Source organism: Onychostoma macrolepis, chromosome 21 (genome assembly GCF_012432095.1).
Source record: "Onychostoma macrolepis isolate SWU-2019 chromosome 21, ASM1243209v1, whole genome shotgun sequence".
Taxonomy (NCBI): Eukaryota; Metazoa; Chordata; class Actinopteri; order Cypriniformes; family Cyprinidae; genus Onychostoma; species Onychostoma macrolepis.
In genome coordinates this window covers 1213297-1272500 of record NC_081175.1, presented here as the reverse complement: position 1 = coordinate 1272500, position 59204 = coordinate 1213297, and the positions used below count along the sequence as shown (strand labels likewise).

Here is a 59204-nt window from a genome sequence, read left to right as displayed (position 1 = left end):
TTCACAGATTTTTTTTATTTTTATTTTTTAAGTATAGGCACTAGCCATAGTAAGATTACAGTTCATTGTCACTTATTGAGTTTTATTGAGATTGATTGAGCTTTATATGCTGTAGGCATATGTCTGAAGCTAAATACCTTTTTCAGAATGGCATGGAGATTGACTTCAAAATGACACAGTCACCACTTTGTATTTGTTGTTGAGCCTGACAGAACTGAAACTGCAATCTATTTTTTTTTTTTTCAACGGCTTTCAAAAGTGTTGAGGGCAAAATCAACTTTGGCAAAAAGTGGTGGGGATATTACATCTCACCCATCCCAAATGCAAATGACACCTATGTATTCTTCTAAAGATTTTTTTTAACTCTCATTGATTTACCATTTCAAGTATATGTATATATTATTATTATTATTATTATTATTTTTTTTTTTTAAGAAGTAAAATGTATATTTTTATATGGAAACTATGAAGGGAACATAATTAAATTGACAGTGGTCTTTTCATGTAGTTTTGACAAAATACCATATATCACAGCCACTTAGCTCAACACAATAGTATTGCAAACCCTTCCCCCAGTTATTATTAATAAATACTTATCTTATTTAAGTAATATACAGAGATGGGTAGAGTAACCAAAAATTTACCCATATGAAAGGAAAATCAAAAGTGGGATGTCTTTAACATCTCAAATATTTATCCTAGACAGAAATGAGGTTACTTTAAGATCAAATAGAGATTTTTGCTTGAGTCTCCTGCTTCTCAAACTTGTCTCCCGAGACAAAAACTCTAACACTCGCACAATGGTCTCCTTTAAAGCTTTAAAAGAGATCTCAATAACATCACACACTGTGCTCAGATATTTCTCCTTAGCTAGAGACTCTGGATCTCTCACATTTGTCTCCTTTAAAGTTTTAGAAGAGATCTCAACAACATCACACAATGTGCTCAGATTTTTCTCCTTAGCTAGAGACTCTGGATCTCTCACATTTGTCTAATCAAAAATTTAGATTAGAGATCTCAACAACATCAGACACTGTGCTTAGATTTTTCTCTTCAGCTAAATAATTTGGGGGTCTCATATTTGTCTCCTGTAAAGCTTTAGAATAGACCTCAACTTTGTGAGGAGACTATCCAGAGTCTCTAGTTAAGGTGAAACATCTGAGCACAGTGTGTAGTGTTGTTGAGATCTCTTCTAAAGCTTTAAAAGAGACAAATGTGAGAGATCCAGTGTCTCTAGCTAAGGAGAAATATCTGAGCACAGTGTGTGATATTGTTGAGATCTTGTTTGAAACATTGGAGGAGACAAATACAGTATGAGGCCACCAGAGTCTTTAGATTAGGAGAAATAGCTGAGCACAGTGTGTAAAGTTGAGCTCTCTTCTAAAGCTTTAAAGGAGACCATTGTGAGAGTATTAAAGTTTTTGTCTCATGAGACAAGTTTGAGAAGCAGGAGACTCAAATATTTGAAATGTTGAAATTAATCTCTTTTTCATTTTATTTTTCTTCCCTCTGGTTAGCTTCGATTTCATTTATCCACACCATTTCAATCAAAGACAATACATGCATTGTCATATTTGAAATACATGCAAAAATGGGCTGTGCAAGACAATATTTTAATGCTAAACAAAGCAAAAAACAAACAAACAAACAAACAAACAAACACTAGTGGTACACTAGTCTTACATTTGTAAAAAAAAAAAAAAAAGTATTGCTCTTATAGTAAACATCTGGTACTTGTAAGTCCTTTCTAGTGTGTTTGGAAAATGTGGTGTATATACAATGCTGGACATTAAAACCCTTGATATTCTGAAAAATTTAATGCTATTTAAATGATAGTTTTAGTATGTACAATATTAGTAAAAGTTTAATGTTTCTCCTAAAATTAAACCGAAGACAAAGCTGATATCGCAATGAGACATATAAGAGAATCAGCCCTTAGTATCCCGAGCGTAGATTGCCCTCTGTCAGAGCCATAGCCTTGTGGACAGCATCGACATGAAGGCACAACTGCATCTCAGACAGCATGGGTTCAAATCCCAGCTAAAGGTACTTTCCTGATCCTGTTCAATTCTCACCTGTCCAGTTGTTTCCTGTCTCTACTCCTATAGTCCTGACCATCAAAGGTGAAAAACCCCATTGCAATAAAAAAGCAACCTCTGAGTAGTAAAACATTTTTATAATGGAGTCTTGCAAGAGATTATAGCAAGACAATAAAGATAGCTCCCATGTTTCTCACACGTTTCTCTCTTATTGTCATTTTGTATTCCTTTCTTTCAGCACTTTCTCATGTCTCAGTTGTGTCAACTAAGTCTCCTGAGGTTAGAAAGAGCAACCACTGAGCAATAAATATTTCAATACTGCAGTCTTGATAGAGATTGCAGCAAGACAATAAAGAGATATTCTGTTTCTTCCACCACATTCTCTGTTTTGACTCTTTTTTTCTCAAATATTTCTCATGTCTCATTTGTGTCTACTTCCAATGATCCTAAGGAATTTTAGGAGAAACATCTGAAATGCTATTGATACTAAAATGAGAGATATATGAGGATCTCATCTAAGTCTCCTGAGCTTAGGAAAAGCTACCACTGAGCAATCTTGTTTTTTTTTTTTCTTCCTATGGGTACTCAAGTCAGAGTATAAGCACTTGTAAAAAAAAAAATAATAATAATAATTCAAGTAGAAGTGAAAGTAATAATGTTAATAATTACTTGAGATAAAAAATAAAATAAAATAATAATAAAACAAACAAACAAAAAAAATAATAATCAGTGAAATGGCTACTTAAGTAATGAGTTATGAGTTACTCCTGATTCAAAACAAGCAAGATTATGATGATGGTGAAGTCATTTATTACAGCAGGTTGGTTGTTTTTTTTCCCCATTATGTTGGCAGCAGAAATCACACAGAACAGAACAAAATGTTATCATGTCATATTAAGTAAATGAGTAAACTTCATTTAATAAATGTAATTGAAAACATAATGCCATTAATATGGCAACTGAATACAATATAATAACATGTTAATGTCACGATTATTCATAAGGATTCATTTGTAAGTCTGTAAAGTTGTTCATACGTAAATAATAACTTATGTTTTAGGTGTTGTCAATATGTCAGTATTGTATATTTCAGCTTCTGTGCAAACATAAGTAAATGTATGTTTTGCAGAACCACATTTTATGTAAAATACAAATTCTGATAAGATCATGTTGCACATGCAAATGATGCCTATGGACTGTAATACAATTATTTATTTTTTTGTTAAAAATGTTAAAAATTAAAATATATAAAATGAGTAAAATAAAATATAGATAAGTAGATGCTATAGATGCTTTGTGGGCATAAAGTAAACTAAAACACCTCCTGAGAACATCTGCGGTGCTCACAAGAGAAGAGAAAGATTGAAAACTCTTCACATGTGCATGCCATGAGAAGAGGAGCGCTCATGCCTGTTACTGAACATCTGAACATATACAACAACTCAGACAGCCGTCAATGGATTTTCTTCGGTCTGTTCTTCAAAATATAATCTAATATGTATGCAAATGCATGCAACTGTGTCTAAACAATGAGATTTCTTGTCAAGACAAACAGGTCGCCTGCCACTGCGTAATACCCACATGTGGTGGTGGTTCATTTTGTAGTCTGTGAACAATGTAGCCTATTTAATGTGTAAATGAAGGTATATTAAAAAAAAAAAAAAAAAAATTACACACAGTAATGTCATGCTGTGTAGTACTTCAGGTGGTCTTGTGTACTTTTAGTGTTTAAAAATCTGGTTGTAACTGTATTCCCTGTGGTTTATAATTTACAGGCTGCAAACACAGGTGTGTTCAAATAATAAAGAGCTTCTTCAACGCTGGCGAACAATAGGATGTATTTGCAGTCAGTCATTAAAGTTATGGGTAACACTTTATAATAACTTCACGCTATGAATCATTAGGTAAGCATGAGTAAACAGTCAGTTCATCCTTTATAAAGCATTGTCCCAACATTAATATTCATTAGTAAGCAGTTTATAAATACAGCTATAAATGCCTTGTTCTTGATTTAGGAGCATAACTATTACAAAGGAGATTTAAAGGCTCAGTTATCTTCCTAACAGAAAAAAATAAATAAATAAACAAACAAAACACAGAGGGATACAGAACTCAGAAATATTTATTTCAAGATGCAAATAAATAAATAAAATAAAATGAAACTGTACAACTGTGCACTTGAATTTTTATTTTATTTTATTTTATTTTTTTCTATGAAATTGCAGAGGTTTATTTTTCATTTTTTATCAAGCATAGAGTTGTACAGTTTGAAAAAAAATATTTCTGTGTTCTGTATCCCTCTGTGTTGTGCTTGTTTAACTTTTGTGTTTGGAAGATAAATGAGCCTTTAAATCTCCTTTGTAAATGCTTTACAAGCTATCGATAGTCCTCACTTTAGATGAGCTCACAAAAATAGATGGCTGGCAACTACTAAATGTTTTATAACTACCTGACTTAATCATGAATTACAGCAGGAATATGTGCTAATAAAGCATTTATTAACACACTGAGCAACTATTACCATGTGTCTAAATAATAAGATTTACAAATGTACATTTAAATAGTTTATCAATTATTTACTCACAAATGATCTTATGAACCACTGACAACTCCTAAATAATTGGTTTGTAAATAACGTAATAATTTAGAAATGATAAATTGATCATTAATAAAGTATGCAAATGCAATTATTAAACATTATAGATATGCTCAAAAACAAAACATTTATAGCTGTATTTATAAACTGCTTACTAATGCCTATTAATGTTGGAACAATGCTTTATAAAGGATGAGCTGACTATTTACTAATGATTAACTAATGATTCATAGTGTGCAGTTATTATAAAGTGTTACCAAGTTATGTTATACTATACTGGGATAAATTCCTGGGAATTTGGTACTGAGAGACCAAATTCGCAGTCAGATTAGATAGATAGATAGATAGACAGACAGACAGACAGACAGACAGATAGATAGATAGACAGACAGATAGACAGACAGACAGACAGACAGACAGACAGATGATAGATAGATAGATAGATAGATAGATAGATAGATAGATAGATAGATAGATAGATAGATAGATAGATAGATAGATAGATAGATAGATAGATAGATAGATAGATATATAGATAGATAGATAGATAGATAGATAGATAGACACAAATAATAAATCAAAAATTTACAGAAAGTATCACCACAACTCAATATATCACAACAGAAAGTGAACTAGCCTGCGAGTTGATTTCACTAAAAGCTGCAATTTATTGTAAGAAATTAGTTTTAGCTTGTAAAACCCTTTATTTTACCATGTGTTTGTTTTTTATTATTTTATTCTATTTTATTTTTCCTTCAAATTCACAGAGGTTTGAAATATACAGTAACAGAGTAGTTTTACTAGTTATGAAATGCCCTAAAGAATAAAACACTACAGCAGATGGCTGCCTAGGCAGTGTGGCAACACCAGTGTCACTATTCAATAAGGATTTAATGAGTTAAGACAACCAGAATGATGAAAACACCACATTCTCACTCTCTCTGACACTGTAATTTTCACCTTTGTAACTTACACCAGTCAAAGACACAATTAGGAGGTGAATGTGTGTGCCATCAGTGAGCGGCTCAGCGGAGGGCTTTATTTCACACTCGCACACTACTACTATTAATCTGCTCTAAATAAACAGAGGCAGGGGTGCAATTCCCAACTTATACCAGCGCACCAAAAAAACTGCATGGTGGCAGGTCTCATTTTCTCATCACAGTAACTGTGTGAAGCAGCTTTATATCACATGAGAGGATTGAGCGGTACAGATTTATGAGGATGTGGAATCATCACAGATTCCTAAAAGCCATCATATCTGGGCGTTAAATTAGCAGACTGTGCATGAGGATTTAGGGCAGTTCACCATTAGTCAGGTGGCAATTGGATCAAAACTAATGTTTAATCGCGCCTCCATATCCCATTAAGATGCACTGCTTGCAGTAAGCAAAAGGCTGTTCTGAATTGTTGGTGTCATTACCATTTTATCACATTCATTACTAAAAATATCAGCAGTGAAATGAGCCTATTAAGCTACAAGCTAGCCAAGCATCATTCTCTAAACATCTTTCTCCATTGCATCAGATGATCATTTAAAAATCCTGTGGGAAAAAAAAAGAGATGCCCTGGCAGTTTATCGTTTCATTTTATTTTATTTTATCTAATATAACTTTAATCCTGGCAAGGAAAAATAAATCCAGACCATGAATTTTCCAGGGTTGAAAAAATGTCTCTAGTTGTAGCTTATATCCATGGTAATACATATGCAAGAAACTGGCTTATTATGACTGCAAGTATTTGATAATTACCATAATTAATTAATTATGTTTGCATAGGATATATGAGTTATCTATGAGATCATCAAAGCATCTGGAGATGTTTATATTACACTCAACATTTTCTACTTCAAAGTGGAAAATGTGAAGTCAGACTAACACTTGATTTATACAAGGTTGATTTATTTTTTACATTTATACAAATAAAATATTCTGCCTATATGAGTAGACCAATTTTCTGAGTGAAGACTATGCACCTAATTTGTCTTCATCCTTAGCATATATTGTTTTCTTTTATCGGGCTTTTAAAGATTATATTTGAAGACAAACAACAACATTTTTTTAATGTCAGACATCATTACAACAGAATAGATTGTACACACAAGGATAACTAATAGCTTGCTCTAAGGAATGGACATCCTGTGCCTCATTCGAACTACTCTCTGGCTGTATACAATAGATTTGTGTGAGGTACAGAGTAGAATTAAAGTTGTTAATTGCTAAATCTTCTTGTAATAAATGAGTTGGCACCAGAAAACACACATAACAGAACAAAATGATAAAATTTCAAATTAAGTAAATGAGCCAACTGTGTTAAATGCAACTGAAAACCATTTCCTTGATCATAAATACAATGGAATCAATCAACTCCACTAATTAAATGTTCATAGATTAAACAAGGATTAGCAAACATTCATACTTTGTAAAGTTGTTCATAGGCAAATGATTTACATTTTAGATATGTTATATGTTTGAGTGTCTACACAAAATTAAGTGAACGTGTGTGTGGCAGAAACAAAATTTACGTAAAATTAGTACATATTCAGAGCTAAGACCAGACTTTTGTAGATGCATGTCATCCTTTGATTAAATATTCAAAATGATATACTTCATAATCAATTTATTACAGGTTGTTTTTTTTTCAACTGCTTACACACATTTTCAAAACTTTGCCTCTTAAAAAAAAAAAAAAAAAAAACTTTACACACAAATCCAAGAATTGCACACACAAAATGCAAAATGCCTCACGTCTCTTGCAAAATGAAGCACTGCGTTCAAAATATCACAAACACATCTCAAAAGCAAACATCTGCAAACACCTTTGCCGTAATATGAATTATTGTTAGATTTTTGTGTGTTACATAGAGAATTGTGTGTTGTGTTTTGCAAAAAGTGTTTTATGAAATTGACAACTGAGTCAAAAGCCGAGAATTAGCGTATGGTTTTGAAGATTCGGTGTGTGCTTCTGCTGTTTGAGTGTCAGCTTTCACAAATTGTGTGACAAGTAAAGGTTTTGTGTATAAGCAGTTGCAACAAAAAACTGTAATGGTTTAAAGTTTAAAAAAAAGTAATCTAAAAGGTAGCCGGATTACATTACCTAAAATGTGTAACTTAGATTATGTTACTCACTACAGTTTTCATCATGCAATCTGTAATCAGTAACGGACTGCAGTTTGTAAGTAATCCACCCAGCTCTGATGCTACAACACATTGTGCCATTAGCGCATGCAATCCAGCAGACAGGTGGGAGATTAGCATAGCATAACGAGCAGCACGCCACAATATGCTGTCAATCCCGGCAGTTGCCCCCGTGACAAACAAACAAGCCTATGAGCTGCTGATGGCTGCACGTTGTACTCATCTTTCACTGTCAGCAAAACGCAAGCAGCACACTGCCAAATGACACGCCGTTTCTGGAGCTTATTTCTGCACCCCTCCGCCTGGATGGTGGAAGCGCTTAGAGCTAATTGACTGACAAGCAGCGGCTGAATCATTTGGTAATAAGGCCTCATAAACTCTTGTTAGGGTGTTAGTGTTTTGTCATTAAGTGACTGAGGCATCTGCCTCCAGTTGGTAGCACATGTGCAAAAGCTAAGACACTATGATTCAGCATGTGCTTATTACCAATGTCCCAAAGGGATGAAACTCGCTTTCCCAGCAAGACCCTCGACTTTGGGTATTCATAGCACCACCTTGCATTCCAAAAGCAAAATCAAACCTACTCTCTCCACATGTGGCTGAATACTAATATGCTCTTTAATGGAGCAGTCTAACATGCCCTGAATACAATCTGCATCCTAGAGCTAGGCAGTATGACGGTAGAAATGATGTGACAGAAAATGATTCTGCTACACCTTCTCTCAGGCTATATAAAAAATTCAACACCAAGAAGAAAAGTATATTGGATACACTGTTGCAGACAGTGTTGTTGTGGCTGCCAAGCAATATTGTAACTTTGATTTATGAAATTGTAACAAAATGTGTAACCAAAATCACATTTACAAAATGCAATTCACAAATCCGTTACTCACAAATACACATACGTGTTCACAAATGTTTATAAGTTTTTACTAAGGTTGTCAAACGATTATAAATAATTTAATAACATGATGTACCAGTTAATTAATCGATAATTAACCCTCAATGACCCTCAAATAGATCATTTAAAGCCATTATTGTGTTAAATTAGAAAAGCATCACAGCATTTTTAATGAAATGATACTCTAAATAAGAAACTAAAACCGCTAGTAGGTGGCGGTGCATGTCTTAATGAGTAAGTCACTGAGTCATTAATTCATTCATTCAATTTGTTCAAACTTCTGATTCATTCAGGAATGAAGTACAGTAAATGGCTCTATTTATGAATGGGCCACTGAATCGTTAATTCACCCGATTTTTTCAAAGACGCTTAGTTCAAAATTAATTCAGAAATTGTGTGTTGCTTGGAGATGCACAACAGTTCTGCTGTGGCTTTATAGGTGTTTGCATTGGCAAAACTGAGCAAAAACAAACAACATTATGCCAATAATTTAACAAAATATTACTTATTGAATTGTTGTATGAAATCAATATCGCATTTACACTCGTGCTATTCGGGACACACACTTGTGTGATATTTCACTCGTTGCTTGTGTTGCTTGTGAAAATGCAATAAACTAATTTTTGCCCCAATATCTTGAACTATAGGGGCATATACACAGGTCTGGAGACAGGGCAAGTCTGTTAAATGCTTTAAACATTTATAATGCATTATTTTTAACAACAAATTATTAAATTAACATGTTAAATCAACAGCCATATAGTTTTACTTTACTTACTGCTTATGTATCAACTGATTTGAAATCATCACATACTTGTTGATTACCTTGAATTTGTGTGTGGATACATGGAGGGAAAAAATAATAATAATAAGGACATTCTTGTATTATTATCCAATTTGTACATCCAAACTTAACAGGCCTATTGCTCAACTCTAACCTAGAGCTGGAATATGCTTACCTCCACACTATACAGCAAGCAAACTGTAGAAGCAAAATACTTGGATGGTCTGTTTCTGCTGAGAGTCTGAAGTGTGTTTCCAATGGGCAATTTACTGTCCCGTGAGGCCAAGAGAGAGAAGTCATCATGAAAATGACAAGTACTGTATGCCCAGACTGTATGTACTAGAGAAGTGGCACTGTACATTTTAAGAACATGCACCATATTAGAAAACACAGTTACCATCTTAAAATGGATTTTAAGTGTGACAACTCATACAATGCAATTATTTAATCTGATAAGAAAAGAAAGAAAGACATAGCACAATATTTAAATAAGTGTAGGCAAATAATAAGCTTGCTTGACAGCCGTCAAACTTAAATTACAGTGTATTGATGATTCTTGACGCATTATAAACAACACAATATGACGCTTCCCTTGCACCTTGGTTCTTTAATATATAATGAAAAGGATTCTCTTTTATTTGTCACATTGTTTTGTGATACTACTCTGTAAAATGAAGTCAAAGTTTTTGAAAGTGTGACAGCCATTTCAATGATTCCTGCAAATGACGTGGAGTAAAAAAAAAAATCTGTCTTTTTAAATCTTTAATTAAAAACCCTGGACATGGTTTGGAAGGCGGCTTAATTTCACAGCTGAAAATCCATGAGTGCTTTCAGATGCTGCTGATCAAAGAGCTCTTGAGACCGGGACTGGAGGAATGATGAAGAGAGAGAGGAAGACAGAAGCAGAGGAAGTGATGAGAGAAACAGCAGGGTGTGGTAAACAGGCAGAGGAAGACAGGAAAGAAATAGATAGAGAGTGAAGGACAGAGTTCAGGACAAGAAATACTGGTGAAGAAATCAGTGATGGGCCAGAGGACAGCAATCTCAGGGATAACTTTTGCACAGCAGTAAAATATGGTTTTAAGTTCACTTTGCAGAACATAATATGATTGTGTTAATGCATTTTAACTTTAATTTTATGAACAAGAATTATATCTACAACTAAAATGAATTGTCAAGACTTATGACCAAATAGTGTACCTTTTGTTAGTTTTAGGGATGTGCCAATACCGATACTGATGTTGATACGGGTATCGGTATCGGGTCCGATACTGAGCTCCTGTACTCGTACTCATACTTGTTAAAATGACCCGATACCAAATGCCAATACCACACAGCATGTGATAAGTGCCGTATTCAGACAAAGAAACACCGACAACAGAACAACAGACAGCAGGATGGAGTTATTAGAGATTAAGGATGTCTACGAAGTATATGTATGCAATTAATACCATGTTAAACATTCAGTATTAACGCCTGCATAGCTGATGTGTGCGAGCTGATAAGCAAAGTGCACTGAGTGGATTGAGCGCGCGGCGGCACAGATGTCTCACAGACATCACTGGAAAGTTTGTAGTTCGGTCGGATATCTCCAAAAACAAGTAAAACAATGCACAAGTTGCTTAACGGTAGTGAGTGAGTGAGTGAGTGAGTGAGAGAGAGAGAGAGAGAGAGAGAGCAAGAGAGAGCACTTTTGTTGTGGGATCTTTGATATTCGCTCACTTAGCACATGCATTATTTGGATTATAACTAAATTGTAAATATAAAACAACATTTAAAGGGGCATTCACTATGAACAACATTTGTGGCCCTCTCTGTGAAAACCCAGCTAAAGACCTTTTTTTGTGATTTACTGTTTTCTACAAAAAAATCAGCCTCCATAAGGTAAAGAACATTCTGTGAAAGTTTAACCTTCATATCTTTAATATTGACTGAGTAAGGCCATGTCAAAGATTGAAATTATAGTGAAATGAATGGTTGAAATCCAACTTTGATGCGTGTTTTCTCATAATTAGATTTTGAGACTTTAGCCTGGATTTCACAGAGAGGGTCACATTTACTTTCAACCTTAAGCATACACGGCTTTATGGTGAAAGTGAAACTATCAGCCAGTGTAAATGCACTAGGTTGTACTGTACTTGTCCCTCTCAAATACGTGTGTGCATTGCACGTTTTGCTTATGTCAGGAGTGTTTCTGGATTATATAAATCACTTTGGAATATAAATCGCAGCATGTTTCAGATGAAAAAAATGCTACTTATATTTCTGAAAGATTTATAACGAGTGGTTCCCTGCATTATTACAGCAAAATGCATGATTACAGTACTGAGCCGCTGTGGAGCAGCTCCAATGCTATTAAATTAAAGATAAGGTACGATAGAGCAAAAAAAAATTACAGCGAAACTAACTAAAACTTGTAAAATACATTTTTACATAATTAAGTTTGAAAATAACTGAAGCATATATCTATTTGATAAATGACGTTAACCAACTAACATTACACATATTCTTTTGGCTTCTGTACCCAATATTTAAAAAAAAAATACCAGTATCGGAACTCGGTATCGGCAAGTACCAAAAATAAAAGTATCGTATCGGTATATGCGTCCCTAGTTAGTTTGTGTTGTGTGAATGGAACCCCAGTTGAAAACTAGTTGCCCATCTGAGACTATTCTACATGTTGCCTTCTTCTTGTGACCGAACAAGTTTTTATAAGACACCAGTGAAAAACAAAGAGGCAACATTTCAGCAGATCTGTCTGTATTAGATCATTCCTTCTGTCTTCCAGCAGATGAGTATATTTAATTCTGGACAACGTCCCATACGCCTCCAGTCTGCTGTGTCTGCAAACACAGGGTCTCCATTCCCCCGACTTCTGTTCTCTGAGAACGGCTGTCTAAATTCAAACATTTGACTAAAACACAGAGATGAAAAAAAATCATGGGGAGAGGGAAAACATATACTTCATGTTAGTCGAATATTTGATATGCAAAATTCTGCTACATATTTCATATATCTGAATAGGTCATGTTAGTACATTCAGCCGAATGTTTATGTGTATTATTAGTTCACCTGAAAACACTGTCATTATTTACTCCCTCATGTTGTTTCACCAAACCCATATGATGTTTATCTCTTCAAGATGTAATGAAGTTTGTCTGGGTTCTTCCATACAGTGGAGAAGTTAAGGGTGATGGATACTGTTTATTGTCTCTTTCAGCACGATAATGCACCTGCCACACTGCAAAAAAAGGTTCCGGCATGGTGTGAGGAATATGACAAGAGTTCAAGGTCTGGCTTTGTCCTCCAAATTTGTGTGGAGGATGTGCTGGACCAACAAATCTGACCCATGGAGGCCCGACCTCGCAGCTTGCAGGAATTAAAAGATCTGCTGCTAATGTCTTGGTGCCAGAAACCGCTGAACACGTTCAGAGGTCTTGTGGAGTCCAAGCCTCGGCGCATCACAGCTGTTCTAGCAGTACGAGAGGAGTCTGAACAATATTAGGCAGGTGGCTTTAATGTTGGTGATCAATATATATAATGTGCAGTGTCGAGTCTAATGCATTGCTAAGTAATTAATTACTGTAACTGAATTACTTTCCCTTGAAAAAGTAAAGTAAAGGATTACTCTTAATTGTTCTGTAATTTAATTACAATTGATTAAAAATGCAATTGCATTATATACTGTTCAGACTATAGAGCAATACTATATAAAACAATGTATGCAATTTTATATTATTGATCTGAAATAATTAGAAGAGCAGTTGCATGTCTATCCTTGAATTGCTCAACTGGTCGAGGTTAATATGGGATTTATATAGAATGATATAGATAGCAATGCAATACTTTTTAGAGAGAGTGTAATCTAATTACAGTGTTAAAGATGTCATTAGTAGCTGGTAATTCTTTCTTTTTTTTATTTTTTATTTTTTTATTTTCCCAACACTGATAATGTGTATTATTACAAATACAGTACCTGTAAATATAACGTCATGTGTTTTTATTTGATGCCTGAAAATGGGTTTCTCGCAGATAATCTGTTCACACTGTGCTGTTTTGTCTCACTTGTGGAGTGATTATTTCTTCCACTGTACCAACAACATAGTCTTTTGCCATTTTACAGAATAAAATGCTGAAAGTTTTTCATATGTAGCTTTTGGGAAGTTTGAGACATCATTAGCCAGCTTCACAAGTTCTGTCATTATCAAAATGTAACGATTGTAAAGATTCATGCAATCATCGGGTGTCTTTCTACGAATTTATTAAAATCATCTGCAGATGCACCTCCGCTGTCACCACAAGTTTGGTTCAACAAATCAGTGTTTCCAAAACCAACATTTGCAAACAGCATCGCAAAGCTGCGTGGCTGAAACTACAGTTTGATTTGAAGCATCATTTCTTGTTAGAATGACAAAATCATGCTCTTGAGCAAGCTGACATGCAGTACAATCTATATCTTTCATTCCATGCGTAGAATTTCTACATCTTTTAGTGTCAAGAGAATGAAAGTACTGTTTTTGAAGAGTGTGCATGTACAGTACGTATGCTTTCTACCCTTAGGGTAACACAGAGTTTGATGCACAGGGAACCTGTGATGGAATCAAACATCTAGAAATAAAGCAGATTTGATGGAGACCAAAAATAACAAAGTAGACTTTAGATGATGTTATTTACAGCAGCATCACAGATAAATTACTTGGAGAAACTGCATATAAAATATTAAATGAACGAGCATGTAAATGTTGTTGTTCAACACCTTACGTCATTAACGACAGTTGTGTATTGCTGAACCAACATCATTATGTGCGACAAAATTACGACATTTCAAGAAACAATCATCACTAGCTAGCTACCTGCTTTTTCAATATAGAAGCTTGATTGTGGTTTGAATACTTCAAATCATGTGTAGCTTGACACGTTACACTTTCAAAATAGTTAGAATAGACAAAGAATGTAGGTCCACTAATGTATCTGTCTTACACAAAAGAGACAAAAGCGTACTTCTAATTAAGGGAGAATCTCCCAGCATGCTACAACAATGCTTCTCTAACAAATCATTCCGCTCTGAGTGGATGGCGACTGAAGATGTGACAGAATTTTTAATCTCTCTGACACTTGTTTCTATCAACCTTGTTTCCAAGCAACCATAAACCTCATAAGCGCAAGAAGTCTGATCCGGTCCCAGTCATAAACTCATGTACCAGGTGACATTTCACTGCCAGGACTGTGAAGTAATGCAATGACAGCTCATATGTTATGAGTAATCAAATGAAACTTGCACACCTTATGTAACTGCTCAAATCTTCCAACAAATTACCACACACTTATCATATTATGTGCAGCATTTATAGGGAACTCCTAGAAATAGATGCCAAAATAGATACCAAATATTTATACATATATAACCATTGTGAGCCAATTTGATAATTATAGTCTTGAACCGTTCCCTAAAGTGTATTTTTGCCATGAAGCTAAAATAAATATATTCTTTCTAAATGAGTTGGATTTTCTGGTAGCTTTCTCTAATCCATCAAACAATGGCATTGTTAAATTGTGCGTGCACAATAAGAATTAAAAAGCAATTAAGAGCCTTTGAATGTGATCGATACTTCTGGCCTTGTATACGATGAAAAAAACACAAAAAAAACAATTGATCAAGTCCTTAGGGGAAAACTATATGATGTTGTTGTAATATTGTACTGGCACACATGAACGAATGAATTCTCGCTTGTAAAGGATGATTGTTTTATTTTATTTATTTTTTAATTTTTTTAAATGCCCATAACACCCACACTATATCCCATTTTGCATATTGCTGATCTGTTGTAAATACAACACAAAATTAGAATTAGAGCATTCTGATGTTTTGTATGCCAGATTATGCCAGTGGCACATTAATTGTGTCTTATGGTAATAATAATGGGATTCTACCACTCAATCAGGGGTTGAATGATAATGCTATTCTGCCATTACATAATTTATTATTATTATTATTATGACAGAAAGAAAGAAAGAAAGAAAAGAAAAGAAAAGAAAAGAAAAGAAAAGAAAAGAAAAGAAAAGAAGAAAAAAGAGAGAGAGAATTTGAGGAAAGGTTTTACACTAGATTGTTTTGAGGTCTCAGAGGTCTCTTTTTTTTTTTTTTTTTCAGAACTGATGAGCATTACAAACAAACCCAGACCCCTCTAAGGAGTCATTCACACAGGACAGGTTCTCGCCTTAAAAGACAAAAAAAAAAAAAAAAGACAAGGATGAAGAAATGGAACAAAACACAGGGGTATCAATATGTTTTAAGGGTTTTCAAGTAACATTTTTTAACTGTTTTGACACAGTGGCTCACGTTGAGCAATGATGAAAAACAGATCAAATATGTCTGTCAAGCACAAGTTTACATATGAAAAACAATAAATAAAAAAAATAGAAGCAGTGCAGACAGACAGACAAAAATAGAGAAAAAGAGTGTCCTGAGTAAACACCCTCTAAGATGAGCCAAAGTGAGAACATTTCAGGAAGTGCTCAGATTGCTAATATTCACTACTGCAAAAACAATGGTTATTATGGTTTTACCAGGGTTGTTTACTATGAGGTGGAAAAGGAAACTGGCTTCAGTGCTTCATCCAAATATTTGGATGAAAAACATGAAATAGTGCACAATGTTCTATTTTTTTTTTTTTTTTTCTAAAGTGACACACAACAGCCACACCAATGGATAAAGTTTCTAGGGGAAGGCTTTCATTTTTCTCATATCTTCAAATTAGCCTGAATGGGTCAACCTGGTGAAAAAGGACTAATTACAAAATAATCAACAGACTCACTCTGACAGCATGACGTAATCACATCCAAACTGAAATGACTTGAACAGGTCTTTAGAGTCAGGATTAGAGTCAGACCTTCAAAATTGTATGATTTTGTTGCAATCGATTGAAAAATGACTGAGCTACACCCGTTTGAATTCGATAGTCAGCAGAGTCAATTTTGAGAAGAAAAAAAAAAAAAGAGTTTTATGAAGGTTCCAAAGCAAAATCACCTAGCAACTGTTGCATCTTTTCCTCCAGTTATTTTCTTAATAATAAAAATTACCATATTAATAATTGCAGTATAGCTATGTTTTTATTATATTTTTGTTATTGCAAATAATAAGATGAAAACAACAACAACAACAACAACAAAAAGTAGAACAAATATACGAAAAATAAGACATTACCTTTTTCATTTTACATTTAAACAAAAGCATTCAAGTAAGAAAAAACAAATAATCAAATGTAAAAATCCCTTTAGTGTATTCATTACAAATAAATTAATTATTAAAACTACAAAAGCAGTTCAATCAAGAGCAGCAAGACAGACAGTCTATATTATATTAAGACCTACTGTACTGTACTGCATATATCTAATATAATGTTACACATCCAAACTTTTTCCCAGACAGTTCCCCAAACATTTTGCCAGCATGGGTCACAAGTGGTTAAAAACGGTGACTATTAATAATAATGCAGAACAACGGTTATTAGTAACAAATAAAAGCTTTAAGAAATTAGAGTAACACTTTAGTTTAGGGATCATTTCTCACTATTAGCTAGTTGCTTATTAGCATGCATATAACTAGCATATTGGCTGGTTATTAGTATTGTACTTATAAAGCGCATATTAATGTATTATTGTGCATGACCATATTTTACATCCTTTAATCCAAGCCATACCTAAACTGAACAACTACCTATTAGCATGCAGCAAATTAGGAGTTTACGGATGCAAAAGTTGTAATTAGTTAATAGTGAGTGCTTTATACTAGCCACTGTACCATGCAATACAGTGTCTGAATGGTGAACTATTTTTGTTTGTATTATTAGTGCACTTTTTATACTTTTATATGTAGTACTTTTGTATATAGAACATTACTTTTCATATGTAGTATAAACATATAGTATTTCATATTATGTAAGTATGCAAATAATCTTCAATATTATAATTAAGTGAACAGAAGTATTAATTTAATACCCTAAGTATGCCAAGATGACTGTTAGCACTGTTAACACCTGTTTCCTCATTAAATGCATACGAGAAAGAAAACGTATATGTTTTTTTTTTTTAATGTCAACAACTGTAGTAGGTTATTGTTGTATTGGCATCAGAAGTATTTTACAACTTTAAAGACCTCTACAGAGAGTTTTTACGAGAATAACCAACATACAGTTTCGTAAACATGGCTGGACTGAGTCCATGGTTTATTAATCCAGTGAAGCTAACAATTCCTTGGGAATGTATTACCTTTCCCATATCTGAGGTTGTCATTGCCTCTTAAACGAAACAAACCAGCAGTTGTTTCATTAGCTGCAATAATGAAAGGGGTTCAGCGCAGAAAATGCTGGAAAGCTTTATTGCAGTTATAACTAATGATCAAAGCTGCTGAAATAAAACACTGATATCAAAGCGCAAATGCAGCTGTTCAAAAAATAAAAAATAAAAAGCACAGCATTTATAGACCTTGTACTCATTAGTATAATGAATATAGTCATGTCAAATCAAAATTATTTAATAGACAACCTGGGAAGATGTTCAGTGAATTATGGCTTAAACGTGGGTCTGTTCCTCACACAAAGCTGTTGGTGGCGACGTTCCTGCAGCACTGATATTACGAACTGTGTGAAAATTAGGCTTTCTTAATGAAAACTCTAGCCCTGTAAATCATACTTTGTGTGAAAAGGAATAAAAGATGTCAGAGTTTTACTGCATCTAGTGATCATTTCAACTGGACACTACAGCGATTTGCACGTATAAATGCATTTCAGAGGCACATATTTCCAATGAATTGGATGTTAAATTAACAGCACTGAGGTTCTGAAGTCGAATACTTCAAGGAGTTGCCCATGTAGCTGCACTTTTGGTCAGTATTATGATATCTGTTGCTGCCTTTTTCCTCTTGCAACTTCTTATGCAGATGGATAGTTGCAAACCAAACTCACTCTGAAATGTAAGATATATGCTTTTTTTTTCAACCAACTGAAAGACCATAATGCCATATAAGATTGCCCAGATCAAAGTATGGCATTCAATGTCACAGTAATCTACTCCACAAGTATACAGGAGTCTTGTGAGCAGAGAGTCATTAGATACCGAACTGTATAGCTGATACAAAAGTACTCAAGTTTCTCAGGTTTCTCTTTTTCTCTGGGAATTGAATTTCCTTGCTCACCACTGTTCTTGAGATTTGTTCTTCAGCAGTCCACCCCAGCCTTTCTCTCTCTCTGTAACGCCTACTCACCAACACAAACACCAGCAGCCATCACACAATCCAGCACCGCTCTTATTTTTCATATTAAAAATACATTAGGATAGAGATGGGAGCCATTATGTGACCATATGAAAGCCATTGTATAATCCAGGGATGCAAAAAACCAATACGTCTAGTTCACATGTCCACAAAGTCTATTTGGCTCTCTTTTGCTTTTTAAAGCCTATTATTTCAAAAACGACCATTTATCTGATTGGAACAGAGGTGTTTATCTTTAAAACTGATGCTGAACTTACACCAACCTGACAGCACAGAGCCGTACATTCATCAATAACCGTCTAAAGGTTGTATAATTGCAAGACACGTCTGAGAGGCCAAGACTGGTACCTGAAACCTACAAGCAATGCCAGCAAACCTCTTTGGGTATTTTAAAAAGTGTTCACTCAAATAATATAACAGACAGTTTCATCAGGTATTACGTTTCTAAGTAGATGTTAGATGACACCTGAAATGGATCATAGATTTGCTTGAGTACAGGCATTCAATCTACCATCAAGAGCATCAAAAGCCATAAGTGCTATCATAATGTATGCACTCTGCCATCAGTAGTGAACGTAACTTTGTTTTGTACGGTACTTGTCTTGTTTTATGTATTCTCCACTGCGTTTATATAATCTTATGTGCCTCTTTGTTTTAGCCATAGTTGAGCCAACTGACACGTTTACAGAAACGTCCATAGACAAAAACGCTCTTAAATTTGAAACCAACAAAATGTGCATGAAAGCTTAACACAATTACAAATGCCAAGCATGGATACTGTCATCTTACAATCTCTTTTATACACAGAATTCAATAGAGGATTGCCGATTCAGTATGTATACAGGTGCAACTAAATAGTCACTCTTATTCATATTATCAATAAGATTAGCACTAGTGAAATATGAGTTTCTCTGCTCATAGATTACTTTTAGCACTATCTAATACACTTTTAGTCAGATTGAGATACAATAAAACTGCTTAGAGGCAAAAAAAAAAAAAGAAAGGAGGACATCTAAATGTGAACTTCAAAAATGATACACATGGGTTTGTTGGTAGTCATTAGTGTTCTGCAGTTTTTAGATAACTAGCGATGTTATAACCCGAGTGGGCAGGCCAGGGCAGCAGCAACCAGCTGAAGCTGTCAAACATAGTAACATTCGCTTAATTCTCATTTCTTGTTGGAAACACTCGTGCCTGCTAGGCAGAAAACATAGTGTTAACATTTTACTCAAGTTAATGATTTAGGCTTTTAGGTTATATGCAATGTTTTTACAAATAATAATCATTATTCATTTTAATTTTACATGATATAATTTAAAGTGTGGATATAGCCTGTTCAGATAAAATTAAGTAAAGATGTTTATAATCAGGGTTAGAAGTTCAGAACAAACCCTATCAAGAACATTTTAAGAATAAATGCCATGCTGCTTTGCAAACTCAAGCCCATTAAATGCTACTGGATTCTGTTTCAGAAAACAAACGTAACATGTATGTTAGAAGTCACTGACCACAACTACTGTAAATGCCAAATTTTAAGTTATTTAGTGCTTGACCATGAGGTGGTCAAAGACAGAGAACTGAAAGGTCGAAGCTTGTTCTATCGGTGCTTCAAAGGAGCAGATCATTTATTTTCAATATGACACAGGACAATGCAGCTCCTATTATCTGTTTTATAGTAAATAGCTACGAATTAAATAAATACATAAAATAAACATATGGAGTCCCATGTTAGAGAGGCAAACATGCTCCTTATCTCAAATGTATTGAAGCAGCATGGTCCAGCTGGGTCAACAGAACACACAGAAACCAGCACACGCTTCATCTACAACAGATACGCCACTCATCCTAAAACATCACCCATTTCACGCTCGCAAATTTTCATGTTTTCAATCAGAGCAGCCAGAGGTCACCAAAATGGCATGTCACAGGATTTGTGGCAAATTATATCATGAAACTAGCACATTACTATCAGCATCCCTACACAAAAAAAAAAAAAAAAAGATGAAAATTTCGAAATCTGAGGATTAATGTGTTTCCATATTTTTATTTATTTATTTATTTTATTTTTTTGGACTTAAAAAGATTGGGACGGATTCCAAAATCCTCCAACGCTCACGCTAAGCTCTCAGCCTCTTGGTTTCCTGAATATTTTGATGTGTTTAAAATCAACTTGCTCTGGGAAACTTTACAAACTGATTGTGTCCATTCGCTCTCTGTTAACTTCTATCAGTAGTAAACTCTGTTTTTGGAATCATGTAGTTGTAGACAAGGAGCACTGGTGAAATAACAGAACACTCTCCAGAGGAAAACGCTGTTGTTCAGAGGATGATCTTGTGTTGTTCAGCATTGTATTGACACATGAGAAAAACTCTGACATACAGCAAGAACTATAAACTGAATGTGGATGGCATAAGAAAAATCTTATGAGAAATGCTTGAGCTCATACTGACTTTGGTCTTGGAAAATAAGGCCACTGTTTGAGATTGTTGAGATGTATTTTGAGGCAGGGGCCACAGTTTACTCACTGCTGAAATAATTGATTTAAATGGGTCATCGGATGCAAAATTCACTTTTCAAGTTGTTTGAACATAAATGTGTGTTAGAAGTGTGTGTACACATCCATCCTATAATGATAAAAATCCACCCAGTGTTTTTTTTTATTTTTAAAATCCCTATTTTAAAATTCCCTTTCTCAAATCAGGCTGTTCTGAGATTCCTGTCAGAATGACGTAGTTCTGTACAGGCCCCTCCCACAATAGTTGACTGACAAGGCCGTCTTACCTTAGACCCGCCCTGAGTGAGCTGAGAGCTGTCCTCCGGTGCAGGGGAAGACAAGATGTCTCCGATAAGGCGATTGAGGTGCTTTGTTGTTGGATGTAACAATGAATATAGCAGTCGTCATTTACTCCCGACATCTGAGCCGCTGAAGACGCAGAGGATTAACATTACTTTCGTTTTGAAGGGAATGAGCCAATTCTCGATCTGCCTAAATGCGTCTATGTTCGCCCAAATCATTCGTGATCCCGCTTCATCTACAGAAGAAGTGAGTATAAGGTTTTTTTTATGAATCTTTGCAAATCGCTTTTCCTAATAACGTCCTAGTTAGCCAGTTTTGCGGCTAAAGTAAACAGTTCTGCTCATCACCCCATGGAAGAGAGGGGTGAGGTCAGCAGAGCTCATTAGCATTTAAAGCAACATGACTAAAAACGGCTTGATGAAAACAGAGCTGATTTTGACAGGGTAAAAAAGGTGCTTTTTACACTAACATTGAGAAATTTTAACCAAAGTATGTTATAGGCTTTTAATTAAGACCTTAAAGAATCATATCAACTTGTGCAAAATGGGCATCCGATGACCCCTTTAAAAAGATCTAATGTGTGATTTTTCCTTCCCTATGAGTCAAGGTCATGGTAAAAACAAAGACCGCAGTGAAGACAGAAAGAAAAAAAAAACAGGTTTGCACTTGTAAACATCAGTCTGCACCTAAGATCAAAAAGCATCAGGCTTCACTTGAGCCTAGAAGCTACAAGACCGTTCATTAGCACTTGGTTTCACTTTCACCCCTTTGTTTGCATTCATCTGTCCTTCGGTGAATCACGCACACCCGAGGCGCTGCGAGGAGCACGACCTTCCCTATAACCGCACCCAAGAAAATGGCAGGTTGTTAATGTCATGAAGCTTTTGCAAGTCTATGTCGGCAAGTCATATCGCCCTGCGGTCATGTCTGACCTTTGCTCCTCTCTCTGGGCAGACCTACTATACCATCTAACACCTACTGTGGGCGATGCAGAGGACTTTTGATGATGGAGACATGTGACCATGTTCGTACGTGGACAGAATTAAATGAGTCAGAAGCAATATAGGGCTATAAGTTGAAAGCATAGAGCCTTTTTGCTTCGCCGCAGCTCCAGCAGGGTAATTCCAAGCAAGCCTTAATATAAGTTCATATATAATTTAATAATGCAATGGAGCCCCAGTCCTGAGAGCTCTATGGGAACAGGGTAACTTTATTTCAAGAAAATGTTTGCTCTGCTAACAAAGAGGGAAGGGGTACATTTCAAAACTCTGCTTCAAACTTCAGAGAGTCGAGTCATTCATACACAATGATTCACAAGGGAATAAACCCGAGTGGAAAAGATTAGGATGCTAGATCCTCAAACAGAAGTAAAAATTCATCTAAACATGCTGATGCATGAATGTCCAATTCATTTTTCTCAGGTTCATGTAGCTGTGATATGACATCTGATTGTTAGAAAACCATAAATATATGGTTTAAAATCCAATTGGAAAAGCTAATACAATTTTTTGTATTGCATTTCAGTCTGAACTGTCAAATTACATTTAGTAGTCTGACTTCTTGTACATGACGTTGCATTCTATAGCTGTGTCTGAATTCACTAATTTACATGGGCATTCACCATTTAGTGAATAGTGAACCAGGGAGCGCATTTGAGACACTGCATTAGCTTGAATGTGTAAATAATGCAGTAATATTCAGCACTTCAGTGTACTATAACATCTTAAAGGATATAAAGAGTAGCAAGAATGATATGTGTATAATATAAAAGCCTCTTCTAAGGAATCGCATTGCTAATATCCTCCTGTAACGGAGATACACGGAGAACAGGAAAGAACATTATAACAGTGGCACTGGCTATTCTATTTGGAAATGAGCCTGAGATTTAATAAACATTTATGTCTTGTTTTATGATCTAACCTAGGACAGTCAAAAAACAGTTGATGCTATACTACTGGCACCAGGGGAAACTATATTCATTACAAAATTCCATAATTCTCTAAAACAAATGCAAACGATTGTTATCTCTCATTCTCGGCAGATGTGTGGAATTGAAGCTTTTACTGTTTTTTCAGAGAGGAAAGACTGGCCAACTCCTCTTCTCCCATTATGACGATGGGCTGACGCATTGCTCCAAGTGCCAAAACCAAATATTCCCCATTGCCACGGGGAGCTGCATGACATCGAGGTTCATGGTGATTTGGACACTCGCTCCAGCTATTTATCCAGTGCAAAAGAATGTTTAATCCAGATGAATGCGTGCAAGATCCCAGCCAGGAAAATGTGAAAGGGTTCAGAGCAGTGATCTGTGTATTTGCGTTTCCTTGGCCTAATAGTGACATCATTTAAGCTCGCGGACAAACACAAACGCGCTCACTCAGAAACGCCATAAATCGCAATCATTCTTTTGTCCTAAAGACATCTTGACAGTACTAATGTTTGCGTGTACTGTTGCTTAAATCATTAATAATTACTGTGAGATGGGATTCCAAAGACTAAAAGCGAGTACATGAGCCACTTGCATGCATGCACATCTCAAACCTTTTATTCTCTGTCTGCAGTGAAAAAAAAAAAAAAAAATCAATACATGTAACACATAGAAAATATCGCTAGGCTATTTTGAGAACAATAGAAACAAAAGCAGCCCCAAAATGCAGCTAAGAGTACAAATAACTCAAAATATAATGCAGTCAGGTGTTGCTGTATCCAAACGCACTACCAGTTCTCAGTTATTGTTATGAATATCACCTCACTTGACCAGACCTCAAACACAAAACTTCATGTTGTGCTTCAAAACCATCACTAGGGGATGCTCTTGTATCTAAGGGGAAAAAAAGAAAAAAAAAGAAAAAATCCTACCAGATAACCAAAAGGGTGGAAAGAGTATAAAAATCCAAAATGGAGAAATTCCTGTTATGCACTTGTTTTGTGATTTTATCATTTCCAGCAAAAAACATTCAGTCCATAAGCAGAAGAAAATATGTTGTCATAGAAACCACATTAGCTCCTCCTGACCACTACTGGTGTTCATATGTGAATGCTGAGTATAAAAGGTAGTGCATGCTCTAAAAAGTTTTGTTATACACTGTCTCTGATGAACACTACAGTATGCTTACTGCAACATTTAAAATCATACAAGCACCACTGATATGAAGTGCACACCCACAGATGTGTGACAAACTGTTCATTCAACTAATTTGATACAAGCGGATAGACAATAACTCATCAAATGAAACATACATTTAAAAAAGGGGTTAAAGGAGCTCACATACTTTGTCTCCAGCTGGACAGCATGATGACAGACTTACCATATTCACTTCAGAGACCATGTCTATGCTGGCTATGTCTATATTCATCCCCACTCCCACCGGAGGACCTAAAAACCAAACCAAATCATACCAGTGACGTTACAGCTAATTGATTTTGTTTTGTACACTGAAATGAATGGACATGTCATGCATGAGCCATTAATAACTCAACATCAGCCTGATAACATCCAGGGTGAGGTGAAAAGTAAACCAAAGATATCTAAACAAACTATGATCATCCAGAATGATAAATTAACAATTTATGGATTCGTCATGATGAGCATCACTGTTCACTGATATCACTATCACTGATTATTTAGTGCAAAAGAGAAAGCACCACATAGAGCTATCATTGGACAGAACGTGCAGATGTCCAAATTGTGTAAATTAATTCGTCAACTTTGCGAAGCATTTCTAATCAAACATCGCGTACGGCAGATTAAGCGATTATTTTAAGATTTTAAGTGAAAGCAAGTGTGCCGATAGCCTCCAAAGCTGAGATAATTGGGATGTATTAGCGCGAAACTCTCCATAATAGCGCGCTTATGATTTTAATATATGAAAGTTAAGAGGTGATGTTAAAAGGCTGACATGATGGACCTAATTAAAAACGTGCGTTACCTCCAAAATCTGGCCTCAAGCGAATGTCATATCCTTTCAATAGTCTATCAACAGTTTCTTTTACGATAGACATATTGCTTGGATCATTGACACTGCAAAGAGGGAAAATGCACCGTTAGATTCAGATGCATGCTTAGAGATCATTTTAGTTGTGTGTGTGGAGTACAGACAGCCATATGAAGTGAGGAGAGCTTTGGTTCAGACTTACCTTTGCGCGCACACCACGGCCACGATCACGGGAAACGACCAGAGGCGCACGAAGCTCTTTTGTCTTATTCTAAAGATCGCCATACTTTTATATGATTTCTGGTTTCCGTGAAGACAGAGAAGATCCAACTTAGAGTGCGCTGTGCAGTAATTCCACTGTGGTGCGCATGCGTACATACTCCAGGAGCGCTGTGGTGCTGATGGTGCTGGAGGAGCACTTCCAGACCAGAGACAGGGAGATATTAAAGGGAAAACTACGAAAACACCAAAGTGAACAGTGAAACAACTGCAGCCTCTGTGCATCATGGAAAAAAAAAAAAGCAGCCCTTTCTTGTCAAGTGGGCTTTTAATAGCCACTTCATTAGCTGTTCCGGTGTATTTCTTTCATCTCTGTCTCGAAATTTGACGTGAGGCACAACAGTATTTGTCTTACACAAAGTGGAGGGGTAGGCTTGTCTTAACCATAAAAGCATTTAAAACGGGACTTCATAGTTGACATTTTTTCTGTCCATCATTTGGGGAAGTGTAGATGATAAATGGGATGCTTCAAAGGATCAATATACGAATCTAAAACTCTAGATTACAGCACCGGAACACAACAAGGGGAATCCGAGGCAAACCCCTGCATTAAAGTGAACGAGTTGAAAGAAGAAAAAAAAAAATAGGCTGTATATTGATTTGTATAGTATAAGAGCTCATCAAGCTTATGTGCCATATAGAGAATAAATACATAAATAAACAAACACATTAACAAATTATTACTGCAGTCATGAAGATGAGGTTTGTTTATCACCAACAAAAGTTCCCAATAACAAAATAAAAGGATAACAGTGGGACGTGTTTTCTCCTCCCTTTTAACAAAATAGTGTCATTTATTCTGCTATACATTTTCATTATTATGTATCATTTTATGATTATATCATTGCTTCATAGGAAGGGAAATAAGTAAATACAAACATTAAGTGGCATATGGATGAGGATGACAAATTATCAGAAAAGCCAAGTGATATTAAAAGGGTTGCCTTCAGAACAAAATCCATTAAGGGTTTTCAACTTTTACACTTTTTTTTTTTTTTTTTGGTATTTTTAGTATTTAACCCTATAAAGCCAAATGTATCAACTTTGTACATAATCTGCTACATGCTTTTTGCTCTCTGGTTTATAGTTCATGTTCTTTTAGTAAGTAAAAAGGCATTCAGTATATTTCTAAAAATTGCCCCACTTCAGGTTTTGGTACGTGTCTTTTTGCCTTTAAATATTTACTGAATTTAATAAGTAAACATAAGAACAAGTTTAATATTGCTGGAATATATCAGATGAACACTTGCTGGACTGAAGCAACTAGAACAATCATATTAAAATGTGAGTATCATATGTGACCTTGGAGCACAAAACCAGTCATAAGTCACATATTTGTAGCAATAGCCAAAATTACATTGTATGGATCAAAAGTATTGATTTTTCTTTTATGCCTAAAAACATTAGGAAATTAAGTAAAGATCTTTCATGTAGATATTTTTGTAAATGTCCTACCGTAAATATGCATTAATAATGCCTAATATGCATTTTTTTGTTTGTTTGTTTGTTTTTTTGTTTTTTTGCATCCTCAGATTCCAGATTTTCAAATAGTTGTATCTCCAAATATTGCCCTATCCTAACAAAAATCAATGGGAAGCTTATTTATTCAGCTTATATATTTTTTATGTATACATCTCAATTAAAATAAAGAATAAATAATACACCATTATGAATGGTTTTGTGGTTGAGGGTCACATATATTATACGCAAGACTTTTTTTTCTTTCAGTCACCACTGCATTGTATTGCATTGCATTCTATGTTTTGACCTCACAATAAAAAATACAGAGATTGATAATAAAAATAAACATTTAAATGTAATCTTGCTAAGAAATTTTACTGGGAGATATAGAGTGACAAATAATATTTGTATATATTTGTATAACAAACAAAAAAAAAAAAACGGTTAGGTCTCATTGATTTACATTTGCTATCAGCTATCAGAATTTCAAGCTACTTTTTGGCAATGTAAATTCATTTACATATTTACCGGAAACTGCACAAAATCAAATTGATTAAATTAATTTTTGCACAGTTTGGTTCTCTGGATAAAACTGAAATGTTTTTTTTTTTTTTTTTACCTCCTGGGGTACATATTCTCCTTTATCATACTATATGAGCCATAAAAGCCTGATTTATCAAATATGGTACTAAAAACAAACACATATGCAAACTTTGTAAAGATTTTGTCTAAAAGCGTCCATTTACAAAAACTGGATATTATCTCTGTCAATAATTATTATTTATTTATTTATTTATTTATTTATTAATTCATTCGTTCGTTCGTTCGTTCGTTCGTTCGTTCGTTCGTTCATTTATTTATTTATTTATTTATTTATTTATTTATATCTATCTATCTATCTAACAATCTGTCTCCTCAGTTTTGCTTCGGGATCAATGCTTATTTTGCGATAACAACAGGTAGGACCTGACAACACATTAGGCAGTATATCAACCACCTATGGCATCAATTATGGGGGGCACAGATGTACCAGTCCAGTTTCAGTGTGTGTCTAACAGACTGCTCCTCATGTGGTCTTGGGGCTCTGTTCTGTACTGTGTACTCCCTTACAAAACATTAATATATGTGTCACAGCTACGGTGGAATGAACATACGAAGAAGATGAATGCAAATAGTCTTTAATGTTCCACAAGAGGGTAAATCCTCATACAGACAGGCAGGAGACAAATGTAGGGACGAAGTAGACCAGATGACAAACAGTGAACTGAACACAACTTAAATAGGAGGGCTAATGTGGGTAAATAATGACTCACACCTGAACCAAATGACACAATCAAATACAGACGGGTAACTAGATCACAGAGCGCATGGAGAAACACAACAAAACAGTCCATGGGTGTGAAACAGTCCAGGGACTTAGGAGGAGGATAAAGGAGTGGATGTGGGATGGTGACAGGGGATGGCAAAGGGCTGGCAGGAAGCCAGGAATGAGGTGGTTCAGGAGGTGGCCGGATGACCGGGAGGAGGACGACCAACAGAGTCCAGGGTGGTGATGATGGAGGAAAGATCTAGGGAGAAGACAGGAGGAGCCAGGGCAGACCAGATGGAGGGAGGAGACAGAAGGGACCAGGGTGGATCAGATGGAGAGAAGAGCCAGGCGGGACCCAGATCCCAGCCGGGATGGCGGCCCGCGGTAGAGACGACGGAGGTAGGAGCCATGGTGGAGGAAGGGCTGACGACTCCAGGGGGCTGACCGATGGCAGAGGAGCAGGTGGTGGTGGAGCCCAAGGCGAAGATGGAGAGCCAATGAGCCAGGGCGACGGGGGGAGTAGATAGCTCTGGCGACTGAGGCGGAGGCAGGGATCCCGAAGGCCAACAGAGGACCAAGATGCGACAGAGCAACAGAGGACCCAGATGGAGCTGGAGGGAAGGAGGAGCCTGACAGAGCTGAAGGGACGGAGGAACGAGGTGTAGCCGGAGGAGTGGAGTCCCGAGGCGGCGGATGGTCACCGACTGACCAAGGCAGAGCCAGAGGTACGAGGGAGCCAGGCGGAGCTAGTGGACTGACAGGTCACGGTGGAGAGGAGGGAGTTAGGAGCCATGGTGGATCCGCTGGGTCGAAGGGCCGAGGCAGAGTCCAGGACTCAGAGGCTGGAGGCGGAGACAAGGGATCCTCCAGCCACGACGCCGATGGAGACTGGCATTCCCGCGGCGATCCCATCGCACAGATGGTGGGCAGAGGGTGAGCAGAGGGGCTGCCAGGAGACAGCGGTGGCAATGGTGAACACTGATACAGAGGAGGTGGGAGAGGGAGGCTGGGCAGGATTTCAGAATGTTCAGGGGGTTTAGGAACCGTGTGTGCTGCCCACACACACCACAAGGCCACATGAACCAAAATTTTATTCACAATCGAACATAGAGAAAATAACACATATTTAAACTGAGAAATTTTAAAATTTTATGCACAAAATGAGCTCATTTCAAATTTGATGCCCGCTACAAAATACAAAACGCCTGTTCTCAAAATAGTTGGGACAGGGGCACGTTTACCATGGTGTAGCATCTCATCTTCTTTTCAAAACAGTTTGAAGACCTCTGGGCATCGAGGTTATGAGTTTCTGATGTTTTGGTGTTGGAATTTGGTCTACTACTTTAAAAAGTATTCTCAACGTCAAATTGCAAAGGCTTTGCAAATCTCGGTATGGGCATCTTGCATGTTTTGGAAGGCACTATGAATGCTGAAAGGTATATAAAAGTTTTAGAACAACATATGCTCCCCTCCAGAATTATTATATGCAAAACCACATACTTCAGCTATTACAACAGCATGGCTTCGTAGTAGAAGAGTGCTGAATTGGCCTGCCTGCCATCCAGATCTTTCACCTATAGAGAACATTTGGCCCATCATTAAACGAAAAATATGCCAAAGACGACCACAAACTCTTCAGCAGCTGGAAACCTATATCAGGCATGAATGGGACCAAATTCCAACACCAAAACTTCAGAAACTCGTAACCTCGATGCCCAGAGGTCTTCAAACTGTTTTGAAAAGAAGATGAGATGCTACACCATGGTAAACGTGCCCCTGTCCCAACTATTTTGAGAACAGGCGTTTTGTATTTTGTAGCGGGCATCAAATTTGAAATGAGCTCATTTTGTGCATAAAATTTTAAAATTTCTCAGTTTAAATATGTGTTATTTTCTCTATGTTCTATTGTGAATAAAATTTTGGTTCATGTGATTTGAAAGTCTTTTAGTTTTCATTTTATTCAAATTTAAAAAACCGTCCCAACATTTCCGGAATTCGGGTTGTAGTCCCTGAATCATCAGGGGGTTAGTGTTGAGACATCTGAGAGGAAGCAAGCTCATGAGAGGCCTTTGTCGAACGACTTCTGGGATCCACCATCACTCTTGCTGTGACTACTGCTAACATGGGTGATGAGGAAGCCTCAGGACAATTCTGACAATACTACCAAGGTCTCTGGAAACAGGCAGTGATCAAGCGATACGTCTGATGGTGGTCTTTCACTGGTTGTGCTGTGTCACATTGCAGTGGAAAGGAGTTGGGTTCTGATTCACAGTCTTTAATACCAAGTGCTGGGGAATGCTGAACTCATGGAGCACTAAGAAGGTCCTTGTAGTCTGGAAGACACCAATGCAGGTACCTCGGAGGTGAAGGTTCTGGCGATCTGGAATTTGCAGATGGAGGAGACTTGGAAAGAAGGTTCTCAAGTTATTTAAGAAGGTCCTAGACAATCTGGAAGATGCAGATGGAGAGGCTTTGAAGAAAAAAAATTGCTTGTGGGGAGCATATGCTTGTTGTGGTTGTTGTTGATGTTGTTGCTGCTGCTGTTTCTGAACTCTCTGAACTTCCAGGAGCTGCAGTGCTTCTGTTTGTTTTAGAGCATTTATCTCCCTTTCTGAGTAGAAGGGATTTGAAAACTAGCACATTGAGCAACATCATTGGCTGTCTTATAACACACACTCTTATTTGGATATTCTAAAGTTCTGTTTGAACAGTAGCTGCTTTATTTCGAGATGCTGCACCCTCCAGATGTCACATTTGTAGGCCACATACATCATCAAGGTAGACTAATTTCAGAAAATAACCATTATAAAATTGACTGTTATTCCTTGTAAAATAAATAAGTCATCAATAAAGGCAGCACAAGCTATTTAACTGGTGCACACAACTAAACAAATTATTGTGTCTATGCAAGTGTGTGATAAATGTATGTATGTGTGTATGTATGAAGCTGTGAGCATTTATGAGATGAAAATGATTAATGGAAAATACAAACATTTTAACCTGGGAATTAATACACTGAAAAACATGAGCAAGCAATGACTACTGTGATGAAGCTTAATTTTTGTTTTCTGCCACATTTATTGGTGTGCTGAATGCCCGTTTTCAAATACAGCTCACAGACATACTTGCCGACCACAAGTCTTACCTGATGTACCATGGGATAATGTAACCTGATGTGCCACTACATAAACAACCCAAGCAGCACCTACGCTGGGACACCAATGCATTTGGCGGAGACTGACATACGACAAAGCCTATCCCCAGCAGCATAGGGTTGTGCATGATGACCTTTGGTTGGTGTCCAGTGATAACATGTAAATAACACTCATATTGCACAAAGCCCTATAAAGGAGAGCTGACTTAACTCCAATTGTCAAATGAGTTCACAGTTTCAACTCTTTGTGAGGCAACAGTACTTTGGGGTGCAAGAAGCCTGGTTTCACATCAGACTGAGTGCTGTATGAGCCACTGCAACTGATGCAAACTCAAGACAGAGTTCAAATGCTCTCAAGTCCATGAAAATATGGCTCAACATTTTCTTTAATGGAAAGATCAACAAATATAATCCCTCAATATAGTGACACCCTGACATTCCAAATAATGGTACAGTTCACTAAAGCACTAAAGAACTTCCCACCTCTGAAAGCTCAAATAGCAACTTATTTAGACATTAGGAGACTTTTCAGGTACATTAACATAGACACTATCACTCGCACACACAATAATAACTTTGTAAAAACACATATCACACATACACTTCACACACAAGCACTGAAAATGTACATTGGAAGATACATACACACAAACATCAAGAAAGTTGCATTCTCCAAAATAAACTTAATTTTTTTTTTATGTAGTCAAATTACTGGCTTTTTGTCATGGTGTTCTAATTAATAAATTGATAGTTTACCCAAAAATGAAAATTTGCTGTTAACTTACCCTCAGGCCATCCAAGATATAGGTGACTTTTTCTTCAGTAGAAGAGTAAAGAACATTTTTAGGTGAAACGAGGTGGCGATTCATACACTGCATGTCTGTGGCTGTCACTTTTTGAGAGTCAAAGAAACATATACAGGCTAGACCAAATTAATACCTGTGGCTCCTAATGATATATCGAGGTCTTATGAAGTGAAATGATTGGAAACGGCACATTATTTTCAACATTATTGCCTTTAATCCGCAGCCTGGGCCAACGGTTCTCAGCGCGTTCATGGCTGTGGCATAATGACATATGCACAGGCACATACTCACACGTAAGATGATGCTGTTTGTTTACAATGGAGAGTGAGGATGCCTGTGTTTTATTGTTCATCAAAATGGTACTTACCTGTGCTTATCCTCAGCTCGGAACCAGCTCAATGTGAAGAGGAGCCTGATGGAAGCATTGACCTAGATGTCAGCATGCTTTCACTAGATCCACCATCAGAAAAGAAGGATGTTTTGTTCCACCTACTTCCACATCTGCCTCGAGTACAACTACAATAACAGAAGAAGAGGAAGAACAACTGACATGCAAAGAAAGGAAATGGATTGTAAATGAGTGAACATTGATTAACCTATTTAGAAGATGTCAAGAATGTGGTGCACTGATCACAGGAAAGAAAAAGACATCTGGTACCCCTTTTCCACCAAGGCAGTTCCAGTGCTAGTTCGGAGCCAGTTTCAAACCGGATCTTCATCTTTCGATGCCCAAAGCACCAGCTCCGAACCAGGAAAAGTTGTTTGTAAGTAGTACCAAAACATTGCTGGGCTAGAAGGAAGAACCGCTTGTGTCAGGAGCTGGGGCCAGGATTACCGTGACCAACAAGACGACAGAAACTTTGGACCGCCATATTTGAAATAGCAGCTAAACACGAACACGTTGGATTCGCCATGTTTGGATGCCAATGTAGGTTAGCAAAGCCATGAACATCAATAGCAATGGCACGTCCGCCATTGTTGATAGTTTGTTCGGGATGGATCGGCACTGCGCGGACCGGTCGGTGTATGGCATTGGGGTGCAGCGGGAGCGACTGGAAAGCAGACAGCTCTTTATGCTTTTGGATCGCTCTCACGGTGCTTTAGTGTGTTGTGTGCCGATCGATCAATCGATCTGTCTGTATATATTCAATATATATAATCAATATATATTTTTTGTTAAGGTAAGCTTGAAGTTTTCCATTCAGTACTGCTGAAGTACTGTCCCAAAAGCCTCCACTTTCATAACCCCTCAATGCTTGCTTACATTTACATTTATTCATTTAGCAGATGCTTTTATTCAAAGTGACTTACAATTTAGGGAATACATCAAGAAATTAATCTTAAAGAGGCAAATAGACACAGGAAATACATGTAATGCTAAGTTTAGGCATTGTTCAAATAGGTACACGCTAGACTAGGGATTCAGTAAAGAGAAGCAAAGGTTTTTTTTTTTTTTTTTTAGGATGAAGTCAGATGGTGACGAAAGAAAAGTTGAAAAGTGTCAGGGAATCAGCATTCCGGATAGGATTATTGGTTGAACTGCTGGGGCAGGTTAGAATGGTTGAAGAGAGGCGAGGAATATCTATCAGGGCCAGACTGCTATCTTATATTGATCAGGTAGGGTGAGTAAAAATGCCTGCTAGTGGTCCCACGCACCAATATTGAGCTGGTCATTGAGCAGGCTCATTCCCACACAAAAGCTGGATATGTGGGGGCAGCCAAAACCCTGTAATGACTTTGGGATCTCTTTAACTGGCCAGGGAAGAAATTTGAAATCTAACAGTGTTGCCCGGTGTGCCAAAACTATTTCTGTCACTGATAGAGTTTTGGTTCCTTATCACTGTCACCTTTGGCTTACTTAGTTGAGGATGCTTGACTGATTGCACAGACACTGTTGGAAAAGAGTTGAATTGGATAATGACATCACTAAATCATCAAAGAACTGACTTTAACTGAAAAATGCTTTCTGCTTTCACACCAGAGTCAGCGACTTCATTGGACGCCACACCTAATCAGATGTTGTGCCCAGTGCGGGCTTTACGAGTTTACATCGACCGCACGGCCCAGTTTCAGCAATCCGAGCAGCTATTTGTATGCTTCGGAGGCAGCACTAAAGGGCAGCCAGTCTCCAAACAACGGCTATCACATTGGGTGGTCGAAGCTATTGCCTTGGCATATTCGAGTCGGGGAGTGGAGTGTCCTATTGGTGTCAAAGCCCATTCGACGAGGGTTGCCTCCTCATGGGCGTGGACTAAGGGCAGTTCGATCAAAGATATTTGTATGGCGGCTGGATGGTCTTCGCAGAATACGTTCGCCAGATTTTACAATTTGGACGTGTGGTCATTAGCCTCACAGGTCCTGTCGGTGAGTATGACCCTTGGTTCTACCTGCAACCGACTGTGCTGGTGGTTTAGACTAGGTCGTATAGAGGGATCAGGGGCGCGGCCATCGTCATATTAAGACTGTGGCGCCCCGGATGCGACCGCTCTCTAAGTGTGTATATTGTTATAGTATTGTGCCCGAACTTACCGTTCACATGCTTGGTTACACTGTTACATTACATGCTTGTATGTATGCATTTGTTGATTATAATGCTTTAGCCTTGGTAAGGTGACGGCGCTGCATCGCTCTCTTATTAAGAGATCTGCCGTCAGGCAGGGATTCTGTGTAACCTGATTGGATCCCTAAGCGGGAACCTACATTCAATCCACTCGAGACATGTCACAGGATCGTACATGATTGATATATATATATAGACAACTTAATCTGAATTTTACAACAATTACACAGTTGAAATTTTTATGCGCTTGATTTGTAATGCTTTAACGTTACCTGGTATACATAACTGTTTTTTTATGATACAACCCGCATTCCAGAAATGTTGGGACGTTTTTTTAATTTGAATAAAATGAAAACTAAAAGACTTTCAAATCACATGAGCCAATATTTTATTCACAATAAAACATAGATAACATAACAAATGTTTAAACTGAGAAATTAAAAAAATTGTATGCACAAAATGAGCTCTTTTCAAATTTGATGCCTGCTACAGGTCTCAAAATAGTTGGGACGGGGGCAGGTTTACCATTGTATAGAAGATGTCTGGGCATCGAGGTTATGAGTTTCTGGAGTTTTGGTGTTGGAATTTGGTCCTATTCTTGCCTGATATACTGTAGATTTCCAGCTGCTGAAGAGTTTGTGGTCATCTTTGACGTATTTTTCGTTTAATGATGCGCCAAATGTTCTCTATAGTGAAAGATCTGGACTGCAGGCAGGCCAATTCAGCACCAGGCCTCTTCTACTACGAAGCCATGCTGTTGTAATAGCTGCAGTATGTGGTTTTGCATTGTCCTGCTGAAATACACGTCGTCTGGAGGGGAGCATATGTTGCTCTAAAACCTTTATATACCTTTCAGCATTCATAGTGCCTTCCAAAACAGCAAGCTGCCCATACCGTATGCAGCACTTATGCACCCCCATACCATCAGAGATGCAGGCTTTTGAACTGAACGCTGATAACACGCTGGAAGGTCTCCCTCCTCTTTAGCCTGGAGGACACGGTGTCCTTGATTTCCAACAAGAATGTCAAATTTGGACTCTGACCATAGAACACTTTTCCACTTTGAAAACAGTCCATTTTAAATGAGCCTTGGCTCACAGGACACGACGGCGCTTCTGGACCATGTTCACATATGGCTTCCATTTTGCATGATAGAGCTTTAGTTGGCATCTGCAGATGGCACGGCGGATTGTGTTTACCGACAGTGGTTTCTGGATGTATTCCTGGGCCCATTTAGTAATGTTAATGACAGAATCATGCTGATGAGTGATGCAATGTTGTCTGAGGGCCCGAAGACCACGGGCATCCAAAAAAGGTTGTCGCCTTGTCCCTTACGCACAGAGATTTCTCCAGTTTCTCTGAATCTTTTGATGATTTTATGCACTGTAGATGATGAGATTTGCAAAGCCTTTGCAATTTGAGGTTGAGGAACATGTTTTTAAAGTATTCCACAATCTTTTTACGCACTCTTTCACAGACTGGAGAGCTTCTGCCCATCTTTACTTCTGAGAGACTCTGCCTCTCTAAGACATCCCTTTTATAGCTAATCATGTTACAGACCTGATGTCAATTAACTTAATTAGTTACTCGATGTTCTCCCAGCTGAATATTTTCAAAATCTCTTGCTTTTTCAGCCCTTTGTTGCCCCGTGCCAACTTTTTTGAGACCTGTAGCAGGCATTGAGCATTGAAATGAGCTCATTTAGTGAAAAAAAGTATAAAATTTTAAACATTTGTTATGTTCTCTATGTTCTATTGTGAATAAAACATTGGCTCATGTGATTTGAAAGTCTTTGTTTTCATTTTATTCAAATAAAAAAAAAACATCCCAACATTTCCGGAATTCGGGTTGTAGTTATTCACGAGTCCTTTGTTTGTCCTGAGAAGTTCAACATCTCACTATACATCAGAAAAATTCACCAAGTCCTCTGCATTATTTGGTTTTCCAGAATCTTTTACATATCTGAACCCTTTCCAGCAGTTACTGTATGATTTTGAGATTTATCTTTCACACTAGAGAGAATTGAAGGACAACACAACTATTACTCAAGCACAGCTGCAGGTACAAATCATTAAAATTTGCTTTTAGATATTAATTAATGACATTTTTAAATTATTGTAATAAACTCAGCAAAAAAAAAAAAAAAAATGCAAATAATATAAACAAACAAACATTTGTTTATATTTTAACGCCCTATTTTAACGATCTAAGCGCATGGTCTAAAGCTCACAGCTCAGGTGCACTTAGGGTGTGTCCGAATCCACTTTTGCTAGTTTAACGACGGGAAAAACGGTTGGCGCACCCGGCGCATGGTCTAAAAGGGTTGTCTCTATTCTCTTAATGAGTAATGGGTGTGTTTTGGGCATAACGTGCAATAAACCAATCAGAGTCTCATCTCCCATTCCTTTTAATAAATAATAATAATACATTTTATTTGATGGCGCCTTTCATAACACCCAAGGTCACCTTAGAAGCAAACAAACAATAGTCAAACAACTCTTCACAACAACTTAAAAGCACACATACATCATATAAACAGTATAATACAGCACAGGTAAGTAAAAACAGGTCATAAAAAAGGTAAACATATTGGTCTTAAGATTGGATTTGAAAGTATGCAGACTGTTACTATTACGTATTTTGAGAGGGAAAGAGTTCCATAGACGAGGGGCCACGTGGCTAAATGTTGTAGGTCCCATGGTAGTTAAGCGTATACGTGGTGACAGCAGGGAGAGTGAATGTAAGACCTCAGTTTTATTGCTATTAAGTTTTAAAAAGTTAGCTGAAAGCCAGTCTTTGATTTCAGATAAACAGCTGGACAAAGAAGGCAGAGGAAAAGTGTCGGGGGTTTAGAAGACAGGTAGAGCTGGGTGACATTGGCATAGCAGCAGAGGTGTAAAGTACTTGAGTAAATGTAACTAATTACTGTACTTAAGTATCTTTTTGGTTACTTTGTAGTTGTACTGAGTAAGATATTAGCAACTTTGGTCACACTTTATATTAGGTGGCCTTAACTACTATATACTTACATAAAAAAAATAAGTACAATGTACTAATTGTATTACAAAACACTTTTACTGCTCTTGAGGTGGGATATGGGTAAGGTTAGGGACAGGTTTGGTGGTATGTTTAGGTTTAAGGGTGGGTTAAGATGTAAGGGATGGGTCAACAGAGTAATTATAAATGTAATTACAGAAATTAGTTACAGATGTAACTACATACAGGTATTTTTAAAAATATAAGTACAATGTAAAAACATGTATGTACACAATAAGTGCATTGTATCAAATTATTAATTTAAATGTAAGTACATTGTAGTTAAGGCCACCTAATATAAAGTGGGACCCTTTGACTTGTGCATCTTTGAGCCTATATTTAGTACAAGTAAAGTACTGTTAAAACCAGATACTCTAATACTTTTACTCAAGTTGTTTTAGAATTGGTGACTTGTAACTTGTAGTGGAGTAATTTTCACTGTAAGGTATCAGTACAACTCAAGTATGGTTTTCAGGTACTCTTTACACCTCTGCATAGCAGTGAAACTGAATACCATGTTTCCTGAAAATGTGACCAAGCGGGAGTAAGTAGATAATGAATAAAAGCGGGCCCAAAACAGAACCTTGAGGAACACCAGTATTAAATGTGGATGATCTAGATCGTAAGTGCTTAAGTTGGACGAACTGAGTGCAACCAAAGAGATATGACATAAACCAGGATAGGGGTGTGCCAGTGATCCCAATATAAACTAACCTGTCAAGGAGAATCTTATGCAAGATGGTATCAAAGGCCGCACTTAGGTCAAGAAGGACAAGTATGGTTAATAAACCAGAGTCAGCTGCCAACAACAAATCATTAGTAATTTTAACAAGATCAGTCTCCATACTGTCGTGGGGACGAAAGCCAGATTGAAAATGCCCAAACAGTTTATTATTGGAAAGATGATCATGGACCTTTGTTGCAACACACTTTTCCAAGATTTTAGAGATGAATGGCAAGTTAGAAATTGGACAGTAATTATCTAGGTTAGTTGGATCAGCCCCTGGTTTCTTAAGGATGGAAGAAATAATAGCAGATTTAAGAGAGGAGAGTACAGAGCAAGAAACAAGAGAAGCGTGAATAATTTTTGTAATTAATGAAGATAAAGATGGTAAACAGGATTTAAATAAGTGAGTTGGTAAAGGGTTGAGCCAACAGGTAGTAGACTTGTGGAGAAATGTGAAGAAAACAGAGTGTGGGGGCACATAAAAGGCTGAACAACAGAGGTCATAACCTGAGTTACTTGCAAGTAATTGTTGGTGAATATTTTTAATCTTAGACTCAAAGAAAGTCATAAAATTGTCACATAGTGTGGTAGAATACATATCTGATGGCAGAGAATCAGATGGTCGTAAAATATTTTTTATCCACAGAAAAGAGAGCACAATTACTGCACATTTGTTTATGTGCAGCAAGCCCAGATTTTGCATGCAGGCACTCTAACCTACGGCCTTTAGTTTTAAGCCGACAATGTTCTGGGGTAAACCAAGGAGCAGAATGTCTAAAAGAAACAGTTTGGGTTTTCACAGGTGCATAAACATCTAAAATCTCAGCTAGTCCATTAGTGTAATATGAAACCAGCGCCTCAGCATCAGGAAAATCAGCTTTGCTGGAAAAGATGGCAAGTTCATCAGCAAGAGTAGACACATCAGTGTTCTTTAATGTTCCGAAATGTGACAGAGAGACACAGGTTTACCTTGCAGATTGTCAGTTTGGTGCAAAAGGACACCAGCAGATGGTCTCATATGGACAAGTCAGAAACAGTACAATTATAAGGAGTTATGCCAGAACAACAAATGAGATCAAAGATGTGCCCTTTGGAATGAGTGGGTAAATTAGTGAATTGCTGCATACCAAAACTATGCAGACAAGATAAAAATTCACTTGTACTTGTATTACTGACATTATCTATGTGAATGTTAAAATCACCCAGCATGATAACATTTGAAGACATGGTACATAGTAAATAGTCACGAGAATAGTTGGAACAGCCCCGTTGATTTTTAGGGCAATGGTTACAAATGATGTGTATGTAGGCACAGTAAGCTGGGATACTTTCCATGTCTCTTTATGAAGTATCGCTAGGCCCCCTCCCCATCCAGTAACGTGGGATTTACAGACAAAAACATACCCCGGAGGAACAGACTGGTCAAGATGGAGGAAATCATCCTGTTTCTGCCAAGTCTCAGTTAGACAGAGGAAATCAAATTTACGGTCAGACAAGTCATGCACCAGAGGTCCTTTATTGGAGAGTGATCGTATGTTGAGTAATCCAAAGGAGAGATTATTTTTACCAGTATCGTTGTCAACTGATCTGGCCAGGTTGGTTAGTACACCATGATCAATTGTCCGTGTGAACCTCCTTGCTGGACATGGATTGGACGACCAGAATGACCGTATTGAGCACGAGTCATCGATGGTATAGACCCGAAGAGACCCACGGTGAGTGTATTTCCGAAGTGGCTGATATACAATATCTGGATGAAGATGTAAAACTGACGGAAGTTCAAAGAGACAGGAGCGGAGATGTAAGAGTTCTGCTGCAGAATATTGAAGGATCGACACTACAGGGTGATATATTGCAGAGAGGGTGACCCAGATGTAATTAATACATACAAGCAGCTCAATGATCTTCATGGTTGTTTCCCGTGCAGGAGTCGCCTCGAGTGGAAAATCAGAGGTCAGTAACCGGCAGACAAACCGGCAGCAGCAAGAAGCATCACGCAGATCAGCTGAGAGTCGCGACCAATCTAATGGTCCAATCTCACTGTAGTGAGCGTAGATACACAGGCAGATGACAGATGGAAAATAGCTTATAAAACAGTTTAAAAAGCAATGAGACAACTACTAAAATAAAAATTCCCCTAGAGCAGCGCCCCAGGTGAAAAAGACGTAGTATTAAATGTATTAAAAATATACTTGAAATTCAAGTAGTATGTTTATAATACATTTGTATTCCCAACATGCTTATTTGAAGTGCATTAAAAATATATTGAATTGCATTTTAATATATTTCTAAAAAGTATACTAGAAGTACTTTTGTATTAAATATATGCTTAGTTATACTTCTAAGAAATATGCTAAACACAAGCATATTTTTAATGTATTTATAAAAAAGTATACTAGAAATAAGTTGGTAATAAATATATGCTTAATTATACTTTTAAGGAATATGCTAAACACAAGCACAATATAACCACGTGTAGGCCTACTGCAATATAAAAACCTACTAAAAGTGTAATAATTTTGTTATGTTCTTACACAAAGTACACATAAAATATACTTTAAGTAAGGGTAACATAACCTGTTTTCTGTAAATACACTAAAACATCACTAAAAGTATGCTTGTGTTTAGTATATTCCTTAAAAGTGTAACTAAGAATATATTTATTAACATAGTATTTCTACTATACTTTTTTAGAAATATAGTAATAGTATGCATGTATTTATAATTGTAATATTTGGAAAAGTACGATATTTGGAAAAAAACATTTTTAACATTTACAATGTACAAACCTTTGTCAAATATTATTAACCATTGCAATATTTAAAATATGTTGTTTAATATGGGTTATGCTACTTTGGTTGATTAGGCTGTTGTTCAGTATGATACATTAATTGTTATAAGCTAGGTGTTTATAAATTTGTTCAAGCTTGATGCCTTTATTTTCTAATATATATTTCTGAAATTCCCACAAGGATTTCAACATCATATCTGAAAAAATAAATAAATAAATAAAAAACTTTATTTGTGTTTAAATTCAAACAACACAGACTAAACCTGATTGGTTCCAGAGCCATTGAACGGCTCTAATTGGTTCGTAGGATAATGAGCTCGCAGTAGAGAGCTTAGTAAATCAAATATGATGTTTGTGCAAATGTCCCTTGAATGTGAATATAAGTCTAAATTTAAACAGTATTATATAGAGCGATCGTGTCTCTTTAGGGCGCTTGGAGGAAACCACGCAATTCATATGGATTACTTTGGCAATGTTTTTGAACCTTTTTGAAACGTGAACATCTTTGATGAATCTTTTCATCGGAGGAACATAAATCTCTCAGATTTCATTAAAATATCTCAGCTTTTCTTTTGAAGATGAACGAAAGTCTTAGATGGTTTGGAGCATTTTAAGGGTGAGTGATGACATAATTCAAATTGTTTTGGGGGAACTATGAAATTAATTAGAAAATATAGCGGTATGTTCTTATTTTTACCAGCTTCTGCAAGCGTGTATGGCGTCTGGCTTTTGGAACCTCACTGTGACTTCAGGTAAGATTTGTATTTAATTAACGTTATTTGTCTGTACCAGTCGTGTTTTTGACAAATGCATTGGCAGAAAAAAATAAATTAAATAAAATTAGTCATTATAACATGTACAACATTAACAGTTTTTATTTGCAACATGAAGTGTATTTATTTCTGATTTCCTGAACAATTTGGCTTCATTGTAATGATGTTAATGATCTTTGAAATAACCGTGATTATGAACATATAGTTACTTTGTCTTGAGCTGATCAGCAAACTGTGGTAGTGTTGGTTGATTGGTGTTTATATTTGTTCAAGCTTGACAACCTTAACGACTTTATTTTCTAATATATAGTTCTCATTGCAGATAAAAACAGAGATTAAATTGTAAGAAGGGCTGCTTGTAAGAGCATACAGTACATCTGAAACTGCTGAGGCTGGGAAGGTTTTTGACTATATTTCCGACCAGGTACATTGTTCTGTCATTCTTAAATAGAAAACAAATCATCAATCATCATTTGCCTTTTTTTGTGCGTGTGAGAAATATTAACATTTGTTTTTCAGATCAGCTGCTATAGAAGACAAACTGAAATCTGAGTGCAGAGACAAGCAAAGGAATAGTAAGTATATTTTAATATCGTATCACCTCTGTTATAGAGATTTTTGAATCAGGCCTAATGGAGGATGATTCGGTCAATCTTGGAAGAAAAATGTTAGCAACGTGTCCATTCCAGGTGGCTAATTTGTGCTTCCTTTCAGTCATTCATGTAAAAATCCGTTATCTAATTTTGTTTCAGTTTAGTTTTTTTCTAAAGCTGCAAGGCACTTGTGCAAAATATTGTATGCCAGGACGACTAGGCTGTGCCCAGGTCTCTGGAACCTGCGACGACGCTCAGCTCCATCGGCCCTCCGTCTGCGCCTTTGGATCCACCAGCTCTGTCTCCATCAGTCGGCCCCCAGATGTCAGCAGCCACACCATTTACATATTGGCTCCTCCCTCCCTCGATTCTGCTGTGTGTTGTCAGCACTGGGATGCTCTGGGTCTGTGCCATGTGCCAAACTCCATCTAAGCCGCCAGGGCATCATCGTCATCCTCCCATCACCATCCCTTCACCACATCCTGCCATCATCCCCCACCTTTGCCTCTCACCATTCCTACACCATCTCCTCGTCCACCTCCAAAACCCCCTCCATCCCTCCCTATTCTGTTGCTTGAACTTTATTATCTTCACTCTTTGTACACACATCTATTCACTTCTGCACTTAGTTTTTCTGTAAATTTTTGTTTTTTTTCTTCAGAAAATTGCGTTGTAATTTTTATTTATTCATTGATGTAAAATTCATAACTTTTCAGTAATACAGGTATAACTTAAATGTTCTACAAATGGATAAGATAGCTTTTCCATAGCATTTGTCTTTTTTTTCATTTATTATAATGTTTTTTATATAATGTTTTAAAATGTACTTGAGTATGTTTGTAGTAATACAAATATACTATAAACATACTTGTACTTGTATTTTTCATACATTTAATAGTATATTTTTTTGTTTTTCACCAAAGTATATATGCCGCTGTACTTTTTTTAATGTACTTTATGAATATTTGTAATGTACACAATATGTAATACATTAAAGTTTTCTAGATATCAAAGTGTACGTGTGTGTATATACTGAAAATATAATACTAATAAATATAATATAATATACTAGTAGTGTAATGCTAATGCATTTCTAATGAGCTGAAATATAATTGAAATGTACTTGAAGCACATTAAAATGATGCTTCAAATATATTCTACCTGTAGTTCATGAAGTATTAAAAGTACATTTTAAATGTATTTTAAGAAATACACTTAAATTGCACTAAATATACTTAAAGTGGTTCCAATTTAACACAATTTCAATATATTAAATATATTACAATTAGAATGAAATTGAACTTAAACATATCTTGAAATACACTTAATATACTTAAAGTTGTTTCAAAATAATACATTTAATATGCACTTAGTATAGTATAATATAAATATTAGTGGTGGGCCGTTATCAGCGTTAACGTGCTGCGTTAACGTGAGACTCTTATTGGGCGATAAAAAAAATATCGGCGTTAATCTATTCTCAAAGTTGGGTTGGGAGCTGGGTCTATACTACTCAAGCTATGATGACTTTCACCTCGATATTTTAGCGCGGATGTATACCTAGCAGAATTGCACTGTAGGGGGCGAGAACGAGTCTTCGAACCTGTGTGTATGCGTGCTAACATGGATGCAGCTATGAAGCCGCCGGGTTTGCTTCAGGGAAAATGTATTTTTAAGAAGCTTCCCAATGGAAATCGGCAAGTCATTTCTGTCTCTACGTTACATGGTCGCGCTCTCTGTATCGCGCGCACAGCGGAGTTCCGCCTCGGTTCGCACACACACACACACACACACAAACAAGCGTGGCGCACACACAAGTGAGCACACTCCCACTCCTATTTGTAAATATTAAGCCGCAAAAGCGTCTATCTAAATATGACTTCTGTGTGTCTCTGTGTTAATGTATGGCGCAGGACGCACGGGTTTGTTCACTACTCATACAGAAGACCGGCGTGGCGCTTGCGGCGATATTAACGTCTGTCGTCTCACTAAATGAGGACATAAATACATGAACAACATCTCCAGAACTGCTCTGAGAGTCACTTCATGAGCATTCGAGCGTTTCATTTAAGAAAAACTATCCTCACGGCAACCCGTCAAAATAAAAGTTCGGTTTCACTTGAAGACATTGGGCAGAACGTAATAGGCTACTACTACTAAAACTATTAAAACCTTATCTTTAAGGAATAATCATACAATGTCTTCAATGTTATTATCAATATTAAATTCTTGATGACTGCTAGTTGTTTACTTATCTACTTGGCAGAATTCAAATGAGCCATTTTAATCTAGATTAATCTAGATTAATTCCAAGATTACAGTGAGATTAATCTAGATTAAAAAAAATTAATCTATGCCCACCACTAATAAATATATTAAGTGTGTCTGAAACACAATTTATATATATTTCTTTTTCACCTGGGGCGGCAGCTAGTAGTGCCAGTGTTCACTCCGGAAGTATCACGGTCAAAAGAGCACACTTTAAGAGCCAGTTGCGCTCGTGCCATGGCAGATTCGCTATTATATTATATGGCTATTATACACAGCGGAATTTGCAAGCGCAAAGACTGAACGCGTCTCCAGAGAGGAAACGGATCTGCTCGTGCATGCCCAAGCAAATAGGTAGCCTAATTCTGATAAATGCAATGACTATCCATTATGACATTTATGTAGCTTACACATTAATAATATTTTACATTGTAATCACTTAATTTTTAATATTTGGCATGTTTGTGTGCTGCAGCGCGTCCCTGTGTGTAATAAGCAGAGTGTATGCGCTTTGTGCATATTACTAGCACGCTCTTTAAATAACAGAAAAATACTGTGCCATTGACTTTAGACCAGGTTTTAGTTGGTCAATGGCGCAGTCTATTTCAGTTGCCTCAAAATAGCAACGCGCCAACGATGCGCCTGAACACACCTTGTTTTCTGACCAACATAATATTTATAGATGACTGCCCTTTATATTGAAAGATGCAGCATGCCAAAGGTTGGCAAACAAACGGTAGCTCAGGTAGTTCAAAAAACACATGATGAGAACCACAATGTTACCTGAAATCATGGGCGTCGCTAGACCCCATGTACTGGGGCACGTGCCCTTGGGGCACTTGATAAACAAACTTCTGTCACACTTTATATTAGGTGGCCTTAACTACTATGTACTTACATCAAAAAATAAGTACAATGTACTTATTGTGTTCATACTGTATTGCAAAATACTATTGCTGTTAGGTGGGATACGGGTAAGGTTAGGGACAGGTTTGGTGGTATGGGTAGGTTTAAGGGTGGGTTAAGGTGTAAGGGATAGGTCAACAGAGTAATTATAAATGTAATTACAGAAATTAATTACAGATGTAATTACATATAGGTATTTTTAAAAATATAAGTACAATGTAAAAACATGTATGTACACAATAAGTGTATTGTATAAAATGATTAATTCAAATGTAAGTACATAATAGTTAAGGCCACCTAATATAAAGTGGGACCCAAACTTCATTCTCAGCCATCAGAATCAGGTCTCAGACATCAGATGAAAAGCATTAAATCCCAGGAAAACCTCTGTCAAATTTATGGAATTGCACTAGCCTACTGCACTAGCCTATTTGTGTTTTTATGAAATTAATATTTATTTATTGGAGGGCCAGGGCCTTGTGGAAGCGGAGTGATCTGGGACCGAGGTAGAGCTGGCAGAGCAGGAAGCCAGGGCAGAGTGGACGGGACTGGAACCCACCAGGGCGGAGCCAACGGAACACGAGCCCACCAGGGCGGACCAGACGGGACTTGAGCCCACCAGGGCGGACCAGACGGGACTTGAGCCCACCAGGGCGGACCAGACGGACTTGAGCCCACCAGGGCGGACCAGACGGGAATTGAGCCCACCAGGGCGGACCAGACGGGACTTGAGCCCACCAGGGCGGACCAGACGGGACTTGAGCCCACCAGGGCGGACCAGACGGGACTTGAGCCCACCAGGGCGGACCAGACGGGACTTGAGCCCACCAGGGCGGACCAGACGGGACTTGAGCCCACCAGGGCAGCGCAGAAGACCACCAGAGCCAGATAGTGGACCACCACAGCGGAGCAGACGAAGCAAGTGGAGCAGAAGACCACCACGGTGGAGCAGATAGAGCAGGAGCCCACAACGACGGATCAGGAACCCACAGCAGAGCCTGGGACCTAGGGAGAATGGAGACATAAAGAGGAGAGAGAACATGCACGGACCCAAGGGCCGAGGCAGGGAACACAGAAAGTTAATTGACGGCCTCCATAGATGTGACAGGACAGAACGAGAGTTCATTGATGGTCTCCATAGCCGTGACAGGACAGCACGAGAGTTCATTGACGGCCTCCATAGCCGTGACAGGACAGAACGAGAGTTCAGGGACAGCCCTTCTGGCTGCGACAGGACAGGACGAGGAATCAAGGGCGGCCTCTGTGGCCGTGGCGGAGCAAGACGAGAGTTGGTGAGTGGATACCACTGACACCTCCGGAGGTTCTGCAGCGGTTGCCGCCACCTCTGGAGGTTCTACAGCGGTAACAGTCTCCTCGACCGCAATTCGACAGACCGAGAGAACATTGCAGGGCGCCACCACCATACAAGAGGCTGAGGCGAGCCCGGCCGCTTCGGAAGGTTCTGCAGCGTGTGCCGCCACCTCGGGCAGTTCTGCGGTGGTGTATGCAGCCCAAACGCAACATAAAGCGATTCCCATCAGGGGAAGTGCCTCGGACAGGGGAATATGCATAAGAACAGGAGGGTTAGTGTGAGTTGGTTTGGGGATACCAGCCGTGCGTGCAGACACCAGCGGTACATCCCTCAAACTAGATATCAAATTGGGATAGTGGAAGACTGACCTTGATGATCTGGGTGTCAGCCCGGACGTGACGTGACTCTGGAAGGTCAGCGGAGACGTGACCCGACTCTGGAAGGTCAGCCGTGACGGGCTGTGACTCTGGAAGATCAACAGAGACGTGACTTGACTCATGACATGACTCTGGATGACTAGCTGTAATGTGACGAGACTCTAGGAGATCAGCTGAGACGTGCTGCTGTGACTCTGGACGAGCAGCTGTGACGTGCTGCGGTGACTCAGGACAAGCAGCTGTGACGTGAACAGCTGAGACGTGCTGCTGTGACTCTGGACGAGCAGCCGTGACGTGCTGCTGTGACTGTGGACGAGCAGCCGTGACGTGCTGCTGTGACTGTGGACGAGCAGCCGTGACGTGCTGCTGTGACTCTGGACGAGCAGCCGTGACGTGCTGCTGTGACTCTGGACGAGCAGCCGTGACGTGCTGCTGTGACTCTGGACGAGCAGCCGTGACGTGCTGCTGTGACTCTGGACGAGCAGCCGTGACGTGCTGCTGTGACTCTGGACGAGCAGCCGTGACGTGCTGCTGTGACTCTGGACGAGCAGCCGTGACGTGCTGCTGTGACTCTGGACGAGCAGCTGAGACATGACTCGATTGATGACGACCAACTGTGACTTGATTTGATTCTCTGACATCAACTTTGACCTGACTTGGCTCATGAATAGCAGCAATGACATGACGGGGTGTTGTTGTGGCCGCCATTTTGTGCTCGTGCTCTAGTGTAGCTGCCACTTTGTGTGTCTGCTCCAGTGTGGCTGCTATCCAACGAGAGAATGCGGTGTCGCGTTCCTCCGCGACACCCACAGTGGAAGCTGAACCAACAGACCACAGAGCATAATCCAAGAAACAACTCAGTGATGAACGCGGCCCCTCGCGTCTGAGCTGAGATCGCAGAGGTAGATTAATGCCATCACAAAAAATCTCAATTAAGACTATGTCTGGTAAATCGGAATAATGAGCAAAAACTAAAAATTGCCTAATATGGGTCTCCAATGAATGTGGGCCTTGTTTAAGGGCAAACAATTGTCTATTTGTGTCCATACCTGACCAATGTCCGTCTGAGAAGTTGCTGGATCCTTGTGTGGCCGAGTATTCTGTAACTTGGCTGACGAGACGTGAGACGTGCGGATCCATTCGCAAGCTTTTATTAGGCAGAGACGTGGTCGTACAGGCAGGGTCAAAACAATGGCAAACAGGTATGGCAGGGACAAGACAAAGAGTAATCCTAGAGCAAGCAAAGGTCGATGATCGGCGAACAGTGTCCAGAGGGCAAGGCAGAGAGATAATCCAGGGCACGCGGGCTAGCAATCAACACGGGAAACCAGGCAGGGAAAACTATCCAGGGCTTTGTAGAGTAGCTGCTACTACTAGGAGAGCGGTAAACGCATACAATACTCGGCAGTGTGGCAGAGAAGGTCCAGGGTTTAAATAAGGTGTGTGATCAGTGTGTGCGTGGGATCAGGTGTGCGTGTGATTAGTGCCTGCAGCTGTGTGCTCAATTAGTGCAATGGATGATGGGAAATTGAGTCCAGTGTGCTGTGAGAGTCCATGTGGTGTGTGGTGACCTCTAGTGGTGAATGAATGGGAGTGCAGACCAGATTCGTGACACAATGGCTGTTGTGTGGTAATTACCTATTGACTAAAAGGACTATACTCTAGTTTGGATTGTTTTGAGTGAGTTTCAAACATGCAATTAAATTTACACCAATTATTTACACCAAACATTTATACCAGTTTGTATAGTTCATTGTGTTGTACACTTATTGCACGCAACTGGCTCGAAAGAAAAATGAGTAACGGGGGGCCTGTGCCCCAGTAGAGATTTATGTCTAGCAACGCCCCTGCCTGAAACCACTAGGTACTTTAACCGAAAATTTGAAAGAGAAAATTTTAAAGCAAGAAAATCACAGACTTGGTATAATTGGATGGAATTACAAATCGCAACAAACATCTATGAAACAAATTTATCTAACCTCTTCTAGGAAAACTAGTCCCTTCCCAATAGGCCATAAGTCTGAGACATACAGTACCCTACATGTTGCCAGGCATGTCATAGAAGCCAGCAGCCCCTGTACTAATCTATTGCACAAAGTTTATGTTAACAAAGGCTTGGAAGAAATAAATAAATAAATAAATAAATATATATATATATAATTTTTTTTTTTTTTTTTGAACACTTCAACCGTGTTCAAGCTGGAAAACATAAATAGTGATGTTTTCCATGGCAAGCATCACCATCACTATTGCTTATGCTTAGATTGATGGATTTGCCCATATCATTAGCTGTAAGTATAATATATGTGAGTATACGTAATATAATGTAAGTTCTCGAGAGCAACTACAAATCAGTGTAATACTTACAAAAGAAATCTATAGATTCATTCAGAGACCAATGATGATTAATCAAAACTAACTGCTCAGCACTACATGGTGAGAATTGTAATGTATGTATTGCAAAGTTACTAAATATTTTATGAGTTCAATATGAGTTCTAGGATGATAATCACAAGAGAGTGAATTGGGTTGAAACATGCCTTTTTTCAATATCTAAACATGATCAGGCCTCGGGACTATTCTTAGCTACCTTCTTTCATTTGTTCTGTATTGAACAGCTCCCAAAGCCTGTCATATGCCTTTTCATCAAAATATATATTTATTTTAATCTGTACATATTGGTGTTACCTAAATGTTTTAAATCACATTATTCTACATGTGATTTATTATGAATGCAGTGGCAAGGAAAACGTGTCTCTGTGTCCTCAGCCTCTTTAAAAATATCCTGCAGTTTTCAAAGATTAAAAAAGTGGTTTGATATTTAACATGTTTGCTTATTTTTTCTTTTAATTTAAAGTTTTTAAAATTCATGTCATAAAACATATCAAGTCAATCTCAAACATAGGGTAACTGGCCCCACATTATTTGTGCTAAGGCACCAAACCTGCTCCCAAAAGGCCACTGTTTATCCTACCCTAAACCCTCATGTTTTGTTTGGGTCATTTTGACCTGGAGAGATTTTCTTTCTCCCAAAAATTTTACTCAGTGTTATCCAATTGACCATATGTATTGAGCACTATTTAGAACTTCCAGATAAAGATAAGCCAGCTCGTAATCTTCCTGTGAAGCTCATTTTATATTTGCTATATATAGGTAGAGACTTTCACAGAAACCTCTCCTGCCTCATTTTTATCAGAAACTGAGAAACAAAATAATTTGCAACAGCGTAAATAATGATAGTGGAATTAACATACAGTTTCATGTTATTAAAGAACATAATTTTATATGCAGAGTCAATCATAGCAATGACTCGCAGCATGATTTAATGGATTCCCTCGCGTAAATTTAACATTTGTGTTTGTCATTCCTGAAACGTCATTTTGTTGGTCCTCTTAGACAACTTTTCTCCAAAATGTGAGTGAATTATGTAGAGAAAGCAAAGGGTGCTCCCCTTACAGCACAGTACAGTTGACCGGAAATTACAGAGCTGGCTTATCTAAAACCAGGAAGTAATCGTGCATATGGTCAATTGGACTAAGAATTACTGACTTTGTTCACACAGGGTATAACTACTTCCAACGCAAAAAAAAAAGTAACACTTTAGAATAGGGAACACTTATTCACTATTAACTACGACTTTTCCCTCAATAAATTCCTAATTGGCTGCTTATTAATAGTTAGTAAGGTAGTTGTTAAGTTTAGGTATTGGGTAGGATTAGGGATGTAGAATAAGGTCATGTAGAATAAGGCATTAATATGTGCTTAATTACTACTAATGAATGGCTAATATTCTAGTAATATGCATGCTAATAAGCAACTAGTTAAGAGACCTTAAAATAAAGTGTTACCAAATTGTTAATTTACGTAAAACATTTTTTAAATTTTATTCAACCTTGTTACACTGGTGGTGTTTCCAGTCAAAAATGACCAGCCTACAACAAATAGCCTATAAATCTCTTGTTGTGCAATATTATAACCAAAAATCGGTATCAATCTTTTTATCAGCTTGTTTTCTTTCAATTAGCACTGATTTTGTATTTAATTTTGATACTGACTGATTGTAGGAATTATTGATCTTAGCTTTATTGGTCAAAACTGACCATCCATTGAAAATGAATGGGGGAGATTGGAAATCAGAGAAATATTTAGTGTTCACAAGCATGTTGATCATGTTCATATTCACATATGTATTTCTGACTGCAAATACACTACTCAAAAAATTAAGAGAACACTTAAATCACACATTGGATCTCAATGAATGAAATATTCAATTTAAAAATATTTACTTATATACAGTCTATATGTGACAACAGTCAATGGAAACCAAAATCATCAACACACTGAGGGCTGGATTCAAAATCACACCAAAAGTCAATGTAAAAAAACTAAAGTCACAGGCTGATCCAACTTGCATGAAGTTCATCACAGCAACATTGGATGCTCTAATACATAATATCCAAGAGGTTCTCAATTGGATTCAAGTCTGGGGAATGTGAGGGCCAGTCAGTTGAATCAATACCATTGTCATCTAAAAACTGCTCACTTTAGCCACTGAGGCCGGGCATTATCATGCACCTGGAGGAACCCAGGACCCACTGCATCAGCATAAGGTCTGACAGCGACTCATCCCGGTACCCTACAGCAGTAAGGGAACCATTGGCTAACAGGTGGAGGTCTGTGCAATCCTTCATGGACATCCCTCCCCAGACCCACTGCCAAACCAGTCATGCTGGATGATGTTGCATGCAACATAATGCTCCACACGACATCTCCAGACTCTTTCACATCTGTCAAATGTGCTCAGTGTGAACCTGCTCTCATCTGTGAAGAGAACAGGACACCAACAGCGGACCTACCAATTCTGGTGTTCTCTGGCAAATGTCAATTGACCTGCGTGGTGCTGAGCTGTGAGCACAGGTCCCACCCTAATAAAGTCTGATTCTGACAGTTTGGTCAGTCCTAATTGAAAGAGAACAAGCTGACAAAAAAAGATTGAGTCCCATTTTTGGTGATAATATTACACAGCACATAATATAGAGCAATATTTTTACAAAATAAAAGATTTTCAAAACAAATTTCTTGGTTAAACATTAGCGCATGCTAGTTTGATAAACAGTGCAATTTTTTTATTGACAAAATTATCCACAAATAATGCCTTTTTTAACTCAAAAACTGAGGTGCATAAGCTCAGATTAATGAGGCCTACGAAAAATCAGTTCCAAAAATAAACACAAAACCAGTCCTAATTGAAAGAAAACAAGCGGACAAAAAGATTGATACTAATATTTGGTGATAATATTACATAACAAGAGATTTATAAGCTGTTTTCTATGGGCCGGTCATTTTTGACTGGGAACACCACAACACAAGGGATAAACACACACAAAAAGCAAATCAAGGTTTTCAGACTCAAAGGCTGCGTCCGCAAGCTTTGGCTGCTGACTTGTTGCCTTGCTTGCTACCTTATCAGGCAATGACTATGAGACACAGCACAAAACTGATTTCGGACAGGCTTCTGGGGCAGCATAACGGTCTAATGATATACAACAAAACAGAGCAAGCTTTGGTGATAACCAAGCAAGTATTTAATTACTTAGTAATTTATCGCAAGAAACAACATTAAAAGTGGAAAAAATTGATCAGAAACATACATTTACACACAAACTGATCACCAACCACAATTTTCAGCCTATTTTGTAGCTCATCTGTCACAGAATGGAACACACATAATTGTGGGATATAGAATGGAACCAAGGGTACATCTGCGCTGCCTTCATAAATCGATCAGATGAAGATATCTCAGGAGGCAGGAAGTAAGGTTAATATTGGATTCGGACATGCAATGACACCTTCATACCTTGGAATGCATCCTCCAAAGGCAACATTTTTCAGCTTTTAGACCCAGCCCACAAAACTTCCAGGAAACTGTATTTTAGCTAGTTGGAGCAAAACTTTGTAGGACATTGTTCCTCCAGGAGCAGGATTGGACACCTCCATGCTAAGGCATGAATCACAAATTAAACTGTGTGGCTTGTTGAGGAGAAGCGCACTATTACTGTCACGTCTCCACTGGGTTCCCCCTCTCCATTCACACTTCTATGACTCAACCCAGAATTTTAATCAGCGACACCTGCACACAATTACACACCTAATTAAGAATGGCATATTGTAGCATATTGTAACTTATTGTAGGGCAGTGCTTCTCAAACCCTGAACACTGGGAACACAAGGCTTAAATACACACACACACCAATAAGGGTAACAACACATGGGTGAGAAAAATCAAGGAACAATGAATGAATAACAGGAAACAGGAACTGAGCTAGACTACAAACTAAAAGTGCAACAAAGAGCACAAAGAGAGAGCATGACAATCTTACACTCTTATGCTTCCCAGGTAGCCAAAACGGTTTGGCCCGATAATGGCCCAGATCCGGCAGGCCGGAATAAATAACTCAGCATGGACATGGGATGAATGACGCCCCAGAATCGGCCCAAATACACTGGGCTGAGTGCGGCTGCCAAAACTGCCGGCATTGGGCCACAATCACGCCGACGAGAAATGAAACACTTAGCCGGCACTGGTCCACCACTGGGTACTGAAACTGAGCCAACACTGGGTCACAATCATGCTGAACCTAGCCGGTACTAGTCTTGTTCGCTAACAAATATATATACGTATATACTTACACTTACTCATACAGAATTTCAACTTCTAAAATATATGTATTAAAGACTCCTTCCAGTTTTTATATAAAACCAGAGCTTTGAATAATGTTTTTCCACAAAATGACATTGTTAACTTAAAATCCTTAAGATGGCATCTAGTTCCAACTAAAATATATATATATATATATTTTACAGTGTCCTTGTTAAGCCTACATGTATTTATGCATGTCAACTAAATATGTCACCTTTACAAAGATTAAGGGTTAGGCCCTTACACCATTTATTTTTATGGCATCCCCACCAACTACCCCATAACATCCAAATGTGCTCCTTTTCGCCCAAGTATAAAAATGGCACAATGAAAATATGAGTGATATTAGAATTTATTTGAGGAAAAAAAAAAAGAGGGACAGATTGATCGAAAGAGAGAGAAAAAAAGGGGAACAGACAATGACACGTATGGCTATTCAGACAATCTCAGACTGATAACATGAATGGTGACTCTGGTAAATGTTAATATTTGAAGCCAGTACTTGCATTTCTTTGCACTGAGTTCTATTTGTTTGGTTTATGATGGTCAAAATAAGAAGGGGGTGAAGTAGTGGAATCGTTAGGTATTTTGGAAGGATTTTTCACTTAGTGGGGAAGAGTTTGAACAAAGCTTGACAATGTTTATTTCTGTGTTAAGAGCACATCACTAACAGTAGGTTTTTAAATTCCTTGTTTTTATTTTTGTGATTATAATTATTTTTTTTTTAATGATTATTTTACTTCCTGTTATGTAAAGCACTTTGAATTACCATTGTGTACGAAATGTGCTATATAAATAAACTTGCCTTGCCTTGCCTTGAATGAAATTATGCATTTATATAGCACTTTATTGTGTATTGCTGTACACCTAAAGCACTTTACAATCATGTGGGGGGGGGGGTCTCTCCTTAACCAGTGTGCAGCATTCACCTGGATGATGCGACGGCAGCCACAGTACAATGCCGCCTGTGCGCTCACCACACACCAGCTACAGGTGGAGAGGAGAGAGAGTGATAGAGCCAATCCAGTGGATGGGGATTATTGGGAGGCCATGGTTGACAAGGGCCAGTGGCGGCAATTTGGCCAGGACACCGGGGTTACACCCCTACTCTTTACAAGAAGTGCCATGAGATTTTTAATGACCACAGAGAGTCAGGACCTCGGTTTAACGCCTCATCTGAAAGACGGACGGATTTTTGTGGCCTCTCTTTGTTTCAGCCACTACTGCTACATCCAAAAGTCTTAAAGAATTGTTAAGGCAGTTCCAGTCCCTATACCTTAGTAATTACGGGAGTGGAGTCCTTTCCTTCCCGGGCTTGGAATTAGGGGTCTTCTTTCCCTCTAAACCAGTGGTTCTCAACCCGTGGCCCGTCACGAATCCAAATGCGGCCCACCATGCTGAATCAGGGCCGGCGCCAAGGTGGGACATTCACGGGCCGTGCCGAACGTAAAACAGCACACATAAGAAAGCCATTGCATGCATTAGCAACTGCACGCGATCACTGATTGCAAAAAGAAACACCCATACGCTACTACGCAGCAATCATCCTTAATTACAGAAATGTGGCAAAACATCTCTCGAGAGAACCTCAGATTATTACATTCGAAAGTGCTTTCCATATTTGGATCAAGACTACATTTCTGCAATGTCGCGTGTCAAGTCACGCTTCCGTGCGCGTCTTACAGACTGCAACTTACAATCGCAACTTCATTGTGCTGTTACTCATTTCGAGCAGAATTTCACAAAATTGGTCAGCTCCCGACAGCATCAGGTGTTTTATCAGTGGTGAGTAGAATTATTTATTTATTTATTTATTTCAATAAATGTAATCGTTTAGATATCATAATATTTAGGCTATAAATAATATTATAAATCTGGACCCGTATTCTTAAAGATTCTAAGAATCCTCTCGGAGAGCTCCTAATTTAGCTTAAAAATTTCTAACTAGGAGTTTTAGTTTAAAAGTGATTCAGGACCAATCTGAGAGCAACTCTGAGCAAGGAAAATACAAAAACTTTTATCTCAGAGGAGGCGGGGCTGACCCTGTTGCTAGGTATGACACAGTTTTTTGAAGACTGTGATTGGTCGCTTTTACGAGTAGGGTTTATTAGACAGTAAGCCTTTACTTTGAAATTACAGGCGTAATTTTTCCTGTTTTGTCGAATTTCTTTCTCTCTCTCTCTCACACACACATTATATATGTATATATATTCTTTATTTTTTATTTAGCATGCTGTCATACTTAGCGTATTTTATAGGAAATGAACAGTGACACAATAAGGTTCAGAAAGTGCTGTAATTGTTTGTGTGATCACTTTGCTTATAGAAGGTTGTGACAGACCCAGATCATCACTGCTGCATAGTTGCATTTTTCCAGTTGCCAAATATGTTAATGTAGTTAATGTCATTGATTACTTCCATTTCTGGCATTACTTTGACATTTCTGCGTGGTGTCGGAGATGTTAGCATGTCTCTAATAAGATCAATCTAAAGCACAATCTAATGTGTAGCATCTCATTAACTCCCTGTCATGCACTGTGTGCAACACATTTCTTTTCCCTCTTCGTGTTTCTTCCATTTTCTCCACTGCTAAAGAAACTCTTAATATACTTAAAAGTCCTTGTCTGTACTCCTAACAATTTTGGACCTTAAGACCTTAATTTTGGACCTTTTAAGACCTCTTTTAAGGGTTAAGATGCTTTCTGAATGACTTTTTTCTTTACAAGGATATTTTCTTTAATTTTAAGAGGAAACACCCACATTTCTAAGATTTTTCTTAGAATATTGTTACTAGGAGCAACTCATGAATACGGGCCCTGGTTTGTTTGTATTGATGACGTAATATGTAAATTACATGTGTGCGGCCCGTGAGAGTTGCACTTGGACCATAGTGCGGCCCGGTGGAAAAAAAAGTTGAGAACCACTGCTCTAAACGGTGTCTGGCAGCTGTTTTAGCATCCTTATCTGATGGCATTGGATATTTGTTTGTGTTAGTCCACCAAGATCCAATTGAAGTGCAGCAAACTTTCTTCTGTGGTTGCAGTTAGGGAGGGTCCCTGCTGCAAAAATGGGCCCTGGAATGCCCTAGAATATGCTGTTCACTTCACAGTTTCCACAAAGTATGTGTCTCATCAACTGTAGTCTCAGCCTCAGACGTCACGCCCACGGACCGTTGGCTAAACGTCTGATGCATATGGCACACTTATCTGGAAACACTTCAGGAGTTTCGAAGTCGTCGTCGGATTGGTTGAATTATACAGGATTTCCGGGAGACGTGTGTGTCACGTTCTTTAACGTTCCGCCTGGAAACAAAAATGCCGTTGCGCCAAACCCCCTCACGAAAGAAGAAAGCCGTCGTGATTCACTCAGTGGTGATTGATAGTGACATTCAAGTAGAATTGTCATGTGTAGCTTGAAGCTAATTGTAATTTCTCCGTTACCCATATACGATTATATTTCATTACGTATTTTATCAAATCACATAAGTTTGTAAGAAACTGTTTAATTTTCCAAAAATATTTTGAATTATAGTAATATAATGTACCACATGCTGATCAAAGGATGTGGGTGGGATGTAATGCCAGAGTATCCAGTGTCCAGATCATCTTTTTTCCTGACAAAATCAATATAATGCAATATTTATATCTGCTGAATGTAAGCTTTTCTATATTCCAAGCTTGCCTGCTGCACTGGGGACATCACATGCATGTGTGACTCGTGAAAATTATGAAAATAAATCATTATTTGAATTTATTGATTGTTGGATTTTAAATCAGCGGGGTTGAGGCATGAAAAGTAACTAAGCTGTTTTATGGATGGTAACTAATATTACTGACATCATATTAGTAATTAGTTACACTACTACAGTAGTTACTGCAAAAAGTAATATTACAGTAACTAAGTTGCTAGTAACTAGTTACTGCCCAACACTGCTGGTGAGACAGCATTATCTGACCGATTATACATACTTGTACACATGCAGCTTTTCCAGATCAAAGTTTCTCTTTATGGGATCTCCTATGCAACTGTTAAGTTGATGTGACTTCTCAGGCTGAGATGCTGTAAGGACGCACACTGGTTGTCATTGGCTGCATGTATTCTCGCCATTTACAAAAAAATCAACACAGCACAACTGCAGATATAGTTGATCCTGTTTATTTTTTATTTTTTTATTTTTTTTGTGAAACTCACATAGCTTTTATTGGCTTTATTTTATCAAGTAGATAAAATATATAAATCTTTTTCATTTTTCCCTAAAAATATTTAACTAGTTTGAACTGGAACAACAGTGCAAAGTACTGTGAAAATACTTGCTAAAATCCAATTACAATGTAAATACTATATTGTGTTTAACCTGCAGTAATCTAACCAAAAAAAAGTGTTTTTTTAGAAATTAATCAAAAAATAATAATCAAGAGTCATGTCCATAGCTAACTGGCAGTACAATCAAATAATATTGAGTGTATATGTGCTTAAAAAGCAGCTGTCACATAAAATGTGCTTAAATTGGATTCACAAGATTTAAAACCAAAACAAACATGTGTTAAAGATTAATAGTCTTTTCAGGCATCTATATTAAGCGGCATCTCCCCAAAAAAAGATGTGAAGTGTGCACTTGGGAGATGACAATGAGAAACTTGAGATATTTGTAAATGTATTACATATATGTTCATTTTTCATGGAAGGTTATTT

General features: G+C 37.8%; 1 protein-coding gene and 1 long non-coding RNA gene across 4 annotated transcripts in view; one reads left to right on the top strand and one right to left on the bottom strand.

Moving 5' to 3' along the window:
• The window catches only part of LOC131529262 (gamma-aminobutyric acid receptor subunit beta-2), a 109900-nt gene extending 84099 nt beyond the window's left edge, over positions 1-25801 (bottom strand). For all 3 annotated transcript variants that reach the window (XM_058758891.1, XM_058758888.1, XM_058758889.1), the window contains exons 1-3: positions 25663-25801; positions 25455-25546; positions 24834-24901 (exon numbers count right to left, since the gene is read on the bottom strand). In XM_058758891.1, the coding sequence (XP_058614874.1) occupies positions 24834-24901; positions 25455-25546; positions 25663-25745 (243 nt within the window). In that variant the 5' untranslated portion in view covers positions 25746-25801. The remainder of the gene's footprint in view (positions 1-24833; positions 24902-25454; positions 25547-25662) is intronic.
• Positions 25802-42690: 16889 nt separating this feature from the next.
• On the top strand, positions 42691-43177 carry LOC131528482 (uncharacterized). The gene is made up of 3 exons (XR_009267851.1): positions 42691-42780; positions 42876-42931; positions 43127-43177. It is a non-coding gene; the product is annotated as an uncharacterized LOC131528482 (long non-coding RNA).
• Positions 43178-59204: the final 16027 nt, after the last annotated feature.